The sequence below is a fragment of the Papio anubis genome, chromosome 7 (assembly GCF_008728515.1).
Source record: "Papio anubis isolate 15944 chromosome 7, Panubis1.0, whole genome shotgun sequence".
In the NCBI taxonomy this organism is placed as follows: Eukaryota; Metazoa; Chordata; class Mammalia; order Primates; family Cercopithecidae; genus Papio; species Papio anubis.
In genome coordinates this window covers 92,340,499-92,412,587 of record NC_044982.1, presented here as the reverse complement: position 1 = coordinate 92,412,587, position 72,089 = coordinate 92,340,499, and the positions used below count along the sequence as shown (strand labels likewise).

The 72,089-nt window shown below is 38.7% G+C and overlaps 2 long non-coding RNA genes across 3 annotated transcripts; one reads left to right on the top strand and one right to left on the bottom strand.

Annotated features, from left to right (window-relative positions):
• Nucleotides 1-15,261: 15,261 nt before the first annotated feature.
• On the bottom strand, nucleotides 15,262-29,471 carry LOC103886060. 2 transcript variants are annotated; one of them, XR_649467.4, is made up of 5 exons: nucleotides 29,423-29,471; nucleotides 27,759-27,814; nucleotides 20,560-20,690; nucleotides 20,064-20,191; nucleotides 15,262-18,628 (listed from the first exon to the last, which is right to left on the bottom strand). It is a non-coding gene; the product is annotated as an uncharacterized LOC103886060 (long non-coding RNA). The 2 variants fall into 2 exon arrangements; XR_002523223.2 differs by having other exon boundaries at nucleotides 20,064-20,690; nucleotides 29,423-29,466.
• Nucleotides 29,472-29,533: 62 nt separating this feature from the next.
• On the top strand, nucleotides 29,534-58,026 carry LOC116275759. The gene is made up of 3 exons (XR_004184993.1): nucleotides 29,534-29,605; nucleotides 45,292-45,417; nucleotides 56,643-58,026. It is a non-coding gene; the product is annotated as an uncharacterized LOC116275759 (long non-coding RNA).
• Nucleotides 58,027-72,089: the final 14,063 nt, after the last annotated feature.

Here is a 72,089-nt window from a genome sequence, read left to right as displayed (position 1 = left end):
GAGCATGGTGACTTGCCCCATAATCCAAGCCTTTTGAAAGGCCAAGGCAGGGAGGATTGGTTGAGCCCAGGAGTTTGAGACCACTTGAGGCAACAGAGAGAGAGTCCATCTCTACAAAACAAAACAAAAATAATTAGTCCCAGCTACTGTAGTCCCACCTACTTGGGAGACTGAGGTGGGAAGTTTGCCTGAGCCCAGGAGTTCCAGGCTACAGTGGGATAGAATTGCACCACTGCACTACAGCCCAGGTGACAGAGCAAGATCCCATCTCAAAACAAACAAATAATCACAAAACAAAATACCAATGACATTCTTCAGATAAGCAGATAAAACATTCCTAAGATTTGTATAGAATCAAAAAAGATCTTCAATATAGACATAGCAACCTGGAGGTGAAGAACAAAGCTGGAGGCATCACACTACCTTACTTTAAAAAATATAATACAAAGCTATATTAACCAAAACAACATGGTATTGGCATAAAAATAGACACATAGGTCAATGGAACAGAACAGAGAACACAGCCAAGTGATTTTCAAGGAAGGCACCAACAATACACTTTGGGGAAAGGACAGTCTCTAATAAATAGTGCTGGGAAACCTACATATCTACATGAAGAAGAATAAAACTAGACTCTGTTTCTCACTATATTAAAAAATCACATCAAAATAGATTAAAGAAGCAGGGTGCAGTGGCTCATGCCTGTAACCCCAGCACTTTGGGAGGCTGAGGTGGGTGGATCACTTGAGGTCAGGAATTCAAGACCAGCCTGGCTGACATGGCAAAATCCCATCTCTACTAAAAATACAAAAACTAGCCAGGTGTGGTGGCAGGTGTCTGTAATGTCAGCTAATGGGGAGGCTGAGGCAGGAGAATCACTTGAACCCAGGAGGCAGAGGTTGCAGTGAGCCGAGTTTGCTCCACTGAACTCCAGCCTGGGTGACAGAGTGAGACTCTTTCCCCCACCCCTCCAAAAAAAAAAAAAAAAAAAAAAAGACTTAAATATAAGACCTGAAACTACAAAACTACTATATGTAGAAAAGAACACGGGGGAAATGCTTAATGACATTTTGTCTGGGCAAAGTTTTTTCTGGATAAGAACTCGAAAGTACAGACAATAAAAGCAAAACAGACAAATGGGGTCACATCACACTAAAAGGTTTCTGCACAGCAAAGAAAACAACAGAGTGAAGGGACAACCTTCAGAATGAGAGAAAATATTTGCAAACTATGCACCTGGCAAGAGGTTTATATCAAAAACATAAAAGGAACTCAAACTACTCAATAGCAAAAAAACAAATAATTTGATTTAAAAATGGGCAAAAGACTTAAACAGCTATTTCTCAAAAGAAGACATACAAAGAAAAACAAATGGCCAACAGGCATATGAGAAAAATGTTCAAATGACTAATCATCAGGGAAATACAAATAAAAACCACAGCGAGATGTCGCTTTACCCCAAATAGGAAGGTTATTATCAAGAAGACAAAAACCTAACAAATGCTGGCAAGGATGTGGAAAAATGGGAACCCTATATACTGTTGGTGGAAATGTAAATTAATGCAGCAATCATAATGAAAAATAATGTGGAAATTTTACAAAAAATTAAAAGTAGAACTTCTATATGATCCAGCAATCCCACTACTGGATATTTATACAAAGAAAATGAAATCTGTGTGTTAAAGAGATGCCTGCACTCCCATGTTTATTGCAGCACTATCTGCAATAGCAAAGATATAGAGTCAACCTAAGTGTCCATCAATAGGTGACTGGATGAAGCAAATGTGGCATATATACACAATGAAATACTATTCTGTCATAAAAAGAATGAAATTCTATCATTTGCAGCAAATCGGGTGTATGTGGAGGGTATTTAAACTGAAATAAACCAGACACAGAAAGACTAATAATACATGGTCGAACTCATATCTGGGGTCTATAAGGATGCTCTGATCTTGGATCAAATGTGTCCTGAATGGGGGAGGGGAGGGGATGGGCCAGTTTATTGACATTTGTTGAGTTCCAGGTTGTTCTATTTTCTGGGAATGCAGCAGTGAGCAATGCAGCAGTAAACTCTGCACTCCTAGAGTCTACATCCAAAGGTTCTTTAGTCACATGGAAACTACTGTAAAAATGTCTTCCCCATGCTTCTAGAAACATCTTACAACAATAGCATTTGTCACACCAAACCACAGAGAACCCTGGCATGCAACTGTGAACAGCAGCCCCTGTCTCCGGTATTCCATTTAGGTGAAATTTCATGCTCACCCATTGGAAGCCATATTGTTTCCATGGTTCTCCAATTTCTTTTATTAGATGCTGACTTTGAGCATCAGCTTCTAACATGGCCTAGGGAAAGGAAATGGGTACACGTAGCCTGTCACAAGTCTGCAAGGGAAGTATCCCATCTGAACAGCTCTCCAAGCTAATGCCCACCATCGCCTTCCTCACCAAGGAGCCTTGTAGACAACTTACTTATTGGCTGGCCTGTATATCCTGCAAAGTAATTGTCATAAAGCAAACCTTTCAGAGAAGAAGTACATACCCTCTAAGGAAGAAATGGTCCTTGGATTTGGGCTGGCAACTTGTGAACAAGGTAACATCACTTCCATATGTCTCCTGCAAAGCCCGGAGAAACTCATGCTGCTCACATCAGGACTCTGGATATTATATGATTTGCTGCTCAGTGGGAAGACATTTAAAATTCCTGAAGGAAAGTACTTGGCATCAATAATCTCAAGTGTGTGCTACGCGTTAGGATGGAGAGCAGAGAGCTGTTTTGCTCAGGGCTCTTCTCATGTGGTGTGTTTTGTGTGGCTGTGCAGCTGCTGTCCTGCATTTTCTGCAGCTGTGTAGAACAAGAGACCCAGGGTGGTGGGAAGAAGGCGGGAAACTGGCACACTGAGTATACCCAGTGTCAGGAGCCATTTGCTCTTGGATATCTTCGCAGTTTGTTCCATGATTGAATACCACACATGAGGCCACAGTCAGTGTTAATCTATTTTGTGGAAGTACATCAGCACTACCTGTGGCTTTGAGGCTTGGGCCTCTTCCGATATCCAAGGATGGGCTGTGCCTGTGCCTACCTTTGTGTCTCCAGGCAGATGCTATAAATGCATGTTCATGTATTGTCTGCATCACTAGGGGAGTCCTAGTACCCCATGTTGAACAGTTAAAGATCTTACCCCACAGTATCCGGTCAGGGAAGGAGCAGAAACTAGAATATGAGAAGTGATAAGTGACACAGTCCTTATCTTTATCTATTCAGGCCCAGCCAGGGCCATACACAGCTAGATACTCCACTGAAATTTCCAGTTATTTCTCTGCCACCCTAGTGGACTACAGGTTCTTTGAGGCTGAAATTACAACAGGTTTACTCTCATATCTCTTGAGAGTGTCTGGCTCTGTGTGGGCTAAATGAATGTAGTAATCACAGTGGCAACCAGAGCTTTTTGTGTTGTGCAAAAAGTACTGAACTAGGATCACAGCCACATGGGTTCCGATCCCACCTTTGCCAGTCAAAAGCTGCTAATTTGGGCAAGTCATTTCTTCTTTGGCCTCAGTTTTCTCTTCTGAGGAAAAAAAAAGTGACCCCTCTGGTTTTGTTCAGCTCAAATATTCAGCAGATTAAGCTGCAGGTCCTGATGTAAATTTGTAAATACATCAGGCTTACACAGTTCTTAGTCTGTAAAACCAGAGGAAAAAAAATGAAGAGTGTCAGTGATTTAAACTCACACACTAGACGCAATGCACAGGCATAATGTCACACTTTAGTTGTACAAAGTCAGTAGTTGTTAAAGATAATGATGGTCATTAGCTCCCAGTCATTGGACCACCCTCCCTGCCAATTCCCAGCACAGGGCTAGATGCAGCCTTGCAACTTCCCCTCCAGTTGGATTGGCTTGTCTCTTGAGTGTGACTGAGGACCGTCTTCAAAATGAATTGGAAAATTACTTTCTCATTCTTCTCTCCCAGAAAAAGCAGAGTCCGCTGCGGTTCTGCTTTCACGATATGCTTTTTGAATAACATGTGAGCTGATCCGAGACAGAGAATTATTCTCCCTGGGCGGAGAAACTGACTCTGTCTTCCAACAGCACTTCCATGTCTTGCTCCTTCCAGCCCAAATGCTTTCGTACCCTGGAATCAGGGATCAAGAAAGAGAAAGCCACTTGGGTTTCCATCAACACGCCCACGCCTCTCCACTCTCGGGTCATTGCGGAAAGCCCCAGTCCTGCTTCGGCCATCATTTTGCTCATAGAGGCAACTTTATAAGTCTCAGTTGTATCAATTAGAGGGCGGCTATGTGAGAGAGGCTGCCTTTTCTTTCTAAGGTCTCTTACTGGTTGAAATATGGACTTCTCTACGACTCTTGGCCCACCTCTGGGCTCTCTGTGCATCTCTCATCTGTATCTTGTGCGTGGTTCTGCTAGTGCATGCTTAAATCACAATTTGAGTGATATGCCCCTTTGACTGTCCACTCTTTTAAGGGACAATGAACTCCTAGGTTCCTCTAAGGGAGTGAGCCTCATTCCTGTGTGTGTCTTCTGTGCCTGCCACAGTCCAGTAAGTATTTATTAAACTGAGTTAATCTTCCACACCACCCCTACAGTCATCTTCCAGACTGCACTGGGGTTTGGGCACCTTCTATAATCATCCTAGATTGCCTGTAACTCTTAAAAATTTACACCTCAGTGAGAAAAAGAAAATACAAACAAGAGAACAATGCAACAAGCACTCTCAGTTTCAAATAGACTTGCTTTGGTTTTATTGAGCATCTTTAAAGTACCTGCAGCCTGATCTTTATTTCTGTATTTTTAAAATAGTGCTCCTCAATTCTTAAAGAATTTCATTTTAATTCAACGCAGTATAGGTCCAATGTATGTATTAAATAATATAATCCTATTATTTCATAAATGTGGGTTTTTATTATAAACATCTGAAATAGTCAAAACCTCTGGCACTTTTACTTTCAAGGTGTCACTGCTCTTTTATTCAAAATGAAAAGGGAAAACAATCACTCGCATTAGACTGGTGAGATCTGACATAACCAAAAGCCCTTTGTCTTAAGACGTCATTGGAGGTGGCTATGTGGTCAATGCTATTAGGATCCCCTTGGAGAGATCGAATAAACACATGGATGTAAAGGAACACCGCACATTTAAGTCTAGAAGGAGAGAAAGAGTTAAGTGACCATCACCAATTACAGCCTCGGAGGGGGTGATTAAGATCCAAATTGCAGGGAGGTTTTTAATTTAGCTGCCTAGAGAAGCCACCCCCAGTTGCGCCAAGCTCATCAGATCACACACACGGCTCCATCTTTTCACCCTGCTCTGCCACTCAGAGCAAATGTATCAGAAAGTGCACCAAATGGATTGCGTGACTCAATACCCTTTGCCTGCATGTCTATAGAGCGCTCCCTCACCGTTTTATTAGAGAGAAAGAAGTATAGTGTATCAAGTTTAAATTAAGCAAACCAAGATATCAAATAGAGGAAACTTTAAAGTGTGACTTTGTGCAATTTCTTGTATAAATCCTGTGTTATACACGTTGGCAACAAGGTATATAACACGTTATAACAATCCAATGTGGCTGTGATTGTGTTAGGGCACCAGCTCTGGTTTGTGGCTATACGTACTTTCTACTACAGAATTGTCTCCTGTGCCTTTTTCATATATTTCATCTGAAAATCATTCACCCTTCACCAGTCTCTTCCTAATGCTACGTATAGCCCTAGTGGTAATGCGTGTTATACTGATAAAATGTGTGGTTGGTATGAGGAATCACTTTGAAGATGTCTGCCAGGAGTGAACTTCTGGGGGATAATGACATAGTGCTATTAGGGAGAGGGATCTTCTGGTAATAATGCTAATGATCCCTTCCATCTTTGCACTGCTTACGATGTGCCTGGCATTGTGCTGGGTGTTTGACTGCGTTATCTCTAACGCTGAAAACACCTGGCATGTGGCTTCTGTTATTCCCCAGTACAATGATATTGCACATAGGTGAGAACAATGGGAAACAATGTTTGTCTATAGACATTCTCATGAATGTTACATTCCACTCCTGAGGTACATGGATTGAGAGGTCTATGCATCCATTATTTATATTTATAGGGCCAATATAATTGAACTTCATATTAGCATAAACCCAGTATAAATATTTATAAATTAATGTTTAATTAACATGTTGGTTTAAACAAGTTTCTATCTGTAATATGTAGCTCATGACATTGTAAAGTTTCAGAACTGTATACAAAATGAGTGTTTGTAAAGTTAATAAGCCTAATTTTCATTTGAAAAAAAAAAGCCAGGTATGAAATCAGGTATGAAAAATGACTCTCTGCACCATTTCTTATGGCTTTTCTTATACTATGTTCTTGAATATGAATGTGGGCCATAGTTAACTGTTTAAGGCCTCTTAATTAAATTAGGAATAATGAAATATTTTCAAGATTCCTATTAAGAACATCTACTGATGAGTACAGTTTATTCTTTTTAGACTAGAGCTTGACTTAATTCAACATTCTGATTACATTGCCCTATCATAGTAGGGTGGCCTCATCAAAATAATGATAATCCTCAATTCAATACTTTGAAAACAGCCAACTTTTCTCTTTGTTTAATAGGCTCCAAATCAGTAAACTAAATTAATCAGAAAAGTCTTTAGCTCAAGTAATGATGTGTTTTCAATTCATATTTTTACTTTGTAAATCTATCTATTCATCATGTGCTCCAAAGGAGGGTGCGCAACAATGAGGTCATTTAACTTCAGTTCAACAAAATGTCTGAAAAGATTTGTTATTTCATCCAGACTTACTTTTGTTGACATGTAAAATATTTTTACTCCTTAAAAGCTAAGGATTTTAACTCTTTCTGTTGCAAATATACCCATACACACATGCGTACATATATATACACACACACACACATGCATACATGTCTACACACACATAAAAGCACTGAACATTTTAATAACATATTAGTAAATGTTTTTTAAAAACAACTGTATTATAACCCAAAGAACTTTTATCCTTTATGATCTCAGAAAACTCTCTCTTAATTTAACTGCCTTTTGTATTTCTGGAAGGCCCTATTCTAGTTTTCATTCTAGAATATTCTTATTCATTACTATGTAATCTATTCCTGACCAAATAACTCAGATTAGTTTATGATGAAGACATTCTAACATGAGAAAAAGTTAAAGTTAAGAAAATTGGTGTTATTTAAAAAAATTTTTATGTAACTGAAATCTGAGCAAATAAATGAAGCAGTAATTTATGATTCTCATTTATTATGTTGTCTTTTGACAAATCTAAAAAATTTCATAAATCATAATTCAAGTATTTGATAACTCTTCTTTGAATGTAGGGTTTGGTATAAAGGACTATTTAATGATTTCAATCTGCAGGGTGATATCTGCACATATTGGAAGATCATTAAAACAACACCAAAATGAATTACAGTAAAAATAGATAAGATTTTTTTACACCTCCTTTAGTTACTACAAAGTGGTGGCCAATGCTGTCATATATAATGGGTACTGGTTATGGTTTCTAAAGATTTCAAAAGGTTTATAAATAGCAAGGTAGCACAGGCCACTAAAATAGGGCAAAATAGTTCCAAGTTTTAATACAAAATATTTTTATTTAAATATTGAGTTAGGCTTCCTTAAAGATTGAGCATTTCAGGTAAGAACATATAATTTGGATCCAAATAATTCAAAACTAACAACACTAAATATATATATTTGGTTATATTAAATTATGTCTATACCTTAGGTTTTAAAAAATATGAAAGAATTCATCTCAGTTGATGCTTAAACCCAAGACATAGTTATTATTTTTCATACTTAATACTAGAGAAACTTCACTTATAAAAAAATTACAATGGTATTTTTAAAGTTTTTAACTTTAAAATTAAAATACACATTATAATGTTTCAATATAAACAATGAATCCTTTATTTTAGTAATTTAAATTTCCAGAAGAAATTGAAATTCTTTTTTTGTCCTTTATTATTGCCATTTTGTGAGTAATTTTTCATTAAATCAAATACTATGTTAAATATTCAACTAATATTTGTTTAAATTCATTTTTAAGAAGTGTTTTTCTTTAAGTTTTATACCTAAATGAAATAGAATTCAGAATAATGCACTTAATATTTTTATGTTTAAGTTTTTGTGACTTATTTAAATACTTGTACTGAAATTAATTGAATCAAAGCCATTGATTAGATATTTAAGATCTATTTTAAAAATATTAAAATAAATTACAGTAAGTAGAGTTTAACAATAATATTACTTATTTATTTTAATATAGTAGAGCTTTATTTTCCCTTGTCAATATTTTTATGTTTATAGAAGGTTGATTTTAGATACATCTGAATACATTTCTGTTTGTGGACTTAATACAATAAAAGTAAAACAAATCTCATGCAGATTTCACAATTTTTACATAGGCTGTCAAAATTAGAGGTATTTTTAAATGATAGTATAATTTTTACATTCTAACTTATAAAAATATGCCTTTCATATTAATAATTCCATGTAATAAAATTTAACTAATATATATATAACACACGCATATATATATATATATATTTCAAGGGCAATCAGAGTGGGAGGTAACATAATATTGTAGAAAAGTAAAGCAATATCTTAGAAATTGTTTGCCCTATTATGTTTAATATATTGTAATAGTCATTTCTAAAGGCAGTATTAGGAAGGGCAGAGAAAGTAATGATTTATGGGCTTGGTTTGATTTTATGATTTATTATTTTAAATCATTTATTATTTTAAAATGTTTTCTGTTTTAGAAAATTCTAATAAAATATTACTATTTCAGTTTCTATAGTCCATAATAAATAATGAAATTTAATAAAGTGATATGAGTATATCTGGATCCATTGGATTAAAGATAAGCCAACATTTTGAGTGACGACTTTAACTAATTTACTCATTTTTATCTATCGAACTTATTTCTACACTTCAGATCCTTTATACAGATCAAACACCAGTTGTAGTTAATAAAGATTTAAATGCTTTTAAAAAGATGTATTAAAATTCTGAGTTAATATCATGGTTAATAAATAAACCAGGGAAAAGTTTGGCATCTTAATTTTGTTTATTCTTAAAAAGAAATACTGTAGCAGAGAGTTTTGCTCGGAGGAAAAAAATGTGAACAGAATAAAAGTGAATTTTCTGTTTCTCATTGGTTTGTGTCAATATTGGCCCATATGCACTTTGTTTGCCTCTATTTATTTTTGTTACTGAAAGTATTTCATGGAAGTCTGAAAGATTCAATTCATTTTGTTAATGCTTTTGAAGACTTATTTAAGTATTCTCAGGTAAATAAAGAATAAGAATTTTTTTAAAAAAGGCAGTAAACACTTATTAAAGAATGACAAATTTTATTTCTTTAATTTATAGAATTTCTGGTATATGTTAATTCCATTAAAATGCTTTTTAAAAAGGCAATATTTCCAATGATAAATTGGCATTTGTTTTGCGATTGACTCTTCCTTGTTTCTTAACTAATTTCTTGAAATAGAAATCAGTTTTCCTCATAAGAATGCATTTAATGTATACATATTTTTATTTCTTTGATTTACAAATCCTCAATGCAAAAATTATGTAACAGGTAAATATCTGGCCTTTTTGCATAAAGTATTTAGATAGTTTAACATTTACATATCTTGTTTGATAAATACTAAGCTAATATTCCAGAGTATCTCCATATTTTTTAATGCAAAGTGAACATTCTTTGCTGAAAAATAAATATCACTGACATCCTAGGACAATTTAAATTACTTCAATATCAATTCTATAAGCTTTAATTTAAGACTGAAGCTTAGGTTGCTCACGGTGTAAATTTTTTCACGAAGGTAATTAGTATAATTAATTATTCAATAATTGAAATGCAGGTTAACAAACTTCCATATATAAAAGCTAAAAAAATGTCATTCATTCAAACTGTGAACTCTAAGCCTATAAAACTCTTCAAAGAACCCCAAGATATCAAGCAATCTTTTATTTAGCTAAACCTACCCCCCACCTTCACTCTTATTCATACTTAAATACTCAGTATGCTCACAGCTTGGAAAAAAGCTAGAAAGCCTTAATGGATCACTGATTTTCACTAAAGAGGTAGGTGCATATCCCTTATAAATGAATTCAAAACTATTTTTGTTTTAGCATTAATAGTTTTCATCAAATGAAAACAAGCTTCTTAGTGTAGGAGAGTAAAGTCTTGAATAGGGCACTTATTAGCATACCTTTTATTTTAAACTCAAGGACAAACATTCTAAAACAATATCTATTACATTGGAACAATGGTGCAGTTTTTTTTCCATTTTCTAATATTCCAGCAGTGGATTTCTTTTGAGCAAAGGGTAACGTAATCAAAGTACAAAGCGAAGGACTCAGTAAAAACAGCAGGAACACATAAAATCAATTTAAGGAAAACAATATTTAATCTTGTCATAGTTTAAAGCTAATGGAGTGAATGTGGTTTAGCCTTTCATTTTTCATGCGGTATATATTCTCAGTTTTGGTGTTATGCCATTGAAAGTGTATTTCTGATTAAAGCTAATGAGTTGCAGATTTAAATTTTGTTCTAGCCAACACAGAGATAATATATTTAAAGATGTCTATACTTTTTCGGTAAAGTTATAATCAACAGCAAGAATAATTTTCCATGTCATGGCTTACTTTCTCAAGATTAAAAAATATAAAAATCAGGTAGTGCTTTAGCTTTCTGTTTCTTAAGTATCTGCATAATCTCTTTTAGAAGATATACACATGGTTAAATTTGTGACTTCTTCCCTGAATAATCCTGAATGGCAAACATTTCTATTGAATACATTTTTCCTTAGCCTTTGAAAATTATATGACAATTTGGAAACTGACAATGAAGTAAATTATGTATCCTGACGAAAACAGTAAGAAGGCCATTTCAATTTTTAGCTAAAGAGGAACTTCAATAGAATTAAATTAGGAATGATAATAGTCACTATTTTTATGCCAGTGTTCTTTATTTTTTCCTTTTCTACATAAAGAACTAAAAGTCTTCAATATTGGAAACACAAAACCAATCATGGAACAGTCATGATCATGTGTGCAATATTGATTTTATAATTACCTCTACAAAAACAAAAATGTATCTTCCATGTGTGATTATATGATGTTGTCAAAAGAAAACATTTGCAACAAGTGTCACTGTTCTTTAAAAAGCATTTCCATATTAACTGTATGATTGACTTAATTGCCAAATTGCAAAGAAAACCTTTCATTAAAAAAATCCATAACTTTTGCTTTCTTTTTTTAAAATGAAAGTTTTTTTTTTAAATGATATTATTGACTACACTGATTAAAATAATTCTTCCCCCTATTTTCTCCACTGTCTTTGTGTTCTTTACCTTGTTACCTTTTGGTATTTTGGTTTGGAAGCTTTAATGTAAGTAGTCCCCCTATCTTTTTGACACATCTTTCCGAGGTGTTGTCAAGTCCAACCCAAGTAGTAATCACACATCCAGAAAGACAGTAGCAGTTTCTTTTTCTAACCTGTTCAGTGAAAACAGGTAAGGACATGAACAAGTGTATGATGACCCCACTAGGTCTGCAGCTTTTGCACCTGACATCTGTCAGATAGAAACAAGCAGGAGATGCTCTTATCAATTACAGGAGATCACCGATAACACTGGGAAGTTGAAATGATGAAGAAGGCTTCCTTCTTTTCTTTTCTTTTCTTTTTTTTTTTTTTTAAAGCATGCCATCTGTAGTTATTAGAAAGGGCTGAGGAAAAGACTTGTAAATGCTTGCGGGAAAAGAAATTCTAAGAAAAATATTGTTAAAAGCATCTAGTCTCCTTTCCTTAACAGTTAGAGATTTAGGGACAGAAAGCTTTGATTAACTTCTATGGCTATAGTTAGATAATAGAGCATAACATAACATACCATACCATAGCAAAATTAAGCACCTGTACCAACAAGTATTAAAGATCTCGACTACCCCAGTTATCTCATTAAATATCAACAGTTGGGACATTAAGGAATATCCTCATTCAAATAGGATTTATTTTTATATTATTTTTCTGGAATAGATTTTCATCCCCTAACCTTGTTACAGAAAGCAAATATGGCCAATGACGATTTTCTTCAGGTATTAAAAACAGTTCTTAAGGGAAAGGAAAGTATTCTGCTAGTGAAAAAGGGAAAATTGTGTACTCTATCCTTCTCTCTAATTTACATGATTTCTTTTAAATAAAATCATTTACTCAGTGACAGTAAATGCGACCAGCAGATGTTTAGTTATTTGTTGAAGCAAGACAGTATATTAACTGATGGAAGTATCAATTGCAGTTATTAAAATAGATGCTATTTAGAAGAACTGTGGGAATCAGAAATAATTATTCATATAATTAGAAATTGGAAATGAGTCAACAGGATTTGTTTTGGCATAAAAAAGACATTTGAAATGACTTTAAGTATGGTTCTACCAAAGTATATCCAATACACATAACACAAACAGTAAATTTGCTGTTTTATTTTGAAGACCATACTGAGTTATTTGAGACCGACTAGATTTGGTGCAAATACAAATCCTGGTAAATTGCGTGTATCCTATGGCAACAGTTTGTTAGGCTATCTTTAAACCTGGATATACTACAAAGTTTAATTTTTTCTCAATTAATATCTTCCTTATCCATTTGGCCAAATTGTTGCATATTATTTGACAGGAGTAGTGTATAGAGAAGACATTTAGCATTTACATATTGTAGGTAATTATGTAATTCTCCCTCTTGCCTTTAAAAATATAGCATAAGAGAAAATATCGCAGTAAGTGCTCATATGCTAAGGGAACTCAGAATACATTCTTACACTGCATGAGCATAGGAACTCCTCTGTGAACATATTGCATGAAAATTAGCATCGCCACTGAACTGCTACTTGGATTGAGCCCATCTGAAAGATTTCAAAACTACTGAGAACATACTAACTCTAAGAAAAAACGCTGTCACCAACCCCTGAAAATTAAAACAGTTTTGTTAATCAAAGATTTCATCTCCACATTAAACCGAGGCCAAATTAGGAAGGCTATGATGCGCACAAAAACATTTGTTAAGCAAAGTCAAAATTAATGACAAACAAAATCAAGTTTCCTTTGTGGTTGATTTTCAGGCAGCTGCATCCAAATATAAAAGAGCCATCAAAGAAAGATTTTCATTAATTATTAACTCCGAACAACTTCAGAAAGCAGAGCCCTTAAACCTCCATTGACATCATTCTGCCAGTCTCCTAATCTCTGTGAGTTGTTGGTAAGAGTTGCATTAAACACAGCATGCTACCAATCCTGCCTTTAACAACTGCAACTCCACGGCTGTACACTGCAGCCTGGAAGACCACACGAGAGAAGCTATAATTTCTGTAAAGACATCTTTAAGAAACATTTACAATCTCACATTCTGAATAATCTCCTGGGTTACTTTACCTCTCTCAACCACACAATAGGGTGTCAATAGCCTAATGGCAACACGCAGGATGCAGAAACTCATCCAATTTTTTTTTTTTTTTTTTTTTGGTAGAAGTACAGAACAACTGTCGTGAATAAAAAAATGGTGCCACCCTATAGCTTAACCCAGTTAAATCTACAGATTGTTCCTGTTTTGCTTTTTTTTTTCCATTACAGAATGGAAGAAGAAGCACTAGTATAAATGACTTTGATAAAATGTAGAAATATGCAAGATTGTAATGCAAGCTAATATGATAATGCAGGTTATTATGCATGATTATTAGTGTTTTCGTGATTTTTCATTGATGTGAAATACTTTTCAACTTGTAAGACACTTTTCCCTGTATTGTGAGTATAGAATAAAATTTAATTTCTATGAAAATATCCTTTCAAGAATATATATTAATATTTACAATTGTAAGTTCAGGTTTCGGCTCCGGACTTACACTATTCTGAGGCCAAGATACAGAAAAATAAGATTTTCATTAATGTTGATTTTCCATGATTGGGGAAATTGTAGTTGACTAATTCACCACACTAGTGTGCAAGATACAGAGGAAAAAAACTCTTATGTAGCATGTTGTCAATCTGGTAGGAGAGAAGATCCCTAAAATACCTTAAGATGAAAGTAAAAATAAATAAATACATGTATATAGTCTAAAATTTGATTTTTGAGATTTTTTTTTTTTGCTGACATATCTCCCTAGAAAAGAACCAGCTGTAACATGGCAGTGGGAACTAATATTTTTCAGACCCTTTAGGCTGCACCTCCCCTATCCTACTCCAATCTCTTTTTTTCTCATTCTCTCTGTCTTCTAAAAAACTTATCAGATTACATATGAGCATCATCTGAACCAAAATAAGTGTTTAACAATCATTAGTGTACCTCTTGGAAAATAACAGCATATTTGAATAAAAATAAAAAAAGCAATCAACAGCAGTAAGAACAGACAACAGACATTTATTAGATGATCAAGTTGATTTATCATAAACTTCCCAACCTTTTAGTCATAATCCATCTGACCACCCGAAAATTCTTCAGATCATCTCCTTATATCACAGAACTGGAATGGTTAGAAATCAAAATGTTAACTTTTCAAACCAATATAAAAAGAACAGGATAAGGAAAAGTGTGTATCTGTGTGATGATTCACATTTAAAGGTTTTATCTCTTTACTCTATTTGATTAAAGGCCTTGTATTGAGTTAAGCAGCAAATCCTGCAGAATAATTAGTGGCTGTTAGTTTTTTTTCCCCTGCCCACCCCCCTACCCCCCTTTTAAATGAAAGCTTAAATGGGGGAAAATGGAATGTCAGTCAGAAACTGGTTCATACCAATCATAATAATTATAATCTATTAGAATTAAGCCATAATCATTAGAATTTCTTCTTTTCTCCTACCTTTGATGGCCTGTTTCATCTGTTTCATTAAAGCTGTAATTTTTACAGATGCTCTTGATGTTCCTACGTTTTCATCAGAGTCTAAGACAGCCTAAAGTGAAAAATAGCTCTCTGCCTATAGAAATATATGTTAATACATTAGTTACTTGAAGCAAGCAACTTTTGCAATATGTGTGTCTGGGTGTCTATAGTTGTCTTTATTTAGGCCTGTCCAGCATTTTGTTGTGTTCTACTCTTGCCCGGCAGCTGGACCCTGACCTCCAAGTTCTTTTTTTTTTTTTTTTTTTTTTTAAGAAAAAGAAAAAAAAAAGAATTCTTTTCAGATTCCAAGTTCCCCCCCCTTCTTACCCTCCCACTGACACCATCCTATTCAGAACCGGAGATAACTTTATTCATCTACACATCATTGTATCAAATTCAATAGGCAAACTGCTTCAACATGCCTCAGAGCTGGGCAGAACAGTTATGTCTTCATTCCCCCCAGCCCCCCAACCAGCCCCCGGTGCAATGAGATTTTTACCACCGTCTTTTCAGGCATGAAATGAGCACAGTTACAAAAAATAATTTCAAACAAGTGTTTTACTACTCTGTTGGGTCACTGTAGATATATTTTCCTGCAAACTCCTCAATTGGATGGAATACATTACTGCCAGGCTGAGTTGCTTAGAATCATCTCTAGATAACACATGCTGGAAAGCAAGAAGGGGATCCGTTTATTCATTAACTTCCATAAACTGCCGATGTAGATTTTGATGAAAAATGTGCTTGCATCCCAAGTGTTTGCTTTAGTACAAAATTAAGAGCATCAAATCTTATAAAGTGACACCATTGCTATAATGGATTACACAAAGAACTGAAGGGAAGAATTCTGCTATACCAGCAACCAAAAGCAAATATCCTCTTCTCAGAAAACAAAATAGTATGTCTGTCTGCTGATCGATTTCAGAAGAGAGAAATTAATGCCTTTCAGCCTCCGTCAAGGCTCTACAATATTTTGAATTCACTTTTGGGAGTTTGAAATTTTTAAAGAGAAAAATAGAGCTTGCTTAATATCAGGAACATCAAATAACTGTTTGATGTTGGATGCTCTTACTACAAAATCAGCCTACTGTCTTCAGTTAGGATGACTGAGTATCAGATTAGTTTTCAGGGTGGGAACTGGCTCGTATATGTGGATTCCCAAAGAGGTAGTCAGCAGACTTTAACAGACAAAATCATTCTTTCCTTGCAGAGGTGAATTTACTTTTGAAACCCTCAGAAGAATTCTTTGTAAAACAAGACTCTTTAAGGAGTCCGATATTTAAAACAACAACAAAACAAAAATCTTGGTGAAACAGTTCTAAACTCAACCACACATCCTTATCCATTCCTGGACACTCCCCATCCCCCATATCAGGATGCAAAGCCTGAAAGAAAGTGGAATGATTAAAATTAAATAGAGCATCTAAAGTCCTTAAACCAACGAACCATTATAAAACATTCTAGATCCTGAAGATGGAAAAGGAGAAAGATCTTTTTAAAAGCAGACTTACATCATTGACTAGGTGTTTTCTACCCTAGCTCCTATATGTTTATGTAGAGGGTGTTACAGACATTTGGAAGGATTTGGGAGTTTCAAAAGAGAGAAGTTTATACATTAGTGCTGCAAGTTGCAAAACACTGTTGATATTCAAATGTTTATTGTGCAAAATCTGGGATAAGCTTCAGCATGAGGGCCCCTTTAAGTGCCTACAACTCTTGCTAATTCCCCTCAGCATTGAGGCGTGCACAAAGGCCCTAATCCAATTCCACTTTTTTTCAGAAAGCCTATGCTATTTTCTCTCACATAAACTAACAACACTACCCCATCACACTGCAGAGTGGGTCAAAGAAAAAGCGCTCTCTGTTTATACTTCACCAACACTTTGTGTTTCTTGGGCAAGCATGGCAAGGAACTTTAAGTGGTTCCCCAGGCCCCACGACATCTTTAGGGGGAGAAAAGCCTACAGGCATGGAGGTGGTAGTTTTTAAGAACAAAAAAAATATAGTGGGATATTAAGCATTCTCCTCTGTTATCTGGGAAAAGACATTGATCGCTTGAGCCTCATTCTTGCAGTTCTAATTTAAATGATAGAAGTCAGGCATGCTTTGGTAAGGTAGCATGCACATTTTGATAAGGTGGTATTATTTTTCTCTAGAATTGTTGATTCTCCTCTCTTTCATCTGTCTGTCTCTCTCCTTTCCTTCCTCTATATCTTCCTTTCTTCCTTTCTCTCCCTTCACCGCATCCCTAGTACAATTGCCTTTCATTATTTCCTGCAGAGATTTCTTAAGGTCACAGAAACAACGCTCATTATTTATTTTCTCTCAATTACTAGTTCCCATTATCAAAATGAGAAATTGATTCTGCCCAAATTTTAGGTAAATCATTTTTTGCACCTCCAATTTGGGTGGCAGTTTCTAATTTCAGGTAGAAATTCTGCTAAAAAAATAATACCAGCTGTTTGCAGTGGAAATCAAGCATTTGCCTCTGATTGTGAGTACACAAGTGACCAATTACTCTAGTAATTAAGTAACTGTGGGTGCTATTAGAAATGACCGCAATTCTGCCCCAGAAGTGAATTATAGGGGTAGGGATAGGATGCCAAATTGAGAATGAGTAGGACTCAGTTTCAGAGTTATGCTTTGGTGATTGGTGTCATCAAAAATCAAACCACACAGAAGTCTGTGTCCTATTAGAGAAAAGGATGTCTCGCTTCTATTGACTTCTATTCATGATGTCAAACTGATGAAGTGAATATTGGTTATTTTTGAATATTTCCACATTTCCATAAAACATATGAGAAGAAATTCTGATGGAAAGATATGAGATTAGTGTGTTTGGAACTGAGACAGCAGATCTTTATGTCTCTGTCCTGAAAGACTACTCTGTGTTCAATAAACTGCAATAGAAAACAACAAGATGCAGTTGATGCAGGATTTAATAAATCTTAAGGATAGTAATCTTTGCAGAAAAAAAAACCACATTGCTACGCAGGGTAAGATTAACCTGTGGCAATATTTGGAATTTTCCTAATGGATCACATCAAACATTTGAAATGATGTCTCTACTTGACTATATCCACAGTAGCTGGGATCAATTTTCTACAAGGTACCCCAAACTAAACTCTACAGTGGTTGGAAAAAGACATTTTCTATGATTAGTTTGTGTCAGAAGCAAAAAAAATAAAAATAAAAAAAATCAAGTTAATCATACCTGAGCCTCTAAATCAATCACATTTTAAGGTCTGGTACAAACCCTCTCTATTTTACGTTTGTATATTATCTACACACAAGAACCTTGGTATACTTTTGACTTTTAAAATTTCTTGATTTTTTTAAATCTTTGAAATTATTTATAAATACTTTCAACTAGTTAAAAAAAAAAATCTGCATGAAGCAGCCTAATGGTGGACAATTCTGACATCATGAAGCAGAGCAAATCCCTCTCAAATCTGGTTTGATATCTAATGGTCAGCTCTTACATTATCGAAATTAAATCACTTATGTAATTAGCATGGTTTTCAGCCTTGCAGGCCTACTCAGTAGGCAGGCCAAAGGCCCAAATGAACATGGAAATGGATTTCTCTTTTTGCTCAGGAGGTCACTATTGGAGGTGAATCTGCGTTGTGAGCAGGCCACATCTCTTCTACTGGAAAAGGGTGACAGGATCACAATTTCTCCTAAAAATGGCAGTGACGTAACTGAAACACAGAAAACATGAAATTATGCTCTTTCAGCATAATAGAAAAAGTCTGTGGCTTGTAACAAACTGTATTATACAGCCTAAGGGTGAAGAGTTCAGACATGAGCCAACAATGCGAATCACACTTGAATCTGGTCTGGATCCCGTTGGTGGTCAGTCATTAAGTCACAGGGGTAATTAGCAATAGTTTTATTTTTTGAGGCTTTCATTAGTTGGACCAAAGATATGAATAAAGCATTGCTTTCCTCAGGGAAGAAAAAAAAGGGAAGGATGGAAGGAAGGAAGAAAGGAAGGGAGGAAGGGAGGAAGGGAGGGAGGGAGAGAAGAAGGAAGGAGGGAAGGAAGGAAGCAAGGAAGGAAGGAAAACACATTTGGAGACAAAAGTAGAGTCAAATATTTAGTCACCAAAATATACTGGAGAGATTGATTGGAAGACAAATGTTGTTTTTGAGCTACTTGTGAAGACCTTTTCTTTCTTCCTCTTCCTCTCTCCCTCTCTCTCTGTTCCTCTCTCTTTGAGACAGGGTCTCGCCCTGTCCCCCAGGCTGGATCGTGTATGGCTCACTGCAGCCTCCCACTCCTGGGCTCAAGCCATCTTCCCACCTCACCCTCCCAAGTAGCTGGGACTATAGGCAGGTGCCACTATGCCTGGCTAGTTTTTGTATTTTTTTATATAAATGGGGTCTCCCTATGTTGCCCAACTTGGTCTTGAACTCCTGGGCTCAAGTGATCCTCCTGCTTCAGCCTCCCCGAGTGCTGAGCCACCGTGCTCCACCAACCCTTTCTGTTTCAAATAAACCCTACCAGTTTCATTTACTTAGAGAAGGAAAAGAATGCATTTTAAATTCATGTTAAAACCAAGTCAGTGAGATGGAGTGATGGTGGAATTCAGCATAGGGAGTCAGGGTATCTGAAAGCATTGCCCCTGGGGTTTCTACATCCTGAATGTAAAACTCAGAATGCTGATGTGCTTATTTCACATTGCATGCCTGTATCAAAACGTCTCATGTACTCCATAAATATATACAGCTGCTATGTACCCACAGCAATTTTTTAAAAATTAAATAAAAAAACAAAATAAATAAAACTCAAATTCTTTTGTGGCTGGCATGTATCAAAAGCATATGGGGCCTCCAATTAGGCCCATGGTCAACTGCAGAATGCATGTCCTGCCTGGGTTATAAGTATATTCTTGTTTAATAAGGCCACTACGCTAATGGGCCAGAGGACAGCACTTGTAAGGAGGGAGAATGCTTAGCAGGTCTGAACCTCAAAATTTTCAACATTGAAATGGCCTCTAACACATACGCTTACTTTAGATATAGTAGCATAATTGTAACATTCTCTTATTGCAGTGTAGCATTTATTTTCTTTAATTCAGCATAAAATAGATCACGGTAAAAAAGATAGCGATGAAGTGAGCTGTGACTTACTTGACAAATCACTTTTGTTTTCTTTTTTACTAATTTAATAAGACCCCAGCAGCCATCCTGCTGGGTTGGTGGTCAGGCGTTCTGGGTTCTTTTCCATTTCCTCTTCATTCCCATAGTTGGCCTAGCTCCTGGGGAGTGACACAGCACCAAGATATTAGGAAGGCCTCCTCAGCTGGCCATCTATCACAGGCCACCAAGTCATACTTGAATTCTGACACTCTCAGGGGCTGCTGCCTCATGGTCACTCGGTCCAGTGGCTTCATGGCTTTTATATCAGGTTTGGGACATGGAAGAATCAGGGGTGACTTTGGGAGTTTCTTTCTGGGGTTTCCCCTTTGAGCTTCTGTTTCCAACATAGTGCAGGGCTCAGTTTCTCCCGCAGAGGCACTGTTGCCAACATCTGGCCTCTTTTAGTTCAGAGAAAGCTCTGCCTCAGCCTTCACCTACAGTGCTCCTCTCTTCCCTTTCTTGAACTCCTGACTTCAAGCAATCTTACTACTTTGGCCTCCCAAAGTGCTGAGATAACAGGTGTGAGCCACCATACGTGGCCTTCTCTCTCTTCCCTTTCTTTCCAGGATCACAGCACAGTGTCTTCGTGAGCTTCCAGGACTGCTGGGTCAAAGTCCTCTAGGGGCAAAGAAGTAAGAATAAATACACTAAGTGGATTAGGTATAAAAGGAAAGAGAGGGCTGGGGGCTTTAGTAGCTGGAGAGTAACTGAATGCCTAAAGCCTTCCAAATTCAATGTAAAACACACACACAGAAACACAAACGCTATGTACACACACACCACACACCCATGTGAGTATCCTAGTTTAGCTTTTATTATTATTATTTTTTAAATAAAGTCTCACTCTGTTGCCCAGGTTGGACTGCAGTGGTGCAATCTCAGCTCACTGCAACCTCTGCCTCCCGGGCTCAAGCGACCCTCTCACCCCAGCCTCCCAAGTAGCTGGGACTACACGTGCATGCTACCATGACTGGTGAATTTTTGTATTTTTCATAGAGTCAGGGTTTCACTGTGTTGCCCAGGGTTTTGCTATGTTTGAGGCTGATCTCGAACTACTGGGAACAAGTGATCCACCTGCCTCGGCCTCCCAACGTGCTGGGATTACAGGCATGAGCCACCACATCCAGCCTTGTTTAATCTTTCACAAAATACAGAAAGAGTCCTTGAATATCTACTTTCAATTCTAGAAAACTTTTTGGATAGAGAAATACAAAAAATACAAAGGGATGGGCTACCTGCTCTGACTGGGATGATAGTGTTGGAGAAATTCAATAGCAAATAACAAAATAAAACAAAATACATTATTAGGCAATAAAAATAATATTTGACACAAGGGTTTGTAAATTTTTTAAATAAAAAAATTGCTATTTTTTGTGTTAAGGTTTTTTTTTTTTTGAACCAACTGTAGTGTGTTAACACACTTAGAAATTTTATTCAAATAAGCATTTGGGTGTCCCCTCTTTTTACCTGGCTCTCTGGTGGGCAGTGAGGAGGATATGAATCTGTACTTCCCACAGAAAACACTCACTATGTACTGGGAGCAGCCACAGACAATAAGAAACCTGTGCAAAGTAAGTAATTTACATGCAACACTTAATCCTCAAAACAATTGAGGGAGGCATGATTATCGCGCCTATTTTGCAGATGAGGAAACTGAAACACAAATAGATTTAGTAAGTAACTTGCTCAAGGTCCCAGAGCTGGTAAGGGGCAGAGGTAGGATAAAATTGCTGGTTGCTCTGACCTCAGCTCTTAGGAGTCTTTACTATGGCACTGAGTCTAATCTAATCATTTATATCCAGTAGAATTTATGGGACTAAACCCTGTTCTTTAAGAAGCAGACTGACATCAGAGTCTGGAAAAGAGTTTTTTTGCTCAAGTTTATGCTTGGAGTGAAGATGAGAATTTATCTGTCCAGACTCTGGAAGGGCCCAGGCTCTGGAAGCACCCAGTCAGGAGGCTTATGCAGCTGCCAAATTAAGCCCGAAAAGATGCTCCCTGGAGCCACTCACTTTCTAACTGAAACACACCAGTCCTATTCACAGGTAGATCAGCCAGCAAAGGCTCATTTAAACTCTGCTCTCGACAGCTTTCTCCCACCTTATAAACTCAAAAGCGGACAGGCAGAAAGGGGCTCACAAAAGCCTCTTCTCCCTGCAGCTCTTGTAATAGGCTCATTAAGCACCCGCCTGGGCTTGTTATAAAATACTTTGGAAGCAGCCGGTAAGTAGCTGACTGTTTGTAACAGATAATATCAAATTGGAGAAACATGTAAAAGCACATACAAAAACAGTAAAATGAGATGTACTCTAATGATACCAGCCAAATAAGCAGGGAAATAATTAGTCACTCTATGTACATGGTTTGGGATTTGTAGCAGAGCTAATTTTATGTGAGGCCATGTCAACTTTTAGCTTTGGTGTTTTATGTATGGGGTAAATAAAAGATGTTCTATGGAGAATCTTGTATCGTAGGAAACAAAATGATGCTGCTGTCTCATTATGGAAGTCACAGATAGTATTTCTTAAACACTGTTCTTCAGCCTCTCTTAAGGGATGCTGTGGAGTGTTTTGATTATTTATGTTTTTCCTTTCATCAGATATGAATTTATGTTATGTAAACGAGTCTAATTTTAAATACAATTATTTATTTATAATAAAAAGATGATATTCATGTTTTTGATGTTAATGCTAAAAACCAGTTTCTTGATTTACAGTTAATTCTCCCAGCCTGTCATCTTCTATGTGGAACGTTAAAATGGGTGCTGTACAAATATTTGACTACTGTTGACTGCCTTCTGAGAAAGTGCACCTCAAAGGGAGTTATATTTTGAGGGAGAACTTCTGAAATTGAGGGGAGAATTTGGTTTTTTGCTACCTATGAAATAAGCTTTAGCTTATGTATTAAGTGCTATTACATTCATTTCACTGAATTTTGCTCAAGAAAAATATTTTATTCTTCAGAAAACTATATGTACAACCTCTCTGGAAATGAAACATTTCATATGTCTAAAGATATAAAAGACATAAAGAGATATTTTTGCGTACCTCATCAGAGAAGAACCATAGAAGTGTTGATTTTATTGACACAACTGTTGATGTCCTCAATATTTGTTGTTAGACATAATTTTCAGAGGACCTTATTTATTTCCTCGCTATCCCAGTTAGACACATAGATATGTGAATTGCAGTCTTTACCCACCATTGCCACCCCTAATCCCTGCCTAATTATAAAAAATTACTCTTATATAAGTTTGAATGTTACTTCTTGTCTTCTGATTTGGGCTTCATGAGGTATCCAGATTCTAAAATATGGGAAGAGACAATCAAGTGTGAAGAGGGAGGCCTGACCCTGAATGAGGGCCCCCGACTTCTAGGCCTTTTCCTGCCACTGGTGCCACATCTCACCATGGGTACATAACCTAAACCAGGTGTCCCTTAAGTTCTCATCTGTCAGATGAGAGGATTGGAGAAATAATTTCTCTGTTGACTTCCAGCCCTAAATTCTATTTTTATAATGTGATCAGGGTAAATTTTACAGACACACAATCTACCATAGGTATCCAGACTGAGCAAACTTACTTCATTAGCTGTATAACTTCTGGAAGAGAAGATGACTTGGTAAAAATAATTACAAATAATCTTTTTAAAATTATAAGGCATTTTACATCAAATGCCTTATATTGGATATTGGATGGCAGATAGATTTCTTCCTTTAAAAATTATTATACGAGGGGAGGTACAGTGGTTCACACCTGTAATCCCACTGACTCTAGAGGTTGGGGCAGGAGGATTGCGTGAGGCCATGAGTTTGAGACCAGTCTGGGCAACATAGCGAGACCCCAATCTCTACCAAAAATTTAAAAGTTAGCCATGCATGGTGGTGCATGACTGCAGTCACAGCTACTTAGGAGGCTGCAGGGGGAGGATGACTTGAGCCAAGGAGGTCGAAGATGCAGTGAGCTATGTTTGTGCTACTGTACTCTAGCCTAGGTGACAGAATAAGACTCCAACTCTCAAAACAGTTATGACATGAAATATCTTTTGTTTGCAATGTAATTTAACTGGACAAAGTACCATGCACATCTGAAGATCTCCTTTCAGACAGTTGAACAATTTTGTCAAGATCAGGCATGTACATATTCTTTGACCCAGTAATTTCACTTGTAGGCATTTTTCCTACAGATATAAACATACATATGCACAACGATGTCTATTTACATGGGCACACTGAAACATTGTTTATGAGAGCAAAAGATTGAAACAATCTACATGTATATCCAAAGGGAACTGCTTAATAAATCAGGGCACTTATATTTAATAAAATACCATATATTGCTATGGAAGTGAGCAGGTCTTTTCCTATAAGAACTGATATGAAAATATCTTCAAAATGGATATTAAGTGAAATAAGCAAAGTGCAGAATGATGTTCAGAGTATTCCACCATTGATTTTCTTTAAAGTATAGACATGCACGTATTACATGTATATAATATCTCTAAAAGTTTACATGAAAATCTGGTAACCATGACTGCCTGAGGGAAGAGAACTGAGAGTCCAGGGGATAGCGATAGAAAGCTAACTTATTTTTCACCATGTATCAATTCATACCTTTTAAATTGTGTACCATGTGTATTCAGCACTTACTAAAAAAAAAAAAAAACATAATAAAAGCAAATATTTAAGTGCTTTGTATGTCCCAAGTATTGTTCTAATGCCTACATGTATTAATTCAGTGAATCTTTGCAATAACCACATAATATTAGAACTGTTACTATGACCTGTATCTAACAGACACATAAAATGAGGCAGAAGAAAGTGAAGCTGGTTGTACAAACTCACACAGTCAATGAGTGGTGAATAATCTATGCAATTCCCTTCCTAAAGCTCTCCTACTAAAGTTTTATTTTATTTATTTTTTTGAGACAGAGTCTCACTGTGTTGCCCAGGCTGGAGTGCAGTGGTGCTATCTTGGCTCACTGCAGCCCCCACCTCCCAGGTTCAAGTAGTTCTGCCTCAGCCTCCCGAGTAGTTGGGACTACAGTCACCGTGCCTGGCTGATTTTTGTATTCTTAGTAGAGACGGAGTTTCACTGCGTTGGCCAGGGTGCTCTTGAACTCCTAACCTCAGGTGATCCGCCTGCCTTGGCCTCCCAAAGTGCTGGAATTTCAGGAGTGAGCCACGGCGCCTGGCTTCCTACTAAAGTTTTAGAAAATCCCTCGCAGATGCCATATATGTCATAAATGCATACACAGACACATACATACAGGCTTGTTTACACATACAGTCTTATTTAGGTCTCCTAACTTTTCATAGGACTATCCTTTCTCAATATAAATGCTTCTTAATTGAATTATAATATCACAGCTTCTCACATTCCAGAGTAGCTTCCTAATCATACTGCCCAACCTCACGGCTTAGCGGTGGTTCTTTGGCCCATGCAAGCGCAGCTAAACCCACATGGGGATGTGTCTGTTCCTGATCCAACTCTTAGTATTTGGAGATCCTGTTTCTCCTCATGCTGTCAAAAGTTGAACTTTTACTGCCTGCTCAGCAATGTAATGCTCACTGTCTTTTAAAATGCTGTAGTTTTCATCACTCAAATTCACATACATTTGCCTTTATTGGACACATTTTTTTTTTTTTTTTTTTTTTTTTAAATCCGAGACAGATTCTTTTGCTGGAGTGCAATGGCGCCATCTTGGCTCACTGCAACCTCTGCCTCCCAGGTTTAAGCAATTCTCCTGCCTTAGCCTCTGGAGTAGCTGGGATTACAGGCATGTGCTACCATGTCGGGCTAATTTTTTTTTTTTTTTTTTTTCAGTAGAGATGGGGTCTTGCCGTGTTGGCCAGGCAAGTCTTGAGCTCCTGGCCTCAAGTGATCCACCCGCCTCGGCCCCCAAAGTGCTGGGATGATAGTCGTGAGCCACCGTGCCCAACCACACACATTTTTTTTCCTAAAACATTATTCCAAAGGTACATTAGTCTGAGCACTCAGAAAATTCTATCAACTACCTGCTTTCTCAGGAACAAACAATTTCAGTTTAGTTATAAATACAGTGGTAATTAAAAGCAAAATTTCCCCCTAAAATCAGCATTTCATTCTTCCCTATAACCACCTGTAAAGAGGACATCACATCATTTACTGACACACTGCTTGCACCCTTAATAGATATTCAAAAATTGATTTTGTTAACTAATGGATACAGAACTCAGTGCACTTAGCAATGACGAGCAAACTAGTTTCAAATGGAGGAAAGAACAGAGAAGTTGTTTAATGGTTAGGAAAGCTGCATTTATCTTTTGTCCTTCACTGTCTGTTATTTAGGAATTAGCTTGATAATATGAGACCCTTTCTCCACTATGTTTACTTGCCAGTCATTGCTTCAATTTTGTGTTGTCTTTGCTGATCAACTTCTAAGTTCAGAGACTTACTTCAAGTTACTTTCCTTTTGACTGTGCAAGGGCACTACAGGTCTTAGATTTCTCACATAGTGTGCCTTTTTAGGTGACTTGTAGCCAGTTTGATGTTGTTACAAATAAAACAGTACAACAAAACCAAAGAACCCTGAAGTCACTGCCCCTCAGGTATGAGTTCAGGACCTCCCAGAAGGGTGGCCATGAGGATTCAGACCTTTGCTAGGGCTGAGAGGAGGGAAGGGAAAGGAGAAAGGTCACACCCATGAGGTTTGCCTTTCTTTCCAGAAATCAACTTTAAGTCTTTGACAGATTACGTTCAGTTGGAGCACACTGGCCTGAGAATGTTTTGGAAGGTGGAACAGAAGTTTGTTTAATAAGCCTTGCAGAAATATATTTTTGGAGATTTTTTAGAGAAACCTGGAAATTCCAGTTTCTTTCTGTTGCTTTCTACTCCCCTTAAAGTATTTCATGAAATGTAGATCTTTTGAAGGAATTTATTCTTTTACCAGGCATGGCATTTGGAAGTTCCTAGTATGAGCACTGAGGTTTTGGATCTCATATCAAAGGGTTTAAAGTTAATGATTTTAAGTATGGTTGGATTTTATTGCTCCTCTGGTGGGCTAAAAACTTCAGCCACTCTTTGACCTCTGCTCAGTCAATTCAATTCCATCTAATGCTCTGTGACTAATATGGTGGATATTTAATCTACTTTGCTGCTGAAATTACTTTTAGAGTCACTTTTTTTTCCTTGAAAAACTTCCTCCTGAGAGAAATTGCTTATCGTAAGCTCTAAATATGTTGCGTATTACAGAATACATTTTTAAAAGCTTTTCTTCCAGAGACAATTAAACCTTGTCACTTACTTTGCTATCACATTACAAATGAGACAGGAAAAGTTATATTCTTCTTCTTCTTCTTTTTTTTGGACAGCTTTGCTCTGTTGCTCTGGCTGGGGTGGAGTGGCATGATCTCGGCTCACAGCCATCTCTGCCTTCCCAGGTTCAAGTGATTATTGTGCCTCATCCTCCCGAGTAGCTGGGATTACAGCTGTGTACCACCACGTCTGGCTAATTTTTTGTATTTTCAGTAGAGATGGAGTTTTGTCATGTTGGCCAGGCTGATCTCCAGCTCCCGGCCTCAAGTGATCCGCCCACCTCGGCCTCCCAAAGTGCTGAGATTACAGGCATGAGCCACTGAGACTGGCTGAAAAGTAATATTAATCTAGAAGTAAAAGTAGAATCAAGAGAAGAGTGAACTGAAACTTACCTGATCATGTTATTTATGTAGACATCATAAGTAGCTGTGTCTTAGCCAAATATGTCCTGCAATGTAATTAAATTGGAAGAAAAAAACATCAATGACTATTAAGATTGTGAGTCTTAAGTAGATTCTTTCACCCACTCCCTTTTTAAGAACACGTGTTGCTTTTAAAGGCTCATTTGTAGATAAATGTCGTCTACAGGTTCAACAAGCAGGACAGCGACTGTATTGCGCACTTGGGAAAGAGTGGTCCAAATACTGCCTGACTGGGTATAGAGACATGACATTGCCCTGAAGATCATAGAAATGAAAGTTAATCTTTCTTTTGTCTCTGATTTGTGGTGCGACTCCAGACAAGCCTTTTAAATCTCTGTTCCTTAGGAGAGGATCTCTATGGTACCTCTAGAGCTTCCCTTCTATAGTTAACTTAGATGAAGCCGTGGTCACATCTGTACCTGAGCGCTGATTAAGGTCTTTGTGTAGTCACTTACAGTAACGAGGTTCAGCAGGAGGTGGACAGAGTCGTATCTTTCCTGGGGCTAATCTTTATTCCTCAGGTACTTAAATATTTGCAGACTCTGCTTTCCACTGTTAATCACATTCAATACAAAGGTCAGATGAAGCCCTCTTCCCAGGGAAATTTGCATTTAGACAGGGATTAGAGCCCTACACTGAGGAGTAGTTGGAGAAACTGGAAAAAGCCCTGGAGCTCCAGAGATGAGTTTCCAATCCTGGTTTTACCACCCACTCATTTGGTGCCTTCTGTTCTCTGACATTCAGTTTCTTTAGCTAATGAGAGGGGTGGATGGTAATCTCTGATCTTCCCTCTAACTGTTAAAACTGTGGCCATCTAGAAATAAAGACCTTCCTCATGTAGTGGTGATCAAGACCAGTTGCCTTGTGAAGGCCAGTCCCAGCCCCAGTTCCCTCCCCAGTGACCATATCTATACATGGTCAAGCATCCCACAGCAGTGGGTGGGGTGTTAAGAAGAAAACTAGATTCAGGCAAGCCACAGGCAATGTTCTATGCCTCAGTTTCTTGAATTAAACAATGAAGATAGTACAGTTGACCTTCCATATCTGTGGGTTCCACATCCCCAGATTCAACCACAGATCGAAAATATCCAAAAAAACCCCCAAAAATCAAAAAAGATACAAATAAAAATCAATACAGTATAACAATGATTTATACAGTGTTTACACCACATAAGATATCATAAGTAATCTAGAGATGATAAAGTATAACAGGGGATGTGTGTAGGTTACATGTAAATACTATATTATTTTATATAATGGTCTTGAGCATCCGTGGATTGGTATCCTTGGAGGTCTTAGATCCCATCCCCTGTGAATGGGATCATTTCAGCATCGCAGCTCCTTATCTGTGTATACAATTGATCAAGGGTCGACCTATCTTATGACTCATCTGACTCATCTGACATCTGAAGAGGAGTGGAGGAGACTTGGTGTCCAACAGAGTCTAGGTTGGGTTCATGACATGATTCATGAGCCAGAACCACATATTCTTCTCTTTAGACAATCTCTTCAAAAAAATCAACAAAAATGAAGTTTATCTGGGAATCATCAAATCTTTTCAAATTTAATGTACCTATGTATGTAAGGTAGTATTCAGTGAATACTCAAGAAATGTACAAATATCTCATCCATACCTGTGCATGAGCTGTATTCTTCATAGCAACAGAGCTCAGTTCCTCATTGGTAAAATTGAGGTAATAATAGGCTTTATGTCATAGGGTTCTCGTAAAGGTTAAATGACAAGAGACAAGTAAAGTGCTGTAGCTTAAATACAACTGCAGTAGTTAAATACAACTGCAAGTTAAATACAACTGCAAGTAAGTTACTGTAAGATGTTTAAGATAAAAGTTCTTCCAGTCAGTTTTTCTCTTAATATAAGTGCCTGTTTGACTTTACCTGCTAATTTTGTTTAATAAAGTTTGTATGTTTCATTTTAAAAAAATCAGTCAAGGGTCAACTATATACACAGGTAAGGAGTTGTGATGCTGAAATAAACCTAGATAGTGTTCAGCTTAGCAAATACTTGGCATATGTTTATTTCCCTCTAACTCTCTATTCTCCACTACCACGTTTCAGACATTATTACTTCTACCATTCTCTCCTAAAAGTGTAAGATGAGTATATATAGAAGATTGAACTGCTGGACCCAATGTTTCACATCCTTCCTATCCATATCCCACTCCCTAAAACCCATATAACTGCACTTTCTCTAACAGGAAGCATATATTTCACACTTGGTTTTGAGTTTGGTCATGTGACTTAGTTTGGGTTGTTGGCAGATGTGACTCTAACAAGGGCTTGAAGTGAGATTTTGCAGTGGGGCTTGTCTTGTGGGTTTCTACCATTGTCATGAGAAAAACATGTCCTGGTTGACTACAGGTTCCAATAGGAGGATGAGAGACACAGGACCTGAGATGCTCCATGAGCAAGAAATTAATAGTCATTATTTTATGCCCTGAGATTTTGAGGGTGTTTGTTCTGCAGTATTATTGTGACAATAGTTGATCAACTGAGCTGCCTAAGCAAGAGGCAGAGAAATAATAAAATTAGTAATCTCAGTGTTCACTAATATATATTAAATGTTTACCATGGTTTAGTTTTAAGCTACAGCACTTTACTTGTCTCTTGTCATTTAACCTTTATAAGAAACCTACGAGATAAAGCCTATTATTACCTCAATTTTACAAATGAGGAACTGAGGGAGAGAGGTTATGTAACTTGTTTGAAGTCACATAGCAAATGAGAAACTAAGGAGAATTGTTTTCTTTCTTTTTTTTTTTTTGAAACAGTCTCACTCTGTCACCCAGGCTGGAGTGCAGTGGCGCAATCTCAGTCACTGTAAGCTCCGCCTCCTGGGTTAACATCATTCTCCTGTCTCAGCCTCCCGAGTAGCTGGGACTACAGGCACCCACCACCAAGCCTGGTTAATTCTTTTGTATTTTTAGTAGAGACAGGGCTTCACCGTGTTAGCCGGGATGGACTAAGGAGAGATTTTAACCCAGGTAATCTGGCTGGGTTCAAAAATACCTGTTGTCTTATAATATTTTTATCATCATCATCATCATCAATAATAACAGTAATAGTAATTACTATTGCCATTTATTGGGTGCCTGAGAATAATGTATTTGCACAGTGTGGTAGGCAGTTTCTAAGAGGGCTTACGGTGATCCCCACCCACTGGTATCCATACTCTTGTATAATCTCCCTTTGAATGTGGGCTAGACTTAGTGATTTGTCTCTAACAACTAGAATATGGCAAAAGTGATAGAATGTCACTTATGAGATTGAGTTACAATCTCATCATTTCTGTCTTCTCTCTGGCTCTTTTTGGCTTTTTTGCTCTGATGAATCTAACGGGCATGGTGTGAGATGCTCTGTGCACGGGCCGATGTGGCAAGGAACTGAGTGAGCGCTCCAGGCATTAGCTCATGAGGAACTAAGGCTTGTCTCTCACAGACTGAGTGGAACTGAATTCTTCCCACAACTGTGGGAATGAGCTAGGAAACAGGGCTTTCCTAAGAGAGCCTTCCGATGATGGTAGCTTCAGCCCATATTTTGATTGCAGCCTTATGAAACCCCCAGAGCCAGAGGACTAAGCTTAACCATACCTGGAGTCCTGACTCACTGAAAAGCTAAAAGAAGAAATAAATATTTTAGGCCACTAAATTTCAGAGTGATTTGTTATGCCTCAATCAAGAACTAATGCACTGTTACATTCGATTTGTTCCTCACTGCAGTCTTGTGTCTCCATTTTAGAGATAAGGAAATAATTTTGAAGCCAGATCACATGGTATTTGAAATTAGAACACTTGGAGAGCTATGTTTAGAAATACTCTGGAGTGAGCCTGTGATAGGATCTGAATGCTGACACTAATCCCTGGTGAAGTGCATTGTTGTCATGGGCAAGGGGTGCCCCTGAAGGGCCCAGGCAGGACACAGAGAAGAGTCCCAACAGACTTCCCTGCCACAATATGGCTTCCCCCAATGCCGTCCTGCTCTACTAATGGAATAAGATTATTAGTTATTTTTCCAATGAAGGTATGATAGATCCCATTTAAAAAGTCCCATATTTGGTCTGAAGTGGCAGCAGCACATTGTATAGCTGCAGCTGTTTCATAATCACATTGTAAATTAGTGTGCTGGTCTCCGGAAGGATGCTCAGGACAGGCAGGCGAGCACAGGTAGACCAGGCTCTGCAAATGACCAGCTGGATGTATGATTTTAGACAAGTTGCAAAACCTTTCTGAGCTTCATTGTTCTTACCTTTGAAATGGGGGGTAGTCCCTTCCTAAAAGGGCTCTTGTCAGAAACAAATAGGAAAACACAGAGTACCAAAAGAATGAAAATTTTTTTTCTATCTCCCTCTGGAGGACATAGCTTCTGTTTTCAGAGTTTGGGTGGGTATTGGAAATAGATTTTGGATGTTGCAGAGAAAAATTGGAGAACCATCCCACCCAAAAGATGACCCCAATATAGGATTGTGGCTTGGAAGGTGTATTTGTCAAATAGGTTAAAGGCTGTAGCAAGCACCTCAAAGGTTTCAGTGACTTAACACAAAACCAAGTTATTCTTCCTCACCTCACAATTCAAATGCAGTCAATACAGGAACTCTGTTCTGCTCTGCCAGACTCAGGCTGCTGCTTCCGCTTCCGCTCCTTCCTTTCTTCTTCCCTCCTACCTCCTTCTCCTACTCTTTCCTTCTTCCTTCTTTCTTCCTCTTCCTCCCTTCTCCTCCTTCTTCTTCCTCCCTCCTCCTCCTTCTTTTTTACTCCCTTCTCCTCCTCTTCCTCTTTCTTCCTTCTTCCTCCCTCTTCCTTCTCCTCCACCTACTTCCCCCCTCTCCTCCTCCTCTTCCTCCTCCTCCTCCTCCTCCTCCACTTCCTCCTCCTCCTCCTCCTTCTCCTTCTCCTTCTTCTTCCTCATTTCTTTTAAGAGACAGGGACTCACTATGTGGCCCAGACTGGACTCAAACTCCTGGATTCACCAACCTCAGTCTTCCAAGCACTGCAACCACAGATACACACTACTGCACAGGGCTCCAGTTTGTCTTGAATCCCCACCATTTTCTGCCTACCCGGGGACCTTTATATCTGGCCAATAGATGAAAGAGGGCATGGAAGATTCCACAGGTTTTTATGGACCAAAGCCACATGGGGTGAACATCACTCCTGCCCTCATTCTGTCATCTAGAATTTAGTCCCATGGCTCTCATCTAACTGCAAGGGAGTCTGGGAACATGTAGCCTAGCTTTGTGCCCAAACAGGAAAGGGACATGGTGTAGTGAACACATAGCAGCATCTGTCATTGCAAGTATAGACCACAGTCAAAAACACAAATATTTCTGTGAGAGATACAGGGTCAGTGCAATGCAGAGGAGATTGGGGAGGACTGTGGAGGACCAGCCTGGAGTATCCCATTCTAAAAGGGCATTCCCATGTTAGCACATAGGCTGGCTCCCAGATCTTTCCAGTTTTTAATACAAATGGGAATCTATATTTTTATGTGAAAATTTCTAGTTTTAAAATGTTAAGTCCATGAAAAAAAACCATAAAATTGTGCAAGCTGAAAGCATATTTCTGTAGGTTTCACTTACAGGTTACCAACTTGTGTTTTCTGATCTATACGGACTGAGGGGATGAATATCAAAGAGGGGAAGGCATGGATGCTTGGTACTTTCAGAGGCAAATGGAAGATGAGGAGTCTTTGATGGCCTTTGTGTTTCCTGAAGCAAAGAGAAGGTTTCTGGGTTCTGAGAGGGTTGGAGACCATAGAGATGGAAGGACATTTGATAGGCACAGGACCTGATGAAGGGTTAGGGCTTAAATGCCTTCCTTGGCCTGGAGCTGATGGCTATCCAACTAAGGAATAGAGGAAGGAGGGGAATGACTCCTATTGGGTATGAATTTATTTTGGAGCTGATGAAAATATTCTGGACTTAGTTGCATAACCTCGTGATTATATTAAAACCATTAATTTGTACATTTTGAAAAGTGAGGTGCATGGCATGTAAATTATATCTCAATTTTTAAAAGTTAGTGGTGGTGATTGTAATTGGCCATTTGAAAATGCAGGTTTTCAGCAGGGAAGTGTGTAAGGAGACTGTGTCAAAGATTTGGGAGAGTCTGAAAGAACAAAATGATGAGAGTTACAGTTTTGTTTCCTTACCCCATGAAGTCTGTAAATCTTATCTCCTTAAGATACTTCAAACTCCCAGGAAAGAAATAAAGCTTGACATGGGCTTATTAGGTGCCTGCGTTGCTTCACAAAGCCAGATGACACTAATGCTTTGCCTCCAGAAATGCTATTCCATGTTTTAGTCATGAAGGCTCAATGGTTTCATCTGTCAAAGATGCCTATTAATGCTGTGTATGTGAGGGTCATATACAGCAGAGTATACGAGCTCTGAAGTGGGAAGACATGAATTCAAATTCTGTTTCTATTATCTGGGTAAGATTGGTAACGTTATTTAATTATTGTAAATTTCAATTTCCCCCTTTAAAATAATACATGAATTATATCCTCCTGCCATCAAATGAGACTGTGTAGTAGTGAGGACTCTTGATTGCAAGTGACAGAAATCCAAATCAAACTGTACTGAATGCAAAAGGGAATTTTTGACTGACAGAATTAAAATTCCAGAGACAGGTAGTCCTGATGCATGGCCAGATGCGGGAGCTCAAATTGTAGTGCCAGGGCTCATATTTGCTATGTCCATCCCTCAGCCACACTTTCATCTGAGTTGACACCACCCACAGGCAGGCTCTGCCTTGGTAGTGGTACACTGGTGCAAGCAACCACTACAGGTTCACATTTTAACCATTAGCAGCTGCCCCTCGGGAGTGGGGAGGGGAGGGCTGGAAGATTTCATTTACCAAGCCTCAGAACCCCTGGAAAGAAATGCATTCTTTTGTCTAGCAAAAGTTTGAACCTAGTGGAAATTACAGGGACTGTTCCTTCCCAAACCAATTTTTGTTTTGGCCAAAGGGATGAGACAAGCTACCTGTCCAGGCCCAAGTCATATGCTTACCTCTTTCAATGACATACAAATGAGGGAGGGTGATTCCCCCATGGAAATTTTGGGTGACATTGGTGAAAAAGAGGTGATATGGTTTGGCTGTGTCCCCACCCAAAGCTCGTCTTGAATTGTAGTCCCCATAATTCCCATGTGTTTTGGGAGGGACCCAGACCTTATGGGAGATAATTGAATCATGGGGCAGTTCCCGTATGCTGTTCTTGTGGTAGTGAATAAGTCTCATAAGATCTGATGTTTTTATAAGGGGTTTCCCTTTCCACTTGGCTCTCATATTCTCTCTCGTCTGCCATCATGTAAGACATGCCTTTTGCCTTTCACCATGATTGTGAGGCCTCCCTAGCCACGTGGGACTGTGAATCCGTTAAACCTCTTTTTCTTTATAAATTACCCAGTCTTGGGTATGTCTTTATCAACAGTGTAAAAATGGACTAATATAAAAGGGATAGGTCACAAGTAGAGGAAAATAGCAGATGCATTCTACGGAACTGTTTTTCATGTCTTTTGATTATCACCTAAATTAAAAAAAAAAAAACATTTTACAGGAGAACCTGGTACACACATATATATGAATGAAACAATTTCAGGAAAGAAAACCAAGCATACTACGTGTGATTGACTCTGATATTTTCCATTCCCTCCTATTCTCTTCTGTTCTATCATCTTTTATTTCACTAAATATAAAATTGTTATCCAGTAATTTTATTTTACAACTCACAAACAGGTTTTAACCAGCAGTTTAGAAAATACTTCTTTCCAAGAAACATGGTAAAAGAGCACCATAAAATAGCAAAGCTCTATTCAAATGTTCACATAACAATGTATATTAGTGTTCATATAGGGTCAAGGCCATATTATTTTTGCAAAGAGAGTATAAGAAGAAGCAAGCAGAACTGATTTGAAACTAAAAATTGATGATGCCTCAGTGATTATCCAAGGGTAGCATGTGTGGATTGATGAAAGCATTCTAACTTTGTGTGTCTAGTGTTTTGATAATAGTAAGGCTTAGGGTTCACTTGTAAGTAAAATGGGCCCCAAATAACAGTGACTTAAAGAGGATAGGAGTTAATGATTTCTTCCTCACATTCAAGTATGGAGGCAGGAAGCCTAGCACTAAGGTGGGATACTTTTCCATGAAGTCTTCAGTGATATAGGCTTCTCCTGGCTTACAAGGCTACATGCATACAATGTGCCCTCATTCTTTCAGTTTAGATTTATGACTAGAGTTTCAGTTATCACAGGTGCAGCTCAGGTGACAGATAATGGGGGTGAAAGAAAAGAGATCATATAGCAGAGGTTGTACCAGCCAACTGTTCAGAAAATTTTTCAGCAGCTGGCAAGTTCCTTTACATCTCCTTGGCCAAGTCTAGCTGCAAGGGAGCCTAGAAAAACTGTCCAGCTTAAAAGCAGAGATTTTATTACTCTGTACATAAGTTAGCTTTTTCTATGAAGCAAGTCACCCCAAAATTCAGTGGTGCAAATAACGATCATCTTATTTAGCACATAGCTCTCTGGGTCAGAGAGGCAATTATTTGCTCTGGCCCAGTGTGTCTGACTTCAGTTGGCCTGTTCATGGGTCAAGGTCAGCTGGCAGGGCAGCTTCACATGCAAGTGTGGTGGTTGGAAGGCTGTTTTTTGGCTTGGCTTACTTCCATGTGGGTTCTCATCCTCCAGTGGGCTACCTGGGCCTCATTACACCATGCTTTCAGGGCTGCAGGTACAGCAAATCTTCACTTAACATTGTCCTTAATAGGTTACTGTAACTCCAAGCAAAACAATGTATAAGGAAACCAGTTTTACCACAGTGTAGCAATATACTATAGGAACTTTTGTTTATATCAATTATCATAGGCTAATGATGTAAGGTTATTACTATAGGCTCATTGATATAAACGAGTTAAGCTCCTATAGCATATTTCTGGTCACAAAACCATCACCAAACTGATAGATGAAGACCCTATACAAGCATTTAAGAAAGATTAATAAGTATAAGTAAGTAATTATTTACCCAAGTAAGTTAGTTAGTTAAGTAAGCAAGCTAATTATTTACCCAATTACTCAAGTTCAGGGTCCTGGCAGCTCAGGGAGCAAAGTGAGATCCTACCCCACACAGGATGCCATTCCATCATGGGGCACATTCACATACACTCATGCTGACTCAGACTGGAACCATGATGACATGCCAATGAACCTAATGTGCATGTCCTTGGGGATGTGGAGGAAACCGGAGTACCTGGAGGAAACTCATGCAGACATGAGGAGAATGTGTAAACTCAACATAGACAGTGGCCCTGGCCAGTAATATATTTTAATATTTCATCAATGAGATGATGTTGAACAAAATGATGTTATTCAAGACCCTGCTATACAATCTAAAGGGGCAAGCTCCAATGTGTCAAATATTTTTAAGCCTTTGCTGGAGTCACATTTGTTGATGTTCCATTGGCCGAAAAGTCTAACCCTGATCCAGAGGGTAGAGAAATACACTCTATGTCTGGATGGGAAGGGAAGAAATTCATGGACTCTTATTGCAATTTGCTACACAATAGAATAAGAGACGAACAAACATTTATGGGAGAGCTAGCAGTTTCATGTTTCACCATGAGAAATATTACACTACCTCCACCAACGTCTATTGTTCCAAACTAGTTATGACTAACTTCCTGCATTTCATCTTCACCTGGGTGTGCCTCAAGAATCTAAAATTCAACACATTCAAGACATAGCTTATAATCCATCTCGCACACACACACAAAAAAAAGCTAAAGAAAACTCATCCTCCTACAGTAGATGACAAACCATGACCTTTCCAGTTTGTTACTCAATCCAGATTGTCATCCTTGACAACTCCTTCTCTCTCACTTTCTCATATGCAAACTATAACCAAATTCTGTTGATTTCAACCTCTAAATATCTCTGGAATCCACTCACGTGTCTTTATCTTTATTACCACTACCCTAGTCCAAGGGGCCTCATATCCATTCTTGCCTCCTACAATCTGTTTTTCATTTTGTGGTACAAGTGATGAAAGTACAAATTTCATCATGTCACTCTCCAGCTTAAAAGCTTTCACCGTTGTCTTCTTATTTTTGGGATAGAGATAAGTAATTGATAAGATCCTGCATGATCTATCCCCTGCTATCCTCTCTCTCACTTTCTATACTCTTTGCAACATCTGACTTCAGAGGTAGATAGAATAATGCAGTTTTAAAACAATAAATCATGACACGAGTCTTGACCAAATGTCTCTTGGACCACCACCATCACTCAGAAAGGATTCAGCCCAAGTCGAATGGGCTACAAGCACAATGTAGAGCCATTTTTTGTGGGCAACTAGAAAAACACACTTCTTAGTCTTTGAAATGTCATCTTCTTTTGGGTAGGGAAGTAAGGGAGACCTCCTCTGAGAGGTTACAGTACTGTGGGAAGGCATTTCAGAGGTCACTGTTCGAGACTGTAAGTAATAGCTATTAAAATTGGCTGATATTTATTGAGCACTTATTTTAAGTACACAGCATAATTGAAGCCACATGACAATCCCATGTGGTAGGATTCTTGTCATTCTCATTTCTCAGATAACAAACTGAGAGGTAGAGATATGAATAATCTGCTCAAGGACACAGGTAATATTAATCAGACCCACATTTCAAATCAAGGAGAGTGGAACTCCAAGTTGAAATTTTAACAGCATGCTCTACTGCCTCTCTTGACTTTTATTACAGGGCTGGGGAACTGGTCCAGTAGAGAGGGGATGAGCTGCATGGGCCAGAGCCTTAGGAGGATGTATTGAAAGCTGAAAGGTGCTTTACCTTGGGAGTTCAAACAGAATCACTCAAAGAGGCTGGTCTGAGCTGAAAGTCAAGAGAGAAATGTCCTTAAAATAGAGATAGGGATGGAAGAGAAAGGGAAAGAGCAAATACTGGGTCAACTTAGATGAGAACTGGCTCAGAGGAGAATACCAAGGGTCCAGATGGATAATTTGGTGAAAGGACAGATGTTAAGTTAATAAGGGGCTTTTCTGGGGGATTATCAGACTACTTTGGGGGTTTCCTCCCTTGATGACTTGGCTGTTGGATATTGTGAAAACTAACACTAGGTAAGGTCAGATGTCATTTCCCAGTTCTGATCTTACCCAAGATATCTGAGGCAGTCTGTAAAGTCTCTACAGTAGGACTAACCAGCAACTCTATTTCATTAGGAATTAATTCTGTTTGATCAGGCATTAGCTGGGCATGTCTTTTACCTGCTTTAATGGGGAGCAGCACTCCTGATTCTGTCTCTGCAAGGACCCCTTGTTTGAATAGGATGCCAGGACAATGGGCTGGATTTGTAATTGAGAATACTGCTGTTCCAATACTTCTCTACCCAAAGGTGCTGGAACATGAATGAAAGTCTCAGGCCCACTTAATAGCAAATTTGACAGTGACTTGGATAAAATCATGGATGTTTAGCAACTATTGAAAATCATAAACCCAGAGGAACAGTAGATGGTAAACTCAGAAACTAAAGGCAGCCTTAGTCTATAGCAAAGGTGTTAAAACTTGACAAAGATGGGTCCTATGGATAGGAGAGCCAAACGCACAAGAACATGATGGTTGAGATGTGCAGCCTCACATTTTATAAAAATCCCAACATCTTGCAGCTTTGGGATTCTCTTACCAAAAAGGCAGATATCAATTTAGCCTTTATCATTACTAGACTTGGAGCCTCTAAAATGAGCAACATGGGAGACTTTTCACATCCTAAAGTAGTCTGAAAATAGAGAAACTGAATTTTTTTGTTTGTTCTTTAAAGGAGACATCTAGTGTCCCTAATTGTGGGAGAAGGAAAGAGACAAAACGGTGTTGCTCAGGCTGGAATACCAATACTCCCTTTTATACCACTTTTTCATTTCCTTAAGGCTAAACATATCTGATTATTTACAGCCATACCAAAAATCTGTCTATCTAAAATCATGCAGCAATAATACACAATATCAGAATTGAATTGTTGACATCTAAAGAAGGTTTGCACTTGGTAATTCATGTCACTCTACTTTATGCAGCACAAAGGGCTGTGCCACTAGGAAAACAAAAACTACATGATTCAAGGGATCTAGGACTAGGCTATATATGCATAGATGCCATTTTCCTTTACCTAATGAACTTGTGAAGCCCAAATGACTACCTACTTCTTAAGTTCCTGACTTGTGACTTTGTGCCTCTTTCTTTGTGGAGTCCCCTGTCTGGCTGGTGATTTCTACAGGATATTGGATCATTTGGTTGTTTTGCCTGGGCCATTGCTGTATTACTGTTATTCTCCCTGCTAAAGATGATGAGATGTTGTTGCAAAGTGGCTGTCGTTAGTTCCTTCTTAAGTCCTTTATTTAGCATTCTTTGGTATTTAGCACAAAAAATTCTTTAACGTTCTTCATTTTCTCATACATCTCTGACAGTAAGAGGCAGGCAGAGCAAGCATTGAGAGGCAACAAATGTGTATCAGGTGGGGTCCTTGGTTGCAAGCATAATAAACGAATGCTGGCTAACTTAAGCAGGAAGGGAATGTATTGCAGTGATCTCAGGTAGCTCACAAACCAATGTGAAGGCGGGAGAGCCAGGCTTGGGAAATAGGCAGGAACTGAGGCAGGAACAATCAGCTCAGCAGGAACAACATGTTTTTTGGCCCTCCTGACTGAACCTTCCACACTGCTGGCAGCAAAGGTCAACTACGACCCCACTCCTGCTGCTCCTGCATGACTAATGCCCTACACTCTAGAATCTCAGGTAAGAGCATTGCTTGGCCAAGCTTTGGAAATGCACTCTTCAGTTGCCAGCTGACAGGGAGAGAATACATCTGGCTCCTTTAGCCCCAGAGGTTGGCTGGATGTGCTTCTTGCCAAGGAGTCATGCCCAATGGGGACTGTCCCTGAATACAAAGGAAGTCCCAGAAGGGAGTTTCAAACAGAAGATGGACTTCTCTGCATTGACTTTTGTCTCTCTGTGTCTCACTACTGGACTTGTGACAATCATGATGTGTCTTCTGAAGGCCTTGGAATAGAGGTTATCCTGGAGTCTGAGAAAGGATGAGACCACAGTTGTGAATGACTGCAGGGTATATCTTTCAGGCACTTTTGGAAAACTGCTTTTTTTTTTTCCCAACAAAATCATATTCATATTCATGTGTCATTGTATATTGGCATAATGCCACATGACCACAATCATGTCTCATTCAACTCAGCCCCCAAAGTCTAAAGATTATAAATGGCATTTATGAGCTACTTGATATGCAAGCCTTCACTGATATTTGTATATCCCTAGGGAAGTTTTCTGCTGATGTATTATTGTTGCTATAATGTCTATTTTACTGTATCTATTTATTGCAGGCCACTCAATTCTTTGTAATAATGTAGGATGATAAATAAATGACTGGAACCAACTAGAACCTACCTAGCAGAATAACTAACTAATCATATAGTAAATAAGTAAATGAAAAAACAAAGCACATGTAAAGATTTAAGTTCTGTACTACCACCAAGAAGATTTGATCATACCCATTTACAATCTTGTCCATTTTCCAACAGGACATTGGTCAACAGCCATTCTTGCTCATTCTGGGTCTCCTCTTGCCCTAGAATTCAGGTAGATGGTCTGACTGCCATCACTTTGTCCACCCCCCACCCCAATTCTTGCCAGGACTGGGTGTACCTTCTCAGTTTAGAGGAGAATGAGATCTGCATTCTGTTACCTATAGTCCAGTCCCTGTGACAGGTAGAATTGCCTCCGAAGATTCATACTCTAATCCGTGGAGCCTGTAACTATGCTACACCACATGGCCAAAGGGACTTTGCAGATGTAATTAAGGTTGTGGACCTTAAAATAGGAAGATTATCCTGGATTATCTGAATGGGCCCAATTTTACTACATGAGTCCTTCAGAGCAGAGAACTTTCCCTAGCTGGAGACGGAGAGATACTGCAGAATGAGAGGCTGAAAAGATGCCAAGTTGAAGACCATTGCTGATTCAGAGATGGAAGGGACTGGAGAGAGGTTTTATCCCCCAGCTGACAACTAGCAAGGAAATGAGGACCTGGCTGAGAACTGCAGGGAGCTGGAATCTGCCAACAATGTGAGTCAGCTTAGAAGCTGGTTTTCAGAGCCTCTGGTTAAGAGTTCAGCCAGTGGGCGTGTTGATTTTTGCCTGATAGACCCAGAGCCAAGAAACCAGCTGAGTCCATGTGGACCTCTGGCCTGCAGAGCTGTTATAATAAATGTCTCCTTCTAAGGTACTAAAATCGTAGCATTTTGATATGGCAGCAATAGAGAAATGAATACGAGGTTGGATATGGTGGCTCATGCCTGTAATCTTAGCACTCTGTGAGGCCAAGACAGGCAGATCACTTGAGGTCAGGAGTTCAAGACCAGCTTGGCCAACATGGCAAACCTTTTGTAAAAACACAAAACTTAACTGGTGTGGTGGCACATGATTGTAGTTCCAGCTGATCGTGAGGCCGAGGCAGGAGAATCCCTTGAACCTGAGAGGTGGAGGCTATAGTGAGCCAAGATGGTGCCACTGCACTCCAGCCTGAGAGACAGAGTGAGACTCCATCTCAAAACAAACAAACAATGATTTTTTTTTTTCTGACATGGCTTAAAAAGCCCATAATACTTTGAGGAGTAGGAGATGGTTCCATGCAACCCCTCTTACCACAGTGGGAACCAAGTTGAAATGATTTTCAGGGACTCTTTGGGTAGAGTCTGTAGCATGAAGAAAACAAAGAAAGCCTGAGGTGGCCCCTAAGCTAGCTAGAACCTCATTGACTCATCACCATCTGCCTGGACATGTCAAGCTCTCAGCAGTTCATAACGAAGACAGCAGATGTCTGTTAACCTATGGACAATGTGCAAATGCATTGCTGAGGTCGGGGTGAAGGCCAGGCCTTGGAAAACAACAGAAGGAAATCTTCATGGATAAAAATCTCTCTGTATAGATGGCAGTCCCAGTGTGATGAGGCATTTTTTTCCCCAAAATTCAAATATACAAGTTTAAGGAAACATTATGAAGATGAAAGTGTGAATAGTAATAGTGACCAATGCTGGCTGCTAAGAAGGTTAAGACATTTTCTCAGTAGAGCCTGGGCTGAGTTGCATTTACCTGGCATTAAGGCAGCACCCATGTTCCAGTAAGGACTTTCTGTCTTAAAAGCAGTAACCTGGAGTATCACCTTTATGAAGCACCTGGATTAAAAGTACTTGGAAGTTGAAAAGTTACTCTTTACAAAGCATCAAATGGATTTCTTTTTTTTTTTTTTTTTTTAATAAGGATAATCTATGGGCTACACAGTAGTCATTCCCATTAAATAGCCAGCTTAAAAAAAAAAAGAAAAAAAGAAGGAAAAAGCTTTGAAAACTTTACTTGCAGTATCTTTTCATTCTTTCTTTGATGTATTTGGAGTGAGGAGAATACATTAGTGCCTTTTAGCTTGACAGCCAACTCTCTCAAATGTAAGTGAATGGAAAAGAACTGACTAGAGTGTTTACTTCATTTTCAGAATTCTAATGTCAAGACTGTTTCCTCAAAAGGCCAAAAAAAAAAAAAAATGCAGAAACAGTGCTGAAGTTTTAAACAATGCGTTTACTTTTTACTTTTCAGGAGTAGTCAGCTTCAATTAAATGGATGCTGTCCCACTGGAGATTTTCTCAGGAAAAGGTAGAATTGTCAGTCCGTGGACCCTACAGCTCATGGCCAAGGTGATGTCCACATGGACATCTGGTTGTCATGCTGGAGATGGGCCTCAGAGAGAAGAGAGTGAGACTTAACTCCACAGTCAAGACTGCCTGGTCTCCCATAGCCTGGTCCCCATCTCAGTTGACTGCTAGATATCCACCCCTACTCTTTGCCCTCATCCACTCCCTCTCTTCTTCTACAGAAATAGACATTTTCCTGGCCCATGACTTCCCACTTCAGATGAGATTTCTTATGCTCTTTGATGACTAGATGCGGTCTATGAATAGATGTAAGAGTTTTGTGTGCCACTTCCAGGTCTTGACCTTAAAGGAGGGAGATGTGCTCCTCCTTTCTCTTCCCTGCTGTCAGGGTAAGATGTGGACTGTGTTCATAGCAGGTACTCAGCACCTGCCACCCAGATGAAGACGGCATCCCAAGAGAGAGTAGTTCAACAAGATGGAAGGGATCTGAGGCCACAGACGACTTTTGAGGGGAAACACTGTCCCACCATCTAAACCTCCCATCTTCAGAACCATGTGGGGAGAAAAACTTCTGTGTTATTTAGTTACCATGGTTTAGCATCTCTTTATCTTCACAGCTTAGTCATTAGTCTCCCCTACTACACAGAGACCTTTAGTTGCCTCAATGACTCCTGCTGTAGTGCCCTTTCCTACGTCTATATGACTTTTGCTAAGTCACTCATTTAAAAATGATTAAGCTTAAATTATGTTTCAGGCATCATATTCTGCTCTGGGAATAGTCATGACATCCAAGACTGGACACCTATGTGTTCCATGAGCCATTCTCTTAGGGTTAGCCCTAATCTTGCAAGCCAGCTTTTCTGACAATCCTCTACTAACGTGTGGTTGCTCCTCCTGGGAAAACTGGTGGATCCTAACATCGACCTTTTAGACCATCTTTACAGTGAGAGTTTTTAGGAAAATATGGCAGACCAGGTGGAGAAAGGCTTGGATTCCACTGGGTCCTAATAGTGTTTCTCCAGACACACTGTCCAGAGCTATTGCTTCCTGTTCCTACACGATTGACATTGTCTTATTCCCTCCCTCACTTGGATTTCAAAAGAGATACATAGGTTTTGAGGACATCTTAAGATTTTTGGCTTAGTCTCCATCTTGTTGACTAATTACAAGCAAAATTTTGCCTTTTTTTTTTTTTTTTACAAAAAACCTATTATTTGACAAAAATAATTTTTAGAAATCATTATTGTTAATGACCATGTAAGCGGATGTTTTTCTCAACCTCCTTAGACCTAGAAAAATTTAGAAATACAATGCAGTGCTTAAAATATGTACAAATCCTTAAGTTTTATGATGCCTAACTTTTAATACAGCTGTTTCATTTTAAAATGGTCGTATATGGCGTGATATATAAATAATGCCTATTTACAATATAAATAAATGTTCTTATACCTAGTTATGAAAATAGAGTAGTCCCGTTTAAGAATTCCTTATATTTGAAAAATTCAGTTTTAGGAAGACGAGTAGCTACTACCATTCTAACAGCATTCATCATGAGTTTTTTTTTTTTTTTTTTTCCCCTAGGGAGTTAATGTATTTCAATCTCATTTGGTTTGTAAAACTTATTGACATCTCCTGGGAACATACACAGAGACAGACTGTTCTGTTTCTTGACTTTTTGGTCCCCTAGAATTGAGGGTGAAGAATCTTTCTTCTATAAATAATGTCTTAACACCTTATAGGCACACACCCACCCACGCACAATTTTATAGACATGCAGTTTGTTCACACAGAATTCTTCAGGGAGATAAAAGCTTTTCCTACCAAGCTGGTGTAAACAGCAACAAATCAGAAGAGGAGCTCTGCAGCCATTGGTGCACTGTCACTTATCCAGTGGGATGAGAACTCAATTACAAGAAGTATGTGCATATTAATTTTAAATTTAAATAGAAGAATATATGCTTACAATATATAAACCATTAGTTGATCAATCAACGAATATCTCACTGGGTATTACTAAATGCTAGATAGTATTCTAGACAACCGGCTATCAGCAGTGAACTAGACTTACCTCAGTCCTAGATCCATAGGATTTTATTTTCTTATAAACCAATCATAGGACTCAAGCAATAAGAAAAACAGCAAAAAGAAATTGACCAGTAGTAGAGGATCACGGATGCACAGAAAATATAGTTTCAAGATGACTTGGTGTGTGTACTTTCCCACCCTGATCATGGAACATCCCTAGATTTTCTGTCTTTGTTCATCGGCCAATTTCTATTCTTCCTCCTCTGCTCCACTCTCTCCTCAATGTTCCTGCTTCCCACTGATGTAGTAATTCCAAAGAGGACACAGAGGTTAGGACAAATGGTTAGATGACCAATTGTGGGACACTGGATTTCAACTCTGTGCTCTTCATGGATAAGCGTCTTGGTCTGGTACTACGAGGGAACATTTGGTGATTTATCAAGCTTGGAGGATGAGAAATCTTACAGATTATGAGTCGACTGGAAGGGTCAGTCTGAATTGGCCATATGTGTTGGGGCTCACGAGTCAGATGGAAGATGCCTGAAGAGCACAAGCAACCCAAACCTGCTCTGGCATCTGTGTGATAAAGTTCACTTACCCAAGGAAATGAAGGAATGATGTCCCGAAACTCAATCACTTCAGAAAAATGCCTGGGTGAGGGAATGGCAGCAGAGCAGAACTTTCTGTATAGAGCTTACACATGTAGCAGGCAGGCAGGAACAACAGGGCTTAAACAGCCCATGAACTTTGCTCTCTCCTGCCCCCAATTTTAAGCACATAGTCAACTTCACATCTGATGTTAAAATCTTCTACTCATGGGATGAACTTTAACCCAACCTACACTGTGATTTCAAAACAGCCTACTCGTTAGGATAAAGATGCATCTGTAAAAGTTGCCAAAAATAAAACTAACATCAGATGAGTTATTATCTTGGGAATTACAGCAAGTCAACAGGTGAGGTTTTACTGATGGAAGTTTCTAGGAAGTGGCAAATAATGTAGAGAAAGAAGAACGGCTGCAGGTATAATCTGAGAGATTTATCTCTGCACTGTCTAGGAGAGGGGGTGTTTTTAGTTTCATGCAATTGGTGTTGGTTTTTAAGATGAAATTGCTCTTAAAAGTAGAGAAGATGGAGCAAGTTAGATGTGAATACCCTCGCATTACATGGGTTCCATATTGCCTGTTTATTTTTCTCATAACTTGTGGCAGAGATTGCTACTTGTCCACTATCTGTTCTCCCCACAGCCCACAGTGAAGGGCACACACCATCTGGAGTAAAGACTTCACGTCCCAGCCCCTCTTGTGGCTGGATAAGGCCATGTGGTTGAATTTTGGCCAATGGGACTTAAGGAGAGTGACATATGCAGCTTTTGGAAGTGCCCTTAAAGGGAGGGCTGTACTTTTCTCCTTCTCTTTCTTCCTTCCTCCCGTTGTGATGTAAAGCAGTGGCTGGAACTCCATGTTGATGGAAGCCTTGCTCCAGACATTGGGAAGCAGCAAGCTGCAGGGAGTCCCTGATGATTTTGTGAACTGGCTCTATTGGAATGCACACTGCTGAATTTGTGTGCAAGAGAATAAAGCTTTGGGGTTCAAGTCACTCTCAGTCTGGGTTTTCTGTAGCATGTGACCAAACTTAATCCTCACTAACTCCAAGTATATTGCTGTCTGGACCTCACACCCAGAAGGGTGTCTTCTGGTCTCAGGGACAGAACTCTCTTTCACTATAGGTCAGTTAGCATATTGGGCTGCAGTTTAAAAATCAGCATCTTCAGTGTTTGGTCAAAGTTAATTAATCCTTCAGGCTCTTACAAATGGATTCATTGATAAAATCGAGTTCTTATATTTAAAATACAGTAAAATATTTGAACTAGAGCCTAAACTTTGGTACTTAGCAAGCTTGTGAAGCTTAACTTGAAATAATAAGGCAGGTCAGACTGTCATTACAATAAAAGTAATTCATCTAACATCTGTATATCTAATTATTAAAAATCAAACCTTAACACATTTTGAAACCTTAACACATTACAGGTATATTTTAGGAAATTTTAAAAGCACAGAAAAGTACAAATCAGAAAAAAAAAAAAAACCACTAACCTTATCCAATACTGTAGAAATTATCCACTATTAACATTTTTGTTTTTCTTTCACTTGTATTCACATGATAACAAATCATATCAGTCACAGGCAGTCCTAATTTGAATATGTATTATATTCCAAAGTTAGTAAGCTAGTCAGTTGGTTTTGGATAAACCCTCCTAGGAAAACAGTATTTTAGGTGGAGATGATGTTCCTGGACTTGGTAGTGATAATAACACTCTGAAAATTGGATGACAGGAATTGAGAAGAGCCTGCTCTACTGTTCTACTTTTCTGAGGATAGGCATCCTTGGGCTAAATTGTGAATAGGCAAAATTGACACCGACATTCCCATTTTACTCATTTTTGCTCCTTACTTCCCTAGATTTCTGGGTTTAATGCAACCACATGTGCAGAGGACATCTGAGTTTTCATCGCTCAGTAACACTTCCGTTACTATTTTTGGAAGGAGAAGTGCTCCCTGCTGTCATCAATTGTGTGGTTCATGTGGAAGCTGCCAGTTACCTTTCCATGAGTCTCTGGATACCAAGCCTGACAATGGTTCTTTCCAATACCCTGGTCAGAGCACATGGTCTAGGTATGAGAGTTGGGTCCATCAGTGTCCTGCCCAATATATATACGTATATATATATACACACACACACACGTGTGTGTGTATATATATCTGTGTGTATATATATGTGTATGTATATATCTATATATATATATATCTGGTCTGGAACTCCTGGCCTCAAGTGATTCTCTTGGCTTGGCCTCCCAAAGGACTGGGATTACAGGTGTGAGCCACTGCACCCAGCCTGATATTTTTAAAATAGAGCCAGTAGGGAAGTCCTTTTCTTTCAGTAGGGTAGTCCTTTTCTTTGGTTTCCCCACTGACATTATCGAAGTCCTCAGCAGCCTTCTCCCCCTGGATCCATGGTGATAATCTCAAACTTTTCTTCTATCTCAGTAATTTGATTTTCAGCAACATCAAATGTATTTACTAGCTATATAACTGTGACGTTCATGTCTTCAATTTTTTTTTCAAGGACCATGCTTGGCCTTTCCATTTGATCCTGTGGTTTCATCATTGTATTGTTGATCATTTATTTTTACTAAATCAATGACCTTCCAGTTTTCCCATAGTATAGGAGACCCAGGGAATTTTCCTTTTTGTTCTCTGCACTGTTGACCTATTTTTTTCCTCTAGACTTCATACTCTTTGCTGTGTGACTTTGTAGTTTTCCTCTCTAAAGTGGCAGTTTTTCTGTCTTTTGCCCTGCCCCTTGACTGTAAGTTTGGCCAGGGCTATGCTTTGGTAAATAGAAGAATGCAGAGATGACGGTGCACCAGGTTAAGGCCTGCCTTAAGAGGCCTTGCATGTTTTCATCTGCCTTCTAGCACCTCTGCCATAATCATGGGAAAAACATCTCTGGGCTAGCCCACAGATTTTAAGAGGAGGCTGAGAAATGTGGAAAGCAGAGACATCCTAGTTGAGTCCATCCTCCATCAGCTGACTCCTAGAAAAACTGCAGATGTGTGAAAAATATTAAATGTTGCTTAAAGTCACTGAGTTCTGTGTTGGTGTGCACTGTAGCAATAGTTAACAAATACAGTATGAAAAGTCCCTCCTTTTCCCCAACTTTTTAATTTATTTTTAAATTGAAAATTGTAGATATGTATGGTGTTGAACACGTTTTGATATATGTATACATGGTGGAATGGCTACATCAAGCTAATTAACATATCCATTGCCTCACATACTTATCATTTTTTTTGCAGTGAGAACACTTAAAATCTACTTTCTTGGCAATTTTTGAGTATAAAATGCATCATTATTAACTGGAATCATCATATTGTACAACAGATCTCTTGAACTTATTTCTCCTTGGGACCAAAATTTTATACCCTTGGACCAATATCTACCTAAACCCCTGATGTAGTTTGGATGCTTGTGCTCTCCAAATCTCAAGTTGCAGTGTGGCCTCCAGTGTTGGAGGTTGGGCTAGTAGGAGGCGTTAGGGTCATGGGGTCAGATCCTTCATGAATAGCTTGGTGTTGTCCTCACAGTATTGAGTAAGTTCTCACTTTATGAGTTCATGTGAGATCTGGTTTAAGAGAGCCTGGCACCTCTCTCTTGTTTCCTCTCTCACCATGTGATATGCTGGTTCCCCTTTTGCCTTCTGCCATGATTGGAAGCTTCCTGAGGCCCTCATGAGAAGCAGATGCTGGCACTATGCTTTGTGTATAGCTTGCAGAACCATGAGCCAAAATAAACCTCTTTTCTTTGTAAGTTACTCAGCCTCAGGTATTCCTTTATATCAAGGGAAATGGACGAACACACCCTCCCCATCCCCTCTGCCCCGGTCACCTCCACTCTACTCTTTGCTCTATAAGTTCAGCTAGTTGCTTTCTTTCTTTTTTGTTTTTAATGTAATATGTTTGAGGTTTTACTTATTAAAAATCTTGGACAAATCTAACTTAAGAAGCTTTGTCTAGACCTGCTATTTATTCTGATTTGATGTAAGTGAATCCTTCCCATTTAATCTGAGAAGGATTGGTCTTTTGTTTCAAGCCACAGAAGGGTATACTTCTATCCCGTTTGCTTGAAGTCTGTGAGTAGGGGGTGGGCAAGCTCCCTGTGGGGTGCCCTTGAAGGAGGCTCTAGGATCCGCCTTCTGAATTGAATTTTGTTGTTGTTGTTGCTGCTTGGTTATAAACTCAATCTACCTAGCTGAGGTGTCTCCTAAGGAACACCCTCAGATTCAATTCACTGTGGAGGCCTGAAAGACTCTGGCACTGGTTGGCCTATCTGCTCTTCTGAGATCTTATGTTGCAGGGAGAAATTTCTATGCTTAATTTTTTTTTCATCCTTTTCATAGACATCTTTCTCTTTGGATTGGGGAGGATATGGGTGAGAAGCCTCAGAGCTTTGTTGCTCATGGTCCTCCACAGCAACAGCTCAGGAGAGTGAGGGTAAGGTTGAAGCTGCAAGTTTCTTTCCTTGGCTGTCATGTTAGGAAGCATAAGGGAGAAGGTAGTACCTCTTCTGGTTTTGTTCCTGCTGGTGAAATGGTGTGGTTGTTATTTTGTTTACACTTCTCATCTGGTGAGGTGTTGAGAGATGTTCTGTGATTGGGCTTGGCTCTCTCATCATCTCTTGGAGAAAGTCCCTGTCCACAGTCAAAGTGAGACACATCTGTTTCTAAGGTAGGCTGAAGGCCAGTTAGAGGGATATAACTGCCTATTGTCCTTCTCTATGGCAGAATCTGGCACTTTTGTTTCCATCCACTGGCCCACTGGGCCTTGTCACATCAGTGCCAAGTCAGACACATTTATCACATGTATTATGCACTCAGAACTTGGTGAGTACAAATGCCACTCAACTTAACTGTGTAACTTTGGAATGCAATTTCTTCTGACCTAGAGTGAACGTGCATTTATGAATCTGTTGATTTGAATCTATCATAGGAACAACATAAACAAAATATTCCTCATGATAATTCAAGAATCTAATGACTCACATAAATATTCCAATGGTAAAGAGTGCAAGAAATTTGTCTCAATTAAAATGATGTAATCTTGCTTTTAAACTGAGTCATGTTATTTTTACTACCATTGTAATAGTAATATGCACAAAAATACACATACATATGCACTTATGCATATATGTGCTATTCATTTTTCATATTTTTCAAATGTGAAAAAATTACATCTTATTCTATTCTGAATTCCCCAAAACAGTTAAAATATATCATTTTCCCTTTTTTGTCTTTTTCAACTTTTACTTTAGATTCAAGGGGTACCTGTGCAGGTTTGTTACATGGGTATAGTGAGATGCTGACGTTTGGGGTATGAATGAGGTACCAGGTAGTCAGCATAGTACCCAATAGGTAACTTTACAGCCCTTCTTCCCTTCCCCCCTCCAGTAGTCTCCAGCACGTATTGCCTTCATCTTTATGTCCATAGGTACCCAATGTTTAGCTCCACTTATAAGTGAGAACATGTGGTATTTTGTTTCCTATCCCTGTGTTAATTCACTTAGGATAATGGCCTGTGACTGCATCCATGTTGCTGCAAAGGACACAATTTTGTTCTTTTTTTATGGCTGCATAGTATTCCATGGTGTATATGTACCACATTTTCCCATTCCATTAGGTTTTGTTTGTTTGTTTAATTGAGATGAAGTCTTGCTTTGTTGCCCAGGCTAGAGTGCAGTGGCATGATCGCAGCTCACTATAACCTCTGTAATTCTGTGTTGAGAATCTCAAACGATTCTCCTGCTTCGGACTTCTGAATAACTGGGATTACAGGCATGCACCACCATGTCTGGCTAATTTTTGTAAGCATAAGTGTTCCCTTTTCTCTGCTGCTTCAGCCTTACCAACATCTGGTTGGTTTATTATTTCTTTTGTTTGTTTGTTTTTAATAATAGCCATTCTGACTGATATGAGATTGTTTCTCATTATGGTTTTATATGCATTTCTCAGATGATTAGTGATGCTGAGCATTTTTTCATATGGTTTTTGGCCCCTCGTATGTCTTCTTTTTAGAAGTGTCTGTTCATGTCCTTTGCCCACTTTTTAATGGGGTTGTTTGGTTTTTGTTTGTCGAATTATTTAAGTTCCTTATAGATTCTGGATATTAGTCATTTGTTGGATGTGTAGTTTGTGAATACTCTATATCATTTTCTATTGTTGTATAATAAGTTACTACAAAACTTAGGGGCTTAAAACAACAATTATTTTTCATGATCATATAAATTGACCAGGGCATTTCTTCTTTGCATGGTGTCACCTGGGTGGTGAGGTGGATGAAACATCTAAAATGACCTAATTCACCTGGCTGGCAGTAAGTGCTACCAGGGAGCTCCCCTGGGGGAAGCTGACTGAGACCATCCTTCTCTAGGCATAGAAATAGGCTGCTTGGGCTTCCTCACGGCATGGTAGTGTAAGGGTAGATAGACATCTTACATAGCAGCTGGCTTCTAAGAGTGCAAAAGCAGATGCGTCCAGAATGCATCAAGCATTGAGTATGAGACATCACTTCAGACAGCATTACTTATGCCACATTTTATTGGTTAAAGTAGCTCACAGGGCCCAGACCAGTTTTAAAAGAAGGCATGAATATTGGGCGATGGGATCTATTGGGGTGAGGCACTGAAACGAATATATACAAATATCTGTATCTATATCTACATCTGCACCTCTGTCTATATCTATTTCTCTATATCTGTATCTCCATACACTTCACACACTTAAATGTGGACTTTATTTTTTAAGACAAGCCTATTCAATTTGCTCAATATTTCAGACTTGATCTTATCTGAGAATGAAGAATTGAAGTATGAACAGATCATAGCATTTCAGAGGAAAAGAAGAAGTTAGAGATCTTCTAGTTAAACTTCATTATTTTCAGATGAGAGAACTAATTTATCACTCAGCACTATCTTCATTAGGCCAAATGGCATTTACTCTCTTTTCCTGGCAATACTAGGAAATTATTTTACATTTATTCAGTTGTTCTGACATCATAGGAATTGAACAGTAAATTATTGTAATGTCCCAATCAAGTAACACACTCACAATCTGATCACTTCTTTGGGATTTTGCTAATTATCTTACATCTAAATTGGAATTACTACAAATGAAACTCTGATTTTAGAGGCAAACAATCAGGATAAACTTGACGTCTATGGGAGTTTTCTGAGAAAATAGAAAACAGTATATATCAACCGTAAGTGGGAGAAACAATTCTCCATTGAGAGATGATTTTGCTTAACTGAGCAAGAAAAAAAAATGTATATTTTTAAGAGTCCCCAGTGACTTAATTCACTAAGAAATTTTGGTTTCATTTACAATGTTGGATGTGAATACAAATGTTGTTTTGTAGGAAAGTTGATTTTTAGACTGCTTATTTAATCTATATTGTCCATTTCAACCTATATTCTATTTAGTGATCCCAATGTGCTAGATAGCCTACAGAGATAAAGAAAAAGAGGTATTTATGTCAAACAGTAGGGGAGTTAAATTAATTATCAAACATACACACATACACATGATTTATCATGCAGATATTACAACGTGTGCTCTTGGAGAATAATGCCACAGAGAAATGTTCAGGGTAAGTACATAAGTTAAAAAAAAAAAAAAAAGAAAGAGTGCTAAGGGCACTCTTATGTGTGATGTGGACAGATGCAAAGTGCAAAGTATGTTCCAGTGCTTGGAAAAACAGTATTTGTGAATAGCAAAACATGAAAGGATGCAAACCAAAATGTTAATATAGTGAATTATTTCTGGTTCTTAGGTCTGGTATAATTTTTTTTCTGTATTTTTCAAATTTTCTACAATCAACAGCTATTACTTGTCAATATGAAAAGAAATAAAAGGTTATTTAAATGTATAGAAGGCTACTTACCTGCCTATCTATCTAGCTCTCAATCTTTATTTGTGTGCCTTGTCTGTTTTGCTGTTTGTTTATTTCTTCACAATTCTTCATCTTCATATGTTTGCAAGTGTTCCTAAAAGGCAGAAGTAATCCCATAAACATTTTATGTTTCCAAAGAAACATATTATAAGCCACAAAAATTCTAGGACAATGCATTTCATTAAAATTACCCTGAAAGACCGAAAAAACAGACACGTCTGAGCCTAGGGGTAGCCTGTCCACAATGAGGGCTTGGGCGTCAACAGAACACCTGATCCTGACCCTTGCCTATTGCATCCATATCATTGTAGCATAATGCCATTTGATCGCAAGCCATCTTTGATCAATGTTTAATGATCAGAGTTTATGTAGCAATCAAAGGCATCATGAAACAGCAGATATTTATAGCTCATGGCCAATTGAGGCTCTGCAAAACAGCCTTTTCCACGGTGTGATACAGTTCAATTGACGCCATTGGCATTCCACAGCACACAGAAACATATCAAAGACATTTGTTATGCTTTGAGCATGAAAGCGAAGTAAAACACAGATAATTTGAGAAACTAGAAAACTTATCAGGGATGGGATCCACGAGCTGCCTGTCAGTTGGCAGACACGGTGCCACCGAGTGCTTGGCAGGACAGTGCGTGCATGCAAATGTGGGCCGTGCATGGCGACAGCAGGTTTTCCTCCAACTGGAGGATGTTGCTATTCAAGGGGGCTGATGAATGAAACCAGAATTGCATCAACTGCAGTGGAAAGGCGGACAGGAGCACGAGACAGCTGCGCGGGTGACCGCTTTACAAGTAGAAGCTATCAATCAGAAGGCGTGAAAGGCCCAAATCCAGGGAAACCAGGATCCCACCCCCTTGATACCAATCCTAATAGAGTGCCAGTCACTGATGCAAATACGGGGCCGAGAAGCATGCTGATAGCCCCTGCCTTTCCTGTAGAATTAACTCAGCAAAAATTGCTCCTTGTTTTCATTTATAGACAATGCCCATGTCTTGTCTGAGAATATTTTTATATAACCAAGGTTGTTGCCATCCTATCTTGGAGTTGTTTGTCCTGTTTGGGACATTTTTTTTTCAGTTGCCAGAGCATTGATGGTTCTGGACTTCTCTCATAAGCTACTGAGCTCAGGGTATCCGTGGGGAAGGAGTTGAGTCTTTGGGGTCTGAGCATGTTTCTGAGGGAATATTGTACAGGAGTTAAGAACACGGTTTCTAGAACCAATGGTCTGAATTCATATCCCCGGTCCATCACTCATGGTCTGTGACTTGAATTTTCTCAACTGTAAAATGGGTTAATAACCAGTTCCAAAGATTGACCTGTAGAGTAGCACTGCCCAATAGAAATATTATTTGAACTACATATGTAATTTCTTGGAGCCACGCTGAAAAAGTAAAAACATTAAATAATATTTTAGATAGACCAATAAGTCCAAACTATTACTACTTAAATATATTGTTAAGACATTATTATTATTATTATCATTATTATTTTGATATGGAGTCTCGCTTGTCATCCAGGCTGGAGTGCAGTGGTGCTATCTCGCCTCACTGCAAGCTCCGCCTCCCAGGTTCACACCATTCTCCTGTCTCAGCCTCCTGAGTAGCTGGGAACAGGCACCCGCCACCTCACCTGGCTAATTTTTTTATTTTTAGCAGAGACGGGGGTTTCACCGTGTTAGCCAGGATGGTCTCGATCGCCTAACCTCGTGATCCGCCCACCTCTGCCTCCCAAAGTCCTGGGATTACAGGCGTGAGCCACCGCGCCCCGCCTATTAAGACATTATTAATCAGATTTGCGGCTTTTCTATACTAAGTCTTCAAAAACCAGAGAGCAGTTTACACTTAGGCACAAGTCAACTCAGAGTAGCCACATTTCAAGGGCTTAGTAACCATGTGAAGGGAGTAGCTACGTATTGGAAACCTTGAATCTCTAGGCCATGAGAAGCATAGATTTATGAACAGCCTTGAGTTTTTGAAAACAAACTATTTTAAATCTTCCACAGATTTAACCGATCATATATCTCTGAGGTCTAAGACTGAGAAGGCAAAGATTTTCCTCTGCCAGAAAAAAATAATAATAATAATAATCACAGAAAAAAGAAAAGCATAAAACAAGCACTCTGATGTTCATAATTTCTGAAATTCTAACCATCTCAATTAAAACTATCTGTGTGAGATAATAGGCCAATTATTTTTAGAGCTCTTTAAAGTAATTTAGTAGACAAATATATATGTGGATACACAACTGGGATACACAAAAAATTGACTTAAGCCACAAATAAATTATTAATCAATATGGAATGTTAAATTCTGAGACCCAAGTGGACTCATCAGAAGGAACTACCTCCTTACCTCAGAATGACTCTTGTATTCTCCATCAGTAGTACCATTAATAACATTAGAAATAAATACGTGTCCTAGAACATTAATAATGATAATCTTGTCATCTTTGAAAATTGTGAGACCCAGTTACTTTGCACAGTAGGATACAGATATTACAGAGAAAATAATTAAAATATTAATTACGTATTTGATAGAGCATTGTCTATCATTATTATATTGTCATTGTTGATGTTCTGTTTTTGAATATTGCTTTGCAGCTTTTTCTTTACAGAGCCTTTACGAGGAAAAAATCTTGTGTGATTTTCATACGTACTCTATTAGGCAACTCAAGCGTTCTGGGACATTAAAGCATGATATAGCAGATGGAAACTATCAGATTCAGCAACAAGAAAATATATTAACCTGGCTTTGCTGTGGGCCTCAACTCATTAATCTGAAATGTTGCTCATGGAGCATGTGTCCTGGAGTCAAATGGATGCCTGGATGGAAAATACGTGGAACATCCATTTTAGGCATGCACTTGGTTGAGTTAATCACTGAAAAACATTTGCATAAAGGTAGAAGGTACTGAAGACGCAGGTTTCACATGTCTCTCTCATATTTACTTATTTCTGCCATTACAAATTCCTCTGTCTTCAAAGCTGTCATAACCAAAGGGAAAATTGTAGTGGACAATATTATGGAAGATACAGGTCAGTTCAATAAAGATAATATCCTGATATCTAGTTCCCCACTTCTACTCTAGTAAAAGGCAAAGCAGGCTTGTTATGATGTAAAGATTAGACACCAGAAATACTGGAAGGAAGCAGAGTGACAGTGGTGGTGGGGAAGAACGTCCAGTCTGTCTCCACCACCAATATCTCCTGTGTCCTAGCGGGGGAAACAAAGGGTGAAATTTTGTTTCCTTATTTGCTGTGTTCCCAGAGCCTTTTAAGAAAATGATAATCATATCGATGGCTTCCAATAAATATTTTCTGAATGAATAAATACATGAATAAATGGGACAATTCTTGAGGAAAGAATCAAACTCGTGTAGGGGAAAGCACTTGAACTTCAGATTAGAGATGCTCAGGTTTAAATATCTCTTGTTTTCTACTTGTGCAACCGTTACTGCTCTTTGAACCTCGGTTTTCTTATCTATACAATGGAAATCTTAACTGTCATACAAAATTGGAAGAGCTCTTTTAAAGTTTCAGTATTTGTAGTTATAATCTCATTTAGAAAGTCAACCTATTTAATTATCTGAAGGTACATTACACAACTGGATAAATTGGAAATTTTGGAAGCCGTGTGAGAATTAAAGGAGATAACATAACCGAGACTTTGGCACAAGGTGTTTCTCAAATATTGGTTTTAATTTCCAGGTGTTATAGTTGGAGGAATTCATTTTGTTAATATAATTTTTATGTTTTCTACATTATATGTAATCAGTATGTTGCCATCAAATAAATATTTAGTTCAATCAAGGAAGCCTAGAACTATCTTTTCAAACAAGATAACTGGCAAAAGATTCATACATCTAATGACTTTCACAATAGCATTGGCAGCATTTGATCCTCAAAAAATATTTCCTCTATGTTTAGTCATGTAAGTTTTTATTCATTTTTCTGCTTACCCTTAAGACTATACCTCCAATTTTCTTCTTTTTTATATTTGGCTATTGTGGAACTTAATAGAAATTTAAAAAGAAAAAAACCCAGCAAAGTAGTTAAAATTCAAATTAATTTCACTCATGTTCACATCAGATATTTTCATGGAGCAGATGTAATTAGAAATATTTGTAATTATCTTTGGGTTTAAATTTTGGGCCCTCTTTTTTTTTTTTTTTTTTTTTGTTTCCTGAATTTCAAGTACTTGAACATTTTCAACAAACTCTGAAATGATGTTCCATAATTTCTGAAAACGTGAAGCCCTCTAAAAACAATCAATTCATTTCAGCAATGTAGACAACTGGTCATTCTTTGGAAACAGGAATCCATGGGAAACAAATCTTTGATTCCATTGGCCTGTTTAATGGGTCTGTTTCTATAATGCCTCTTTAACAAATGGGAGAGAAATTTACGGAGAGTTAGGGCTTCTCCCATTCAGTTTCAGTCTCTGTTAAGATGAGCAAAGGCACTGACCTGAGTCTTTTTGTGTGAAATCCCTGAGTCTGAACCAGGGACTAAGAGAGCTGGTTTTGATTAACCTATATGGCGAGTCCAATGTAAATGCTATTAAAAACTCATTGAATGGTATAGGAACTGATTACTTACCCAGGGAGTTCTAAGTAAATCGAAGCAAATTGCCTGAGATTTAATTTAACAAACATTTACTAAGCATCTGCTCTGCTCACAGCACTGTGCTTAGAGCGATGGGAGATGCAAAGCTAAAACAGACGCAGGCTGCCCTCCAGGAGCTCATGCTCTGGTCTGTCTGACATCCCCAGGACCAACATGCATCCTCAGTTGTAGCTTGAGAATATTTTACCCCGTGGTCAAAACCTGAGGCCAACTGGTCTTGTTTCATGACATACAGCTAGAGAACCGCTGACCTGCTTAGACAACTGTAATAAATGCCAGGGTGTCAGGTGCTGGAAGGATCCCATGGGAGAGAAAGAGTTACCCCATTCTCACTGGGAGCACCAGGAGGGATTTTGCAGAGGACACAGGCCTTAAAAGAACACGGGGTATTCAACAGGCAGGTACTAGAGAGAAAGGTTTTCCAGGCAAGGGAGGAGTGACTTGAATGATATTTTTCAAAATAGCAATAATGCTTACTCTGTGCCAGGCATCGTTCTTAGCCCTTTATAGGCACTAACCCACTTTTTCTCACATCAATTCTGTGTATAGGTGGATCACCCAGCTAGTTTACAGATGAGGAAAGTGAGATACCAAGAGGTTAAGTAACTTTCCCATGGTCACCGGCTAGGAAGTGGGGAATGAGGATGCCAGTCTTTTCTTTCTTTCTTTCCTTCTTTTTTTTTTTTATAGGCCAGTCTCACTCCTGGCTGGGAGGAGCAGTGGTGTGATCTTAGTTCCTGCATAGCCTCCTCCTTCCAAGTTAAGCTATTCCTGCTTTTCAGCCTCCCAGAGTACCTGGGATTACAGGCATGCCACCACACACCTGGCTAATTTTTGTATTTTTATTAGGGGCAGAGTTTCACCAGTTGGCTGGCTGATCGGACTCCCTGACCTCCGGGCCGTCCGCCCGCCTCAGCCTCCCAAAGTACTGGGATTACAGGCATGAGCCACCACGCCGGCCTCAGTCTGTTCTTTATCATGTTACTGTGCTGTCCTTCAGACAGCAAGGTTAGGAGAAAATTCAAAGGAAATGTGTTCAAGTTTCTGCGCATATATTGGTAGAGGTGGATGACAGCTTCATGGAGGTATATAAGCCACATGGTTTGCCAAGTAGATAGAAGATAGATGTGAAGGTATTCTGTAGGAAATGGGAACCATGAGAAGTATGCATCATTGGTTGAATATGGATTATAGTAGGGGAAAAATATATTAGGAGGAGGGGGGCAATTATTAATCTCTTGTAATAATCAAGGTGATTATTGCAAGGTAAAGGAAGGACACAGACTTACGGCAGTGAGACAGAAAAGGGGGACTAGGAAAGAAACTTTGAGAAGACAGAGTGTTACACTAACCTCAGCAAGCTCTTCTTGCTCCCACAACATGTTCTTGCACTTGCTGCCTAGAGGAGAGTAGAACCTGTTGTTGATGCAATATGTGTGCCAAATCACCAGCTTCATGCTCTGAGGCTCAGGCAAAATGCTCAGTCTAAGACTTGGTCCTTTGTAGCATAGTCTCAAGCAACTTCCAGAGCACTTCTGTAAACAGCACTGAGCACACACCCTTGCTAATGCCCTGGTCCCTGGGTACCAGTTGACTACTTGAGAGTCTGACTCTTTTTGAATACTTCTGAGTTACAACCAGTGGCTTATGGAGAAAAAAAAAGGGGCGAGAGGAAAAAAGTTTGAACCTAGTCCTTTAAAATTTTGGATTTTGTGGTCCCTAAAGCTCTGGTTATTCTAAGATTCCAAACTTTCCCAAATCTTGTATTTAGTTTGGTAGCCAATCTGTAGAAATCTAAAGCACATTTCCTCATATATCGTTTATTCAAAGTGTCTTTCCTTAAATGTAAACTAGATTGTCTAATGATAGCACATCCTGTTTTCACGTCATTTCATCTTAAAAATGGCAAACAACACTTTTAAGACATCAAACATGAGTGTATATTTTAACTGCCACCCAGTTGAAGGGAGGTTTTAGGCCTGCATAATTAAGCAGGAGTTCTGCTACGATTACTTAAAATAGAAACTTATTTGGATACATTCGAATATTGCTATCATTCCAGCAAGACTTTAGAAAAATATTTTTGAAGCAGTGGCTATTTGAAGCTACCACTGGGAGAGAAATAGAAAGGCCACAGAAAAGCAACCAGCATTACAGATTCTAGAATCCCAAAGTCTCCCACATGGTTTCATAAGGGCAGAACTGCCGTCACAGATCCTGAATTATTCAGACCTGTGCTTTGGAGTAACAAGGCTTTAGTATGCTGAAGATGTTGTTTAAGGCTTCTGGGGTCATCGCAGATATTAAAAATTGGTACCAAGGCTCTAGACTACTAATCAGACTATGGCAGAAGGACTCAGACACACTGCAGAATTCCTAATAATTCAAATAGGACCTGGTCAATGGCATTTTTTAAAATACAGAATCAACATATCCACATCTAATTAGTGATACATTTGTAGGAAAAATTCTCTAGTGTCTATCTCAAATTACAGTAAACCACGAGGAAACAGAGCTTTGGTGTGCAAGAAAAAGCATTCTAATGGCTAGCCTGATGTAAAGTAACCCCTACAGTGAAGTTATAATTACAATTTTGTCAAGAGAGTAGGGAAGTCAAAGTTTCACAGGGAAAAAACCTATTTACGGAAAAATATTATGCTTTTCATTTGATAGAAAAGTAATTATTGCAAAGGGACTCCTGAAAGATCTTGGAGACAGTCACCCCCTCTTTAATAAGTCCTTGTGGCAGCTAAGTGGGGATCAGGAGTATTCTTTATCAGGTTTGCATTCAAGTAGCACTAAATCTATGCAGGTAGGAATTAAATAGTATCTGAGTTTAATTAAAATTATAAAAAAGGAGAAGAATGGTTGGTAGACTGCTCGACTGCATTTTAACCAGTAACCTCAGACCCTAATTAGAAATGCTTTTCATATCTTCTCTGTGCAAGGGCTTAATCTGACGTGAGTCTGTGAGCGAGGGCTTGGGGACCGGTGTTAATTCTGCATTCGATCTCAGTTTGTATGGAGGCGGGCGGCGCTGATTGACCGCACCGAAGCACAGATCCCATGACCTTGCAGGGATTTTCATGTGAGGTGTTAATTGAGAGGGTGGGTTAATCTTTGAGCATCATTGTCCCCAAGCTCTGGGCAAAGTTTGTGCTTCGTTTCCTTACTCAACAGTACATTTGATCTCTACCTTGTCCCTCCACGACAGTTTCATAAGCCCACCACAAACTCTCTCTTGATAAATTTGTTGGGGGAAGATAAGCTCTTGCCCTCTTGTTTGATTTCATGAGCTTGTTTTTGTGCCTGGCTCAAAAGGGAGAGGAGTATCTCACCGAATTATATTAAAGTCCTACTTAGAGACAGATAAACACACACATAGTAAAGATCTCAGCTTCTCCTTCTTGCTCCTCTTCCTGCCACAGCCCCTCCCTTTCTTTGCGTGGTTCAATCTCTCAGGGAAGAAAAGACATGACTTATCTGTTGGGAGAGGCAGAGCATCAAACACTAGAAGCAAATGGGTGACAAATTTAAAGGAAAGATATCAATGGTATTCCATTTGAGTGCTGTGAAAATGTTATTGTTTATTCCTCTATTGGGGAAAGTCTAAAATAATCAGAAAAGCAACGAGATATTATAGGGGATAGTATTTCTGTAATAAGCACACACACACACACACTCTGCAGTGTTCATATAGCATTTGTGTAATGTGCAAAAAGGCAGTCTATTCCTTTTGCTTTTTAAAAATAAATAATGAATGACTTTTTCATGTGTTATTGTATAGGCCTGTCGTTTCCATTGTGAGGAGTAAACTTTTACTTGAGGCAGGATTAATGTACACTGGCTGACCTTAAAAATGATTCCCAAGGGAGCAGGAAGGTAGTTAAAAGAAGCAGAAGTAATGGTGTTCACACAGGAAACACAGAAAATGACAATGATTTTTAAAAAAGATTATGAAAAAAGCACAAACGTTAGCTGTCCTTGACACGCAATGCATTTCTCCGGTTTGTTTCATTACAGCAGCTGTGGATGAGTTTAATTACAATGCTTCAAGACCCTTTTTAGCGCCATTGCTGAAATGCTGAGAGAACTCAGTGGGACTGTGGACAGTCACAGCCCCTGCCCGCCTGAGGGGCTGAGGGAAGAGGCGGGGGTTTGTCACACAATGGGTCACTGTGCCCTGCCAGTGGCAGGCTTCTTCTATCGCCTTCTCTGCCTTGGCGAGGCAGGGGTACAGAAAGAGGCAGAGGTGTCACGCTGCTGGTCCAGAGAAGTTGTCAGTTTCCCTGGACACCACCAGAATAAGATGCAGCCACTGCTCTAGTGTGAATGAGTGACCTCCCCACCAGCTCCTGCCTGCACTGTGCCCCCTTTTCCAGCCGGCTTTTAATTATTTCGAATAGTCTATTTAATTAACATGAAACAAAAATTCTGTTATTCGAATTGAGTTTATTTCAAAGAATATTGATAAAGTAATATTCCTCCTCATCCTCATGTTAATAAGTTAATGGCTTTAACATTTAAAGACGTCTCATGGTTCTGATAATAAAACTAACCTTTGGCTGACACAGTTACAGAGTCTTTCTGCACACACTGACTGACTTAATATACAGACATCTACTCACTTGCTTCTCGAATCCCTAGATATTCAGATTCCTCCAAGTCACCCAGTTTTAGTGGCTGGAGAAACAGAAACTATTTCTAATTTGCCAAACATATCATAAAATTATTTGCATACTTGTTTTGTGTGAGAAAAGTTATTTAAAAAAAATGTTGGTTGGTTCTTCAAAAGCATTATCCTTTTCCTTTATTAGATTTTTTGACTCCTTTGCAAATGAAGAACTTGGATGTAATATGCATAGATGTATGCTTAATTCCAGGCATGGTTGAAAGCAGCAGGCTCATCGCAAGATATTTTTATTTCATCCATTTGTCATATGTTTGCCTTAAAAGAAATCAAAATCCTATAGTCTCATTAGTGTTGCAATCAGCTTCCTTATCTTGAGGCCTAGAGTATACATGGCATGGGGGTAATGCCACAGGGAAAATCAGTCTTAAAAAAGCAATCATTTCCATCACTGGCTCTAAGCACAAGAAGGCTGCTATGGCACCCCAATATCCAATACCTGGTGGCGGTTTCTACTGCTTCATTCGGAGGCCAGATTTCAAATTAAAGTTTGACTTTGGCTTCTCGAAGAAAAAGGTTTCAGGAGCCGGGTAAACAGCCTCAGCCTGCACCAAGGGGATTAAGAGGTAGGGCCAAGAGTGGAGGGAAATTGAGGATATGACAGAGGCCACAGTGAGTTCAAACAAAATTTGGCCTACAGAATGCAGGAAAAATCCCCTGGTGACAGGTGCCATCTTGTGGGTCATTCTGCCACTCTGCCTCCTGCCACTTTTTATAACAAGAACAGATAAAGGAGAACTGGAGGCTTAGAGCCTTAGAATTGGAAGAGTAATTCAAGAAGATGTGAGTGGAGTTGGCTCCAGGCTTTTCACGATACTGTAAGCATCGTGAAATTTCCAGCTTTGAGTGCTGTTAAGAAATTTAAAGGAATGTATAGAGGGAGAAAAAGACAGATGTGTGACAAAAAATGTCTATTTCAAGTACAGGATATAATCATTTCTAAACATCTTAAAATGTTTGCTTCTTGAGAGACATGTACAAAGTAAGTTCTTGCTTGGGCAAGACCCAGACTCCAAAACTACTCCAATTAAAATTTGTCAATTCTAAGGAATGTGTTTCTAACATCTGTAAGCATTTTGAGCTCAGGCAGATATTCTGGTGAGCAAATTTCTTTGAGATAATTACCTTTGAACTGTCCCCATGTAATTCACAGGTCCACCAATATAAGATCTTATTCCTTTCTCTTGAATTGGATGGTCTAATAAAGAAAAACAGAAATATACTAAGTAACTAAGAAGTTGGCACTAACAATAGAGGTTATGGTTCATTTTTACAAAATTCATGGGTTTTTCACACTTTGCCAGGTGATCACACTCTTTAAACATGCAGGAAGAGACACATTTCTTTGGAAGATGGGGGTGGATACAGCTCTCCAGTGCCAGGCTCAATTTCTATGGTGCAAATGCAAAAATGAACAATTTTTGCACCATAGACATTGGCCCTGGCACTGGAGTGCTTTATAACGACATATTTCTCTCATAAGAAAATTACTTAAAGGTAGGACCCCCAGTCTCTATGCTGTATTGGTCAACACAATTTTATGATATATAATACAACGTTATCTTTACACATTCACATATAATACATCTCATTATTTTATAGACAATTGCATTTGGAGTGTAAATTTCATTGCCAAGTCCTTAAATATCCAATAGGGTCTGTGTTTCTTGTTTCTTGGGTTCCAAAGGATAATTAACTTAATAATGAGCTGCTGTGAGCCTTTATATTAGCTTAGTTCAGAGCCAAATTGCTAAGTTATCTGTGGGGTTGGAATCATAGGTCTAACCTTCCATTTGGTTAGTTCCAGGCCTTTATCGGATTGAGGGATACGCTGGGACTTACATGGCAATTCCGGACAATGGGATTATGCTGAATCATTTTATGCTCCTCACCAAAATATTTTGGTACTTTTCTGGAACCTCATATTTTCTGCTGTGTGTAATTTTTGAAAGAGAACATGAATATTGCCTTCAAATTCTTCATGGGAAACTTTTTGACATTTTAAAAAGAGACCAAGAGAAGTTTATTAAAGTGTCATAAAAACAGGTTACTATTTAAGATGGTCCTTTCTTTGCTCTTGATCTTGCCAGTTTTATCTCCCCACCCATGAGAGGAATATTCAACAGAGCAAGAGAGACTGTGTGTTCCATTATGAACCAGCTTTGTGATCCCAGCCCACGGTTTTTATCTGAGCATGAACAATCTGGCTTTGCGGGGCAAGTGTGTCAGCTCGCCCCCAGAATTTCAGCATCAGACAGGGGGCCTCAGCTCCAGAGCTAGCCTCCGCCCTTTGAACTTCTCCACCTTCCCACCAGTTCCCCCAAAACAACCCTGCAAAAGACAGGAGTCAGTCCCTGAAAAGCATACCAGGCATTTTAAAACACAACCCTGACATTTCCTCAGCATTTCCATAGCTAAGACTCTTCCCGCATGCAACCTTCCCCCCTACCCCCCTTCAATCAAATAAGGCACCCGCTCTCTCATGCTACTGCAAAGAAGGAAGAAAAAAAAGTTGGCAATTTAATTCAAACAAAAGAAGCTTGAAATCTATAAGCACAGCAACTCCGAGGCTTCTGGCAAATAGAATTCTAATTAGTATGCTGCTATTTTTCTTTTAGACAGATGAGCGATGCCCCCTATTGACTCTAGCAGGCAGGCTGGTAAGGGGAAAAAAATAAAATAAAGCGGGGGGGGCGGTGGGGGCTAGCCAGCAAACACTGCAGATTGCAAATTATATTGCAAACCTTGCCAAGTCCCAGCTCTTGGCATCAGATTTTTAATGACACCCTGGAAAAGGGAAAAAGAAGCCCTCAGCTAAGGGATAAAAATGAAGGGTTTTACACTGTGATAAGTCTTCGCTTAAAACCCAAATGGCCAAGCGCACATTAGGGTTTTAAAATATTCATAGATAGAAGTGAAAATGAGGATATGAGGAAGTACATTTGTTGCTTGGTCAATTGACAACTCATTCTGCATGTTAATACAGAATGATGATCTAATTTTAAAGAGATAGCCTTTTTTTTTTTTTTTTTTTTTTTTTTTAAGCATGACTTTTGATTACTCTGAGACTGAGGGCAAAAGATCACAGCGAAGGCTGTGATGACACAGACACCACTTTCTTTTGATGTAGACCTTCGACTAACTACTTCTTTGGTCAAGAATTCTGGGGGCTCTAAAACTATGCTTCCCTTCTTATGTAATCTCTCTGATGTACCTCGACTGAGGACTTTGATTTCCCCCTCTTTTTCTTCCATCTCTTTTTTCCTTCTGTGGTACATGAGGCCCTTCACAGTTGTAGAATCTTATGCACAAATAGATCACCACACACAGGAAGGCCCTTCCTTTTAATAATTAGGCCACCTTCTGTTTTGGAGAACCTTTTATTGGCATACATATTCCCACGTTGAAGGTCTGCGAAGCACCAAGGAAAAGCAAAAAAAATATATATATATATAGAGAGAGAGCAAAATATTAGCCTCTATCCAGGCAAAGACAACATCAAGGTCTACACAATAAGAATCCCATGAAATTGTTTTTAATTGAAAATCTTGAATCTATAGTCTAAAACATTCATCCACAGACCAGTTTGCAGCTGTTGGGGTGGCGGTGGAGGAAGTTACAAATCTATTCTACTTATTTCTTGGTACAAATTTAAATTGGATTTTGCCTTTTCAGAACAACATTAGAGGTGCAGAAAAAGCATTCTAAAATATCTACAAACGATGTTGACTTTTCTAGTTGAAATATCAGGCTTTTCATGACTTATTTACATGCTTTTGTTCTGAGTGAGCAGAAGGATGTATGTTGATCCTGGAGGTAGGGTAAATTTCCAGTGCAAAGGAATGAGAACTCTTAAAAAACAAAATGGTAAGATTAAAGGCAAAATGCGGAGCCATGGTCAACACAGGACTCCTCACAGTGAAATATGGGAAGTGGAAAACAAGTTGTGTATGTCTGTGGCCATGCTATCCTAGAAGCAGTGCCGGGGTGAATTTACAAAACCAAGGAGAGCCAGCCAACCAAAGAAGCAAAGTTAAATCCCCTCCACCCCAAAAAGAACAGAATATCTTAAAATTTATCGTTCAAGAAGAAATTATACCCAAAACTGTAGAGAAAGCTTTTGTCATTGTAAGAATAGGCAGCATACACTGAGGGCCTCCTGGATGTCATTAGAATCAAGAATTTCCTTGGAAAAATATAGAAAGAATGACAGTAGGTCCCACCATGCAATCTGAACTCTATTTAGGTGAAATAAATCCATAAACTATTTAGTTGAAAAAGTGGATTTTATGTTATATGTGAACTTATTTAAAACATTCTATCTAAAGCAATCGGTTTTAAAGTCACCAAGGAATGGCTCTGAAATATGCATAAAAAATATAATTTTATTTTTTTTAGTAACCTGCTTGCAAAGCAGTTACTGTCGAAACCTTGTTGTGTGAGATTGTATTAATAGCAGAAAATGTAGAACCAACATTGTCGGTTGCCGCTGGGGCACATGGGCCTGCTTATGTCTTAGGTAATGACCTTTAAATGTAGTCCTGAATAATGATCCACATTATTTGCTTCTTTAGTGATTAAGACATTGTTTTTAAGGACAGTGTTTTATATATTTGGAAGGGGGAGAAATGAGACTAGTCAAGCCTTTAGCATATGAGACAAGACACAAAGTTTAGGAGCTTTTAATAAAGGTGGCAAACAGGAGAGTCAAGTGCTGCTTCGAGAGATCTTGCCATTGAAAAAGGGGCAGTGTCCTATCAATTATCAAAACTTGCAATTACTCCTGACAGAGCTGCTTTTCAGTGAAAAACTTTCTCCACCTCCCTCCCCTCCCCCCACCAACCTCACATACTGGTTGAATTTCGTTTGCAGGTGAAAAGAGGTGACAAGCAATTTTAGCACCCAATGGCTTAAAGGAGTTCAAATGACCACTGAAGTCATATTAACTTGTCAAATTGACCAGTATTTTCTGTCATTGAAACATTAGAATGAATAGCTCCAGACAATAAAATTGTTTCAATTATACTGCATTAGGCTTGGGCACAAGTAAGTAAAGATGCAGAAGGCAAAAGGGGAACCCACAGTCCACGTGTTCTTGGATGCTGACAGTAGAATTCAACTGGAAACCATTTAAACGCATACCTGTTAGGAGGATATTGGCAGTACTTGTAAATGAATTCCCATTAAGGAAAGCGGGCAAATAAGCCTACATTAGTCCAAAAAAAAAAAAAAAAAAAAAAAGGAATGCAACTGTTTATTGTTGTAATATTGGCTATGGATATGAACTAGATTAAATGAAATTATCCCAAGTTATTAAAGTCACAGTAAATTGGTGCTAATTATACTAATTGAGTATTAATTGAGATTTCTTTCATAAATAGCAAGGAGGTGAGGTAAAAGGAGCAATTTTTATAGTCCAAAATGAATACAGTTCTGTTCACCCTTCTGTTTGCACCAGAAGAGGTATTGATCCTTTGCAATCCCCCCTACTTTGTTTCTCCTAAGACGGAAGCTGCCTGCAGGAGAGAAGACTGGAGCTGGTATGGATTCCTGCACTGTTGCAGGCTGGTGCAGAGGGGGAAAGCCAATTCAGAGTTTCCTGGTGGGATGGCACGTGGGCGCACACGCACGTGTGTGTGTGGGAGTGTGTGGCATTGCCCAGACTTTGAGGTTCTGATTGACAGACCACTGGGCCACACTCACCTTCTGCCAAGGCTGACTCTGCTACTCAAGCAATTCTGAAGGTGATGGGTTGTTCTCAAGCCAAGAATTTTAGAGGTGGGCTGCCGGGCAAAGGGCAGATAGGATAATTGAACAGGGTGTGTAGAAAGAAGTGAGGGGTGGGGAGGAGATTGATATTATCTCTTCATTTTATAGAAAAGATCCATCATATGTTTGAGAGATTTTTATATCTTTATAAAAATGCTTTCTTCCACATCAAGGGAAGATTAAGGCCACTGCCAGAAAACTATTATCATAAGAAAATATATTCTTATTCTATGCTTAATTTTATTTCTCTTGAGTTGGAACTGTTGCAGAGCTTTAGTACCCCAGTGGTCACCCACTGGCCTATTTTGGTGTGGCCAAAGTTCACAATTCTTAGTATTTTAAGTAAACAATTCTCTTTTAATTCTGTTTCATTTCACAAAGCCATTGATTTTGACAATGTATCTTGCACACCTATTATGTTGATAACGGTGAGCTGGGAATTGCAAGGAATGGAGTGATAAAGAAGACATAGTCTCTGACTTCAGAGCATGTACTGTGTCTGTGCATATTTGTGTTTGAGCCTGGACAACTGAGCATTCAATCCTGGCATAAGGTAAATATGATTTACCCCTTTAGCTTACCATGCCATTTAGAAATCTCTTTTTAATAGTTCCCTTTTCTTGTCTTTCTTTTATTCAAATGTAATGAAAGATGTTCTAGCTATCAAATGAAACACTTCCTTTTCAAAGTTAAACCAAGAAGTTACCTTAGGTGCCAGTGGAAGGCACTCATGGCAGCTGAATCTGTATTTTGTGGCAATCATGATCTGCAGTAAATGGCATTTAAGTATGCTTTATAATTACCTGTTTAAAAGCCCATTTAAAAATGTTAGATTCTACACTAAAAGTCATGGCTATGTCTTAAAATATGTTGGTTTCGTTGACTCCAGTCATTTTGTAATTCTTTTCCAAACAAATTCTGTGTATATATATTATGCATGATTAAAAAACCCCACACATACAATGATTTGCTGCATATTTATGCTACAATCAAATCCCAAGGTAATTCTGTAGTCAGGACGGAGCACATACTACTCTGCTCTAACTACTGGCTTGATACAGTAAATTCAAAAGGGAGCATTGGGGGTTAGCAGTTGCAGCTGAAAGGGAAAATCAAGAAACAGCAGTAGCATCGCTTTTGTCTTCATCCTGCTCTTCAAGATGTAAGAGTCTCCAGTGGGTGGGAGACCTACATTCCACCTCCCAATTCTGGTGATAACCCTGCCGGTTACACTTCACAATTACCTTTTAAAAATGCCAATTAACCCATTCAGTGCTGTTTGGCATACTGTGAGCAGTCAGTGACAGCCATATTGCACACTATAGTCCTACAGTAAGGCATACACATACACAAGCACACACATGTGCACATGCACACACATGCTTAGGATTGGAGGGAGGCAGGGAGGGAGATGGGAAGGGAAGGTAGGGGAGGAGGATGATGCCAGAACCCTTATTGGGTGCAGCAGCCCTAGTGTGTATTATTGTGGTTGTTAATGTTGCATGGGAATTTAATAATTTTTTTCCATTGATAAAAATCAAGAATAAGCAGATACAATGGTATTCCTATGCCATTGAGAAGTATAATGAAGACCTGAATGTACAGATATTATTCACAAGAAAGAAAGCAGTAAATGAGATTTGGCAATATCCCCCATTTTTAATTGTATCTCACCAGCTTGTAAAGCAACTGCAAGTTAATTTTAACCATATCGTTTTGGATGTTATATTTAGTGTTTACTCTGAAGAAAGTAGCATTGATTTAAACTCAACATTTTCTATTTCTAGGCAATTAATAAAATTACTGTTTACTTACATGGCATCTTCTGCCTCCAGATTCAAAACATTCCCCCAGCACTTTCTCATTTCTTCTTACTAGGGGGTACATCGGGTGGGAGATGGGTGTGTTTATCTTATTTCATGAGTAAAGAAACGGAGGCATAGAGCCCTGCCTGCCTGGTCCCTTAGTGTGTGTTGGACAGAACCTCCTCAGAGAGTTTCTGCTCAGGGCAGGGTGTACTGCCGGACCGGAGTCCCATGCTCATCTGGAATTCTGGACTTCCATTGAAACACACAATCAAAAGGCATGGGAATTTTCACTGACCAGAGAGAGGTGGAGTGGGGAGGCAAAGTGGGGAGAATGAATCGCTAGTGCCAGGCAGTAACTAAATAAATGAACCTCTTGACGACAGGTAGTGTAACATGCTCAGAACTTTGGGCACGCCTTTTCCTAGAGAAAAACTCCTCTGATAGAGACAGGCACGTTCACAAGCAACATGGGCTCCTCCATTTACCAGGTGTACGCAGGTATATTTCTGCCTCAATGCATTTGTTGCAATGGGCATTTTCCAAAACCCAGAACTTATTTCCGTGGAATAAATGACTTATGCTAATAGAATGAGTGAAATTCAAGCACGAATCCAGAATTTCTGGCTGAAAAGCTGACCCGGAAGTCTAACTCCATTGTTATAACAAGAACTACTAATATTAATAGGAAAGAGGAAGACACATAATTTCAATCCTGTGGTTATATCTAAACTGCCAGGAGTAAGTGGGTTTGTCACATTGAAGTTTTTTTTTTTTTTTTTTTTTTGATGAAAGTCTGTTTTTAGGCTAGTTTGTATTTGGATAATGTAAGCAACTTTCCATTGAAATATTGATTTGAGGAGTTACCCAAGCTGAGCACAAATATGGTTGCATGTTTTACATGGTTAATATATGTGAGTAATGTTTTATGAGTTGCTATAATTTTGCACCAGTAACTAGCAATGTTTCTCTGCATTTGAAATGTTTGAAAAGCTTCAGAAGTGAATTCCTAGGTGGTAGACAATGACTTTTCTCAATGAACAGTGAAAGTTGAGCTGCCGACACACTCTTCTGGGTACATTAACACAGAGGGAATTGGTCAGTGTTTCAAGTAAATTGTGTTTTTTTTTTTCTTTAGCTTATGTCAGAGTACACTTT